Below are 71,442 nucleotides of genomic sequence, written 5' to 3' on the forward strand. Positions count from 1 at the left end.
CCCTCAAGGGGTGTCCCTGGCCTCTGGGGCCTCTAAATGGCCCAGCTTGGAGAGATCTGGGGTTGGGGGAGGTCCCAGGCTGGCAAGCACCAGGCTGGGCAGTTCGACTCAGGCTGGGAGGGTGAGCAGACTTAGCTCTCCCTGGCCTGGGCTAACGCCCTTGCCTCTCTCCTTTCTTCTGCAGGAACCAGTCCAACGTGCGGCGCATGCACACGGCTGTGCGGCTGAACGAGGTCATCGTGAATAAATCCCGGGATGCCAAGCTGGTTTTGCTCAACATGCCCGGGCCTCCCCGCAACCGCAATGGTGATGAAAACTGTATCCTGGACTTAAGTTAGGGGGAAGAGGGAGGTTGTTGGCCAAGTACGTGTGTCCTCTCGCCTGGAATGAAAACAGCAGAGCAGGGTCAGCACTGGAAAGGCAGGGGGGCTCTGGGAAGGCGCAGGCTCTGTCTCCTTGACCAGCTCTCAGACATGGAGTTCCTGGAGGTCCTCACTGAGCAACTGGACCGGGTGATGCTGGTCCGTGGTGGCGGCCGCGAGGTCATCACCATCTACTCCTGAGGGCCAGGACCTGTCACGCCGGCCCGAGCGCGCCCGGCCCCGCGGCCCCGGAGCCCTCGCCGCGCCAACCCGCCGCTGTCACCGTTTACATAAGACCCTGTGCCCGTGCCCTGGCCCCTTTTCCCGCTGCCTGCAGCCCGGAGGCCGTGCCCATCGGGGCTGACTCCGAGGGCGGCCCGTGGGCCCCTTTACTGAGCCCGGCCTCGCCCCGCCGGAGCAGACGCTGCAATAAAGGTGGCGAGGTGGCGTGGAGAGGAGCGGAAACGCGGTCCTGGGCCGGGCAGCCCCGGGCCCGTCCCTCCCCACGCCCCGCCGCGTCCCCCCCGGGACCCTGGTCGCCGAGCCTGGGCACCGGCCGGCCGCGCTATACATAGTGTACAGGAGACATCGCGTGTATTTTTAATGTCCCCATATTTCTTTTAACTAGAGGCGCAACGGACTCCTCGCCACGGCCGCGCTCTCGCTGCTGCGGGCGCCCAGGGAGGCGGAAGCCCGGGGAGCCAGGTTTCCCTGCGTGCCGGAGCGGAGAGCCAAGTGCTTTGAGGCCTGCGCTCTCCTCTCCCTTCCCTGTCCACGCCCTGGGCTTCCCTCGCTTCCCTCCAGTTCTTGGCAAACAGGTGAGACGGCGGCCGGTTTCGGTGGATGCGAGCTTTCTGGCGGCCAGGAGAGCGAGGGGTCGCCCCTCCATGGGGAGAAACCGAGGCCGGCGCCCACCGAGGAAGCCCCGCCCGGTGCCTTCGCGGAGGAGCAGGCGTCTCTCCTCTGTTGGCTTGCTGCCTGCTCCCCATGTCCTGTGGCTCCTCGCCAAAGACTGAATTCGTGGAGCTGGAAGGCACCCCCTGCCCAGTTTCCTCCCTGGGACAGGCGAGGGCCGAGGGGCCAATGCCAGTCTAGACCGACTCACCAGGAGGCCCGGGCAACCTCTGATGTTCCCTCCCTTGGTCCCCATCTGCAGGTCCTGCCTGGGGACCCGGCTGCCTACTGAGTGCTCTGGAGCTGGGCCTTGCTGCCTAACAGCAGGTCCTTAGCTACGTCTCCCAGACACCAGGTCCTGGAGTAGGGCTCGAGTCACGTGGGCTCCGTTGTTCCTCGCGCTTCTCTGCCCTCTTCTGACTTGGACCCAAGGCCTTTGGCTTCCCTAGACTCGTCCTTGGCGCTTCCGCTCCACCAGCCCCATCTGTGGGGAGGTGCCCTCAGCCCTTAGAAAGGCGTTTGGCCGTTCCCTTCCCCTAGGGCACGTTACTAAGGGGACAAGGCACTGCATGCTCCTTTAAGCGCCCTCTGGGACTGGGTACAGTGCCTCCAGCCCCAGGGCCCTGGCCTGAGCACCTAGTTAGACATCCTGCCCTCCAGGGCTGGGGCCACTAGCTGACCTCACCACCTCCTTTCCCTTGAGCCCAAAGCAGAGAGCTGCAGCTGGTACCATCTAGACAAGATCGGGTATGGCCAGTGGCAGGGCTGGAGGTCCGCTGCTCGGCTGCTGGGCCCAAGGGCCCTCTGAGATTTGATGGGGACTGGATATTCATTCTTCCAGGCAGTAGCCATTAAGTTGGAAGTGTAGAACCCAGGGCCCGTCATCCTTCAAGATTGCCCTCCCTTGCCATGGTCTTGCCTTTTGGGGCCAGAGAGGGGCTGCGCCAAAGGGGAGGAGGCTGTACCAACACCAATTAGGGAACCAAAGTTGCACTACCTGGGCCCAGACTCTCTGGTTGGCAAGAGCAAAGTTTCCGTTGATGAAAACAAACACCCCACAACAAAACCCCAAGTTTTCTGTGCTCCATGTGCAATATTTGTTATGAACCTTGTGTCGTTCAAGTCACCTTTATAATCACTGTAGCTAGATGTTCCATGTCCACCCAGGTGACTTTTACTGAGTGCAATATTTCAATAGCCTGGTAGTGAGAACGAGTGTTGCTTTTGTTTCAGCCGACCTATGTGCAGGGCAATGCAATGCAGTCCAAAACCCTTGTAAATAGGAGAGGTTGCAAGCCAAATCAAGAGTATTTATCGTTATTACTATTATTATTAGGCCTGCCTTTAATTTTAGTGTTTTGGTATTTCGCATCCTGCCTCGGTATTGATCTTGTGTTCTTTGTGCCAATATGCAAAGGAGAGGGTCGGTTCTTTCCTTTACTGTTGAATGCTCCCATTTAATGCTTTAAGGCTTTTACTGTGTTAATTTTTTTAGATACCTGTCTGCACACAATGCAATAAAAATAATTTTATTACACCCTTGATAGCCTAAGGGGTACGGTTTGGACACTTCAGGATGAAGTCAAATCCACTGTCAAAGAGGGTTTTTTTTTGTTTTTTTTTTGAGTGGTCATGGAGCCCAGGCTGCCTTGGAACTTGGCTATGTAGCCAAGGATGATCTGGAACTTCCAATCCTCTCGCCTCTACCTTTGAAGTGCTAGGGATTTTATATGTGGGGCCCCATATCCAGTTAGAACAGGACTCGGGTGGGAAACTGTCCTCTCTGCTCACAGAAGTGAATACACCAGCTTTGGGGCCCTGTGCCTGACCCAGGAGGTGCTTCCTAGAGGTCAGGTCATATGGTATTTTCCGGGAGGCAGTGAGTCTCTAGGGGAAGCTTGGGACACTGATGCCAAGTGTATTAAAGGCTCTTCAAGGCTCTCAGGTTCTGACTACAGAACTGCCAAACTCCTACACCATGGGCAGCAACAGAGATGAAAGCAAAAGAGGAATGCCCCTGCCTCAACCACCATCCATAAAGGCTCCTCACCATGGCTTCCTTCCCTATAGTAAGTTTTGGACACACTTGCTGATATGCTGTCTCTACTAGAAGCAGATGCAGAGGAGGACAGGCCTTGACGCCAGGCTTCTGCTCTGTGCCATTCCTAACGCTTCTCACTAGGTGGGCAGCACACTGAGCTTCAAGCTGGTGCAGAGCTATGACGGCCTCTCTTGGGGGAAGTGCTCTGCAAAGTGCTGCAGATACACCCAAGAAAGATGAGCACAGGTCTGACTTTCTTATTTTAATTAAAAAGTAATTATTTCATTTTATCAACAACACAAGAGTTCCAAAGAGGGGGGGAAACCCACCATTTAACACGAACAGATCAGAACATAAACTGCTGCCATTTGGGGACCTTGGATTTTGAAACTGGTTTGCTCAGGCCCTGGCAAGGGACTCAGCTGGAGCTACCACTTGCTTGCCTTGCCAGGCCCTCCTCTCCCGCAGACCTGATCCACAGGGTTCTAATGAGCAGTCTTTCCCAAAGGGAAAGGTGCATTCCTTTGGCTCCATTCAAGGTGGCAGCCAGAGCCCTCCAAGTGTCCAAGTGCCCTCTGTCTCAGAAGTCACGAATGTTGTCTAAGGACATCTCCAGCTCCCACAGTCCCACATCAAATGGTCCCTACCTATTGCTCATCAGGAAGGGAACAGGGGTCTGGAGGAACACAAAAGCCTGGGGCTCAGAATAAACCACTGGAAACATGGTGTCCAGTGCCAGAGTCTGGAGCTGCCCTCTCAGTGCTTACCGACTGGGTGCTGCTGGACAGAAAGGTGCTGACTAACGCTGTGGGGAGCAGTGGGTCCCAGTCACAGTTCATGTCAACGTGCTGAGTGAGCCGCTCATTCATCTGGAGACCCTCCAAGAAAATGGAAAACTACAAAACCAAACCAACCCCCAAGGGACCATTGTGACGCAGGCACAAGAGTCCTCTCTTCTGTGGCTGCCATGCCACTCTTCCCCAGTTCCGAGTAGCCAATCTGAGTCCTTGAGTGGAGTTCCGCTCTCTGATGGGGCAGTGATGACATTGCCTGCCGAGGCCAACCTGATCCTCTGTGAGCCAGGCAGCTCAGTTCTAGCTCATGTGTGGAGGTGGAAACAAAGGCTGTGACCACTGACTCCACAAATGGTGCTCCAAACTGGGGCAGCCAGGGTTTGGCTTCTTCCTGTCTTCCTTCAAATCCACCAAGCAGGGACCAGAGCAACCCCATCAGACAAAAGCTGAGCCTAGACTCCAGGGATACTTATTTTCTACCCAAACAAAAAATACAGCTCCGAGAGCAGTCTAAGTTCTGATTCTGTTAAGTGGTAAGCAACAGCCGCAGGAAGGAGCGGAGCGAGAAACTTAGGATATCTGATGTCGACCCCTCCGGAGACTGTGAACACCACTTCCAAACATCTCTACTTAGGATGAAGTGGGAGGGAAAGGGACTAAGGACAGTGGACCGCTGGCGCCTCAGTAATGCCTCTGGTAAGAGCCCATGGGGGCCTGGGGCCGGCCCACCTGTGCTGCAGTCTGGCTAACCAGGTGGGAGAGGGCAGGGCCACTCTGGATCAGGGTGTCCAGAGCCTTCTGTACACTTGGATTGTCAAAGTTAATACCTGTGGAAGATACAGACCTCTGGCTAGCCATGTTGCTGGCAGGTGCCAGGCGACTGGAAGGCTGACCAAAGAGCCCTTGGGAAGGAGCCCCAGGCCTGGGGCCCATGTTCCGAGCAGACCCTGCCTGTCCCACAATGTTTGGAGGCTGATTTCCTGAGGCCTGTGGTCTTTGCTGAGGCTGGCTGTTTGCTGCTGTGGAAAAATTCTGGTTCTGGGAGGTTCCGGCAGCAACTGAGGGGGATGCAGAGCTGCTGTTGGCCGCAACCGTGCCACTATTGAAGAGGCTGAGGATTTTGGCCTGAAGCTCTTGCTGGGAGGTGGGGGGTGCGGCTGGAGTGGGTGTAGCAGAGGGGAGCACTTGGCCGCTCTGAAGCGGTTGGGAACTTGCTTGTGTCTTCAGCGAGGTACCCGAGGCCGCCCCGAGTGGCTGGCGGGAAATCGGGCCTGGAAGACAGAAGAGGGAGGCATCTGGTTGAGAGTGCCCCCTTAGGGCAGGAGGCTGGGCAGCCAAAGGAAGAATAGCAATCATACATCACAACAATCACACAGTACAGACAATAACAACAAATTCCAAAAGGGCCATCTCAGGATATGGACTGTTTCACAGAAAGCAGCCCAGTGCCCCAGAAAATTGCTTGAAAAAAGGGATAAATAAATAAACAAGGGCCATCCATCATGGCTTCCAGGGTGCCAACAACACTAGTTTATCCCCCACTAGCCCAACTCCAGGGAGCAGAGCTCAGCAGTGAATCTAGAGCATCGTTAACAGCATCATCAGCGTGCACGGCTTGTGGGAGAAGCCAATGGATGGCTCATTTCCCTTACCCACCCGAGAACCCCGGGCATGCCACCCTCCCACCAGAGCACAGGATGAGAGAAATGCAGAGTGAGAACTTCACCTCGGCCCTGCCACGTAGCTCACCAGGCAGAGAGTCGGCGCTGCTCCTCAGGAGCCGCTCCTTCCGCTCCCGCAGGTAGTTGATGATCTTGTCTGTTTCCTCGGCAGTGAGGTATCTGTTGTCTGCCAGGAGGTTGATGAGGCTCTGGATGGCTGGAGGGTGCCCCCCACGACCTCCCTCCTCAGGGCCTCCACGATCTCTTTCCTGGAGAATGGCTTCATTAGCCATCTTGGCTGCCTGTCGGGCAATCTCCTCACGTTCCTTCTCCCGACGGTTATTCTTGTAGCGCTCATAATTTCTGGCCACCAGCACCATGGCATCTGCCTGGGGCATGTTGCGATGCTCTGTGGGAGGGAACGACACAAGTTATTTTCTCCCATGACAGATCCAAGTGCCCACTGCTGCATTGTGCCAAGCCTTCCTTGTTCTCGAAGCAGAGAAGCACTTCAATGGCAAGAAGCCTTGAGCCTACAGTAAGGTGGGCCGGGGGACAGAGCAGGGCTCTTCAGTGTGGGACATCCCTCTACAGAGCTATTTCTTCAGGGAGATTCCTGGATCACAGGCCTGTGGTAAAAACCAAAGGAGCACAAGAGCCTCCCACTGAGTCACACAGACCACATGGGGAGCGGCCCTGCAGTCTCTAGACAGCAGCAGGAGGCCGAAGAAGCCTGTCAAGCCTGGTTCCTCGCTGTGCTCCTCAGGGCAGAGCTACCACTGCTTTCAAATTCATCAGTTCAAAAGTCATGGACTAAGATCAGATTGTAACCCAAATAACCACCTCTTCTCAATGGTGCAGGAGTCTGGCAGAGTGGTGAGGACACTTCTTGGAACCTTACATACACACCCTCACACAAACTAAGGATCGCTCCTCAGAGATTCTAACAGACCCTGTGACTAGGGGTGTGACAGCCAGGCCAACAGAGACCCTGGGCAGGGTGGAAAGGGGAGCTAGGCTTTAAGAGCATGGGTAGCTGAGCCTCAATGCTTGGGCACTCCAAGTTACTTTGAAGGATGAGTTGAAGGATCCTGTCCTTCCTCTCTGGAGGACCAGAGCCGCCTCCGGCCTCATAACTCCTTTACTTGCTTCTCCAGCACACTGACTGACAGTCGTCCCCAGGAGCTGCATTTCAGGTAGCAGACGCCTAAGCCAGACTTCGCTGGGAACCAGGTGTGCACATTTTCCCCACCAGTCCCTTCAGTGATGTCACATTGGTGGCTGGAGACGGGACACAGTGAGAACACTGACACCATGGAAATCAGTGAATGCTACAAACCACCTGCCTCTCCCTCAGAACTGGCTGTTGAACAGCTTGTGGGCAGGTCCAGAACAGTATCCGAGAACACCAAGGAAAACAGGATGACCAGAGTCTCCTTCCTGGGCAGCACAAGAAGGGTTTGCCACACTGGAGCTGAAACACCTCAGCCATTCCCCCAAACCCACTTCTCACAAGCAGGGCACAGAATCACTGTGTTGGGGACTATCTCTGGGAATGTGGACTACTTGGGCCTCCGTACCTTGTGGCGTTCCAAACATGATGTTGACTGTGCACGAGCGGTGAATCTGGTGCTGCTGGGTGATGACAATGGCAAAGGGAGACCCTCCTCGGCTGACGTCCTCCAGTGCTTGTGATAGCGACACCTCGGTGTTGAGGAAGATCAGGTCCACAACCATGCCGAGGTCTCGTACCTTCCGCCCCACAGACTCAGCATAATCTCTGTAAGAACAAACAGGATCCCCGTGAGCACTCCCTAGTCACATCTCAATCTGCACCCTGCTGGACCTCAGCCATTGGTGTCTCCTTCTCAGAACTCAGACTCTAGCCCAGCTGGTGTTAGGCTTCTAGAATGTTTTGGGTTTTTTTGTTTGTTTGTTTTTTGAGACAGAGTTTCTCTGTGAAGCAATCCTGGATCTCGCTCTGTAGACCAAGCTGGCCTCGAACTCACAGATATACGTCTGCCTCTGCCTCTCCAAGTCCTGGGATTAAAGGCGTGCGACACCAATTCTAGAATGGTTTTAAGTTGCCTATGGGCATAGAAGGAGATTGCCAGTTAGTATTTCACACACATCCCTCCATCTCATTTACCTGCTAAAGCTGACTGCTACTGGACACTCTGTTTCTGTTCAGAAGTTTTGCTGTTAGTCCAAACCAGCCTGTACAGACCTTGGGAATTCCATTTCTGGCACTTTATTTTGGAAAACAAGCCTCATGGAGAATAACTCTCACTGAGTTTACCTCAACAAACTGTTTCCAGAGGACGAGTCCACAAATTAACCACAGGGAATTGTAAAAAAGGCATACTAGAAGAAATGTGAGCCATTTCACATAAGTCTTTAAACCTCAAGACATAGCACAAACACTTCCATGAGCAAAGATTTGGTCTGCTAAGGACCTCAGCTTCATAGCTAACTACTCTGGACCATAAAGTTAATGGCTTCAGTATGAAGTGACACTAGAAAAAGCATCACCAGCTTCACTTCGATGCCTGACTCATCAGTCTCACTTAAAGAAATCCATCTTCACCTTCGTTCTCATGCCATTCAGATGTTAATCATGGAAAAGATCTCATCAGAAGGAATGAAGGGGCACTGAGCACGGGCAGACCTTCTTCTTCTGGTGAAGGCTGTTGCTCCTTCCATGTATGATGTGTTGTCAGCAGTGGGACCACGCCCCCAACACTGGGGACTCTGAGCACTCTAAAGGGCCTACTAGGTAAGAGTGCATCCTGGGAGCTTCCCAACAGAAGCCACAGGACAGGGGCATGGTTCCAGACAGCAAAATGCCCAGGTCCTCCACACTTGCCACTTCTGCCTTCAGGTGTCAGAAATGGAGCGGTCAGGGTGGCTCTCCAGTGGGTCTTTGGTTGTCTTTTAATCCCCAAGGCTGGGCTGTTTCTCAGGGGTCAAACCTCCATGATTTTTCCATTATTTGCTGTCTACCCATAAGTGCTCATGACAACAACAGCATGAGGATGTCGCCAAGAGATCTGACACAATCACCTTTTCGACCTTTTGCTAAGATAGCTTTCATAATTTTGCTAAGTTTTCAAACTTTATCTTCTCTTCCTATTTATCTATCTACCGGAAGTTCCAAGCCGTCTCTGGTAATTGACACACCTTCCCCTCAAAACTCTTCAGCTATTGGACACAGCACCCACTAATGAGCTTATTCACACAGATCACTTCTGAGCCACTCCGTAGAGATGGTCCACCAAGGGCTCCCCTGGGAGAAAACATGTGTTTGTTTTTTTCCATCTGGTCTTTAGAAGAAACCACCTTATCTCAAGAAGCAGCCATGTTGCATCATAAAAACTGTGAAAGCATCTAATTTGGAGGGGCTTCCTAAAACTTTTTGCAGTTTATCTTCTACCAGTTTATTTATTACACTTCAAACACTTTTATTTTATGTGTTTAAGTGTCTTGTCTGCATGTATGTCTGTGCACCATGTACCTGGTGCTGTCCTGGAAGGCCAGAAGAGGACACTGGATTCTCTGGAACTGTAATTAAAGAGGGTTGTCGGCTGCCATGTGCGTGCTGGGAACTGAACCCCGGTCTTCTGAAGAGCAGCCCTTCTTCTACCACTTTAATGAATAAACAGTTCTAAGCATTTTTTTTAAACCAAATTCTTTCCGATCGCTTTCTAAATTTGGCTTTGCTACAGTTCACAGGAACTACTTGGGGGAGATCCTTGGAATCCATGAAGGCTCTAGTGAAACAGATCCTCAGGGGCTAACTTGTGGTTATGCAGCCCAGTGTTCTTCCCCACTGCTGCCGGAGTACTTAGGGCACTCTTCATTCTGACGTCCCCAGGATCTCTTGCAAACAGGCTTTGCTCTGTCAAGCTCTTGAGTGGTGACTCTCATCACCATCCTCCTTTTCCTCTGCCTCTTCCGTGGAACGCAGCACGGACCACAGGTTCTGGACCAGACTCCTTTCCTTTTTCTGTCTCTTCTTGGTCTTCAGCCTCATCACTGCTGACTATCACACAGAAAAAACCGGGACCATTTCTTCACAACCTTCTTTACTCATCTTCCCTCTAAGCACCAGGTTCAGCCCTCTTTCTGATGCAGTAGAACCTTTGTCCTCTAACCCACAGGTTCCCCATCAGTCCACCATGCCAACAGTCCAGGCTTAGCAGCCACAGTGTTCATCAATATCATGTTTGGTGACTAAAAAGTCTGCCAGAGACTCTAGGCCTATAGGCTGAAGATAGATGCCCCAACGTTGCACAGGCACTTCGGATGACTGTCCAGCAGCCTGATGTCTCTGTCATTTCCAGAATTTTGGAATTTGCTTACAATGCACTTCCTGTTTACTTAGGTAATAATATTTTATCCTTCTGGGGTCTTTGATGCAGTTGAAGACTACATAGTTATAGTTTTCCTTAGTTATGATAAAAGGTAAATTAGATATGAAACTTTAGACTCAAAAAAATATAGGATAGATAATTTTCTTTAATCTTGTCAAATACAAACAGACTAGATATTGTAACTAAATTCTTACTTGATAACTGTTTTGTTGTATGTAATTTTACTATGTTAAAATGAAAACCTTCCTTTTGATTAGATAGAAAGGGAAGTGCTGTGGTATGGTCTTTCTATACACTGTGAGTATGTGTTGCTACCACTGGTTAATAAAGAAGCTGTCCTGGCCTATGGCAAGACAGGAAGACAGCCAGGTGGGAAAATCTAAGAGAGATACAGGAAGAAAAAAAGGCAGGGTCAGAGCAGATACGCTCCAGTCGCCCAAGAAACAAGATGTGTAATTACTGGTAAGCCACTGGCCACGTGGCAATACACAGAATCATAAAATGGGCTGACTTAAGATGCAAGAGCTAGCAATAAGCCTGAGCCATAGGCCAAACAGGTTGTAATTAATATTAAGCCTCTGACTGGTTATCTGGGTGCCCGCGGGCAGGGAGAAAAACTTCCGTCTACAGTGACTGAAGTCATTTCTCAGCAACCAGATGTGGAGAATAGAAACCAACACCAAACTGGGCAGTCATGAAGTACTCTGTACTAGCATGCAGAGCCTGCATGGAAATTCTGATCCTAGACTTGGTAATAAAGCCAAGGTTCCTGATGAAGCTGGCCTTGGGTCAGATCTTGTTCACTGAGATGAAATTGGTGTGCAGCTCCTTTCCAGGTTCTAGTTCACCAAGACCTGTCAAGCTTTCCTATCTCCTTTTGTCCAGAGCATCTGATGAACTTGCTTGAATAGACAGTATTAATGATCAAGAATATTTATTGGTCAGTTTCTGCCTGGAAGGCAGAAATCTCAACTTCTTTCTCTTCCACCAGTAGGGTCTCCTTATGTATACTGGCTGCACATGCTGCATATACTACACAGGTCCTGCAGTGCGGCAGTCCCGGGATTCTGAAGTATGTGTATGCATCTCAAAACAGGATCTTACCATATAGCCCAGGCTAGACCTGAACTTGAAGCAATTCTACCTCTACTCTGAAATGCTGAGACTATAGGCATGCCTCACTATGACCAGCTGATACCTTTCTTCTGACTGATTCTCTAGTCTAAAACCAACTGCTTCCTAAGACCTGCTGTACTTCTTTCTCATCCCTTGGGGAGGCTACATGGGAACACAATGGGAAGAGAGCCTGGGTTCTGATGCTAGAAATGTGTTTGCATTTCAGTTACAGCATTTATTTGTGAAGTTGTGAAGCCACCAGCAAGTCCTTTATCTCTTAACCAAACTCAGCTTTTTTCTTCTGAAGCCGGTGGATCAGGAACATGACTCCAACTTAAACCCCTGACCTTTTCCTGGCCCAAGACTCATTTATATACTTTTTTTTGTCACCTTCCTCACTAGGTTGTGAGAGCTATAGGCAGATGGGACTAACTGTTTGCTTATTACTACTGTAGCCCAATACCTAGCCCTCTCCCCACTCACTCCTCACCTACCTACCCCTTGCTGAATGACATACATACAATTACAGTGATGATAAAAACTATTTATGAAAATCACCCAGGGGGTCGTATGGGGTAAAGCACTCAGGGGGTCATATAGGGTAGGTGCTCAGAAAATGATGGCTGTTTATCTGGCATCTAGACAAAGCAAGACAACCCAAAGCCTGTGAACTTCTGTCTGATGGCTGGTGTCTTAACACAGACTTTCCTAGCCACTACACCTTTGAAATGAGCTTTTGTAACTGCAAACAGCTAGAAAATACACAGATTTACAAACTACATGGGGACACAGAACACAGCTATGGCAAATGTGGTCACCTAACACTTGAGGAAGGCCAAACTTCACTCCATGCAAGGCTGTCCCTTGCAGAAGTGGGGGAGATGTATTACTTTTCTTGACTAGAATATATTCCCATTCTCACTCTTAGTTCATGCGGTTCTAAGGGCTGATCTCATCTCTAAATCTATGGCATATAACCCAGCCCTAGTAAATGACAATATTCTGGGCCCCTGTCCAAAGTGACCAAGTCAGAGATAGGAGCTAGAGTAAGCCAGCCTAGTCTCACAGGAAAACCTAGGACCTCTGGAAGAATCCTTGGCGAGAAGGCTGGGGAAACGGCTTAGCAGTTGAGAGTGCGAGCTGAGTAAGCATCACAACCTAACAGATAATAGTAGTTCTAGGTTCAGTAAGAGGCCCTTTTTCCATTTCTCTCTCTTTCTTTTTAGTTTTTATGAGACAGGGTTTCTCTGGGTAGTCTGGCTGTCCTGGAATTCATTCTGTAGACCAGTTTAGCCTTGAACTCACAAAGATCCACCTGCCTCTGCCCCTTAGGTGCTGGGATTAAAGGCGTGCTAAGAGGCCCCTTCTCAAAGGAACAAGGCTGTCCTCTGGCTTCTGTAGCACCCAAACACATACGTATACATATACACTGAGAGAAAGAAAGTCAAAGACACAGACACAGACACACAAACCAGGAAAACAAAGCTTTGTCTTCAGGAGGTTTGCTAAGCTAAGAAGACACCTGTCTAGTGGAGTGCTAAGCAACCCCTCCATTTTTCTGACCCTTTTTCACACCAAGGAGAACCAAGCACTGGTTCTTACTTAGTCTGTTTGTTGACCACAATAACAGAGCAGTCCACAGGCCTCTCAGCATCAAAGCGCCGCTGGATCTCCTCAAAATACTGACGATAAAGCTCCTCTCTACGTCGTTCCTCACGTTTCAAACGCTCTGCAAGATACCAGCAGGGAAAATGGAAGTAAGGTCTGTCCTTCCATAATGTAACTAAGACATTCTGAATGAATCCTCATGTATATCTCTCAAAATTAACCATTTTTACTATTTTCTACTATCTTATTTTTTTTTTAAAGATTTATTTATTATGCATACAGTGTTCTGCCTGCAGGCCAGAAGAGGGAGCCAGATCTCATTACAGATGGTTGTGAGTCACCATGTGGTTGCTGGGAATTGAACTCAGGACCTCTGGAAGAGCAGCCAGTGTTCTTAACCTCTGAGCCATCTCTCCAGCCCCCTACTATTTTATTATATCCATCAAGATGAAACCATAGGTGACAGACCACAGTCACTGTAATGCTTTATATGATTCTACTACTAAACCAATCCCAAGAAAGGCTGTTAACTACGTAAAAAAAGGTGGATTAGCCAATGTGGTGACTCATGCCTGTATAATCCCAGCACTTGGAAGTTTGAGGTAGGAGGACTGTTGAGTTCAAAGTCTGCATGGCTTACACATTGAGCTGCAGGCCAGCAAAGGCTACTTTGTTTAAAAAAATAAAATAAAATAAATAAATAAAAAGAAAGAAAAAAGTTGGACAAAATAGTATATGTCAGGGAGGTGAAGGCAGGTTTGGGCTATAACAGACTGTCTCAAAACCAAAACGTAAATCAGCCATTGCCTATTTCTCTGAATACCTTTCCCACACTGGTTGGGTTATTCTTTTAACTTCTGCCCACTTGGCAGGTATATTTCATTACTATTCCAATGTGAATTTTTGTGGACTTTCTTTGAACAAACAAACCAACCGGAGCGCATTTTTATAATGCCCAGTGCTGGTCAAATGAGCAAGAGTGTGTATACTCCAGAACACCTCTTAACCGGCCAGTACGGAAACAAAGAGAAAAATTTGAAGACAGAGCTGAGAAACCTAGGTTCTAAAAAAATAACACACATGCTTGTTTTTACCTAAAAGAGAAGCTGTTAGGTAAGAACGATAGAGACACACAAAAGCACACACCATACGTGTGGTCAGTTAGCTGCAAAACAAGCAAAAGGGCAGTAAGTAAGTCTCAGAATCTTCCCCTGCCATCTTCTGCTCCTTCTCATTGCTGGACTTTCTCATTTCCTGTGGGATGGCTAACCTACAGGAGGGTGCTAATTTGCATTTCAATATCAACATTAACATTTGTGGGTTGCATGGCTGGGTCACTAAGCCCTGAGTGTGGAGGTGCTGGTGTCCATGAATGACTCTCCCCCAGTAATGGGGGGGAACACACACTGCTGCGACTTCACCTTTTGCCCGAGGGCCTCTGCCATCAAAGCTGTCTCTGTACCGGTCCAAGTAAGAGTCATCCTTTCTCCGGTAATAGTCATCCATCCTCAGATAGCGGTCGTAAGAGCCTTCTCTCCTGAAAAGTTAAGGACAATTTCTCAAGTTACAACTCTGTCCTATCTTGCAAAAATCAGATGCAAAGAATACTTCAAAACCAAAGTCCCTCCAAGGCAGTCACAGCTGTGATTTTGGGATACAGGTTTGTATGTAGGACCTGTTTATTGTCTCTGGGGCTGTGACTAAGTTAACTCAGCTCACAAAATGATGGGGATTTAGGATGAAAAGAGATGGTGTAAAGACAGCTCTTGAGCAAATGAAAAATGGCTGTGGGAGGAACCTTCATGCCTTCCTCACCTTTCTTCCCTGCACTTTTTTTTTTTTTTGGTCTTTCGAGACAGAGTTTCTCCATGTAGTTTCGTGTCTGTCCTGGATTTCGCTCTGCAGACCAGGCTGGCCTAGAATTCACAGAGATCCCCCTGGCTCTGCCTCCCGACTGCTGCTGGGATTAAAGGCGTGCACCACCACCGCCCAGCTCTTCTCTGCACTTTTAAAAAAACTGTACTAAGGGGGCTGCAGAGATGGCTCAGTAGTTAAAGAGCACTGGCTGTTCTTTCAGAGGTCCTGAGTTCAATTCCCAGCAACCACATGGTGGCTCACAACTATCTATAGGGGATCTGATGCCTTCTTCTGGCATAAAGTCATACATGCAGATACAGCACTCATTCATTCATATATATATATATATATATATATATATATATGTGTGTGTGTGTGTGTATATATACATATATATATATATAAAATAAATCTTTAAAAAACTATAGTAAAGTATCAACAATTTGCCATTTTTTAAACTTTTTTTTTCAGCAGGATCTCATGTGGCCTTGAACTTGCTCTACAGCCAAGGCTGGCTTTGAACGTCCTTGCCTCTTTTTCCTGTGCTGGTATCACAGGTGTGCATCACCATAACGGGCATTAAACCTTCTAAGTGCACACTTCATCGGTACTACAATCCCAATGCCATATAGCTGTTACCTTTATCCATTGTGAATTGTTAGACAATCTCAAAGAGAATTCTTCATCAATTGTCTGCTTTCCCTAGCCCCGGAAATCTCTATTTCATGTCTTTATGGATCTGCCCATTCCAAGGATTTCAAGTAAGTGGACTCAACACAGTATCTGCTTTTCTGTGTGTGGCTTACTTTACTTAGTATAATGTTCTCAGTGTCTCTCTGTGTCTTAACATTACCAGCATTTTATTCAGTCCTAAGACTGAACGTAATTCCATTGTATGATATGGGTAGTATCTAACACTTCTAATCCAATCATCTGCTGATGAATATTTAGGCTGTTTTTGCCTGTGATTTATATTGATAGTGCTGCTATGCACACTCATACATGATTATCTGAATCCTCCTCAGTTCTTTAACTTAGTGAGTGCGGTGTCTGCACTGAGTGTTTGGAGGCCAAAGGTTGCTGTCCTGTGCCTTCTATGATTGCGCTTCACATTATTTTTTGAAAAAGAGACTCTCGTTGAACCTGGAGCTTATCTATTTGTCAAAGATAGCTGGCCAAGAACTCCAGGGATCCACTTGTCTCTACCACCTCAGTGCTGTGGCTACAGATGCAGATTTCATGCTTGGCTGTTGGTGGGGGCTGGGGATCGGAACTTAGGTCCTCATGCTTGTGCAGCAGATCCTTCACTGTCCAAGCCATTTCCCTAGACCATGCTCTTGAATAAAGAACTCCTGAGCCATTTTTCAGTGGTTTGAACTGTCTTCCTGCTTCATCTCCCTATGCTGGATCTCAGGTATACGCTACCACACCTGGCCATTAAACCATGTAACTATATACAACTGTACATATCTTGCTAATAATTATTTTCTGCATCTTTCCCAAAAATCATTAAAGGTATCCAAGCAGGTGTGAAGTGGGTTCTCACTGTGGCTTTCATCTGCACTTGCTGATGACTCCCGATGTGGAACGCCTTTCGCGTATCTGCTGGCTACCTAGGTATTCCCTGTGTTCTTGTGTGGTCAACCTAACTCACCCTACTTCTGCTTCCATTGTACAACACTGTCTTTCACAACACGGACAGATCCAGATGCTTGTTTGTTTGTTTGGAGACAAGGTGTCTCTGTGTAGCCCTGGCTGTCCTTGAACTAATGAGATCTGCCTGCCTCTCCCTCCTGAATGCTGGGACTAAAGGAGTATGCTACCGCCACTTGGCTCCAGGTGCATTTAATAAGCACAATTCATTAATCGTTTACATATTCAGCCAACTTACTGAACGCTACTTGATAGGATATAAGGAAATTTAAGGTTACTTATATAGAGTTTTCGGTAAGTGCCACCAAACAAAAAGGCAGAAGGGCAAGCTCTGGACATACCTGTACAGAGGGTCTCGGGAGTCTCTTATGTCTCTGTATCTGTCATACACAGGGTCTCGATGATCTCGAAAATCTCTAGAGTCTCTTAGATCACGGAAGTCCCGAAAATCCCTCAGGTCCCGAGCATCACGTATATTTCTGCTGTCTCTGTGATCCCGAATGTCTCGGCTGTCTCTGTGGTCCCGCAACTCCCGAGGGTCTCGAATGTCTCTGCTATCCCGGGCATCCCGTCCATTTCTGCCATCCCTGGATTCTCGCCTTGGACTTCCTCGAATAGGAGAGCGATCACGCCTTGTATCTCGACTATCTCCAAAACCATATTGATCCCTGTGGGAGTGAGCAAAAACATGCTAAGACAAAGAAACTTTGGGTGTCCAACCCTTCAGCTCTTTATAAGAGATGCCACCTCCCTCCAAGTATTTTTCTCTGAAATACAGCAAGAACATAACTAAAAATTTTAGGACAGTCACCCATCTTGTTAGCAATAAGTCCTAGAAGGTTGCAGAACCTCAAAAGATTACAGTATCAGAGAAAGTATGCATAACAAAAAGCCAAAAGCTGTGGCTGTAGTAGTAGTCATCTGGCTTCAGGCGTTACTCAGTGCTTCTGACACATGCAAAATTATCTCTTCAGTCACAACAGGTTTTCAAAGTGACAGCGCTTTCCCCTAAAGTCTATTTTCCTCCATGACCATTATCTAAAAAAGACTTTACGGGTCAGAACTGTCGGGCACAGTAAGGGCCAAGGCTCATAAAGGAAAAACCAACCTTCCAGCTCTTTATGGGAGAAAGTGCCATCCTTCAAGTCTTTCAAACACAGCACTTCAACAGTGAGAGCAGGACTGGAATTTTAAGGACAGTTACCCCATTTCTGTCACTCTGCTCAGACACAATCTCATACAAAGTCACCAGAGGAATCATTTTAAAGTTTAGAAAACCAGTTGCAGTACCTAGCAGACATTCAAATCACAAGGAAAGAGCGAGCAGCTTGGTATGTCAAGTTAAATAGTTCTGAAATTCAGCTCTGGTACTGCTACTGGTAGCAGCTCTTGCAATCTAAGGGTTCACATAGAATCTAGCTAGGTCCTTTTTCACTATTTCCTCCCTTTTTACTGGCTCAACCTGAGTTGCTTTTATGACTTAATTCACAAACATACCTGTCTACATACTTTTGTTCACATGGTTTCTCTATTTCTTAGATGAATCTAAGTGCCCCCCAACTCTCACAGGTAAGCCCACGTGCCATCTTCCAGCCACTTCCTCAGACCTTCCTCGAAAGTGCTTTCTCCTTGCTAAAGCCTCCAGGTCTGTGATTCACCTCCATCTGGCACTCATCTTTGTACAACGTCTTATGTCTGACCCACAAACAGGATTACTTCCTCCATAAAGCCTGCCCTAAACTTTTGATCTTCCACAACAAACAGGCTCTCCCCCAGCTTTCCACCTCAGTAAATGACACAGCTAACAGTCACTCCAGCCAGAAAGCTGGATGTCATCATGCTCCGAGTTGTATATCTAAATCCTATCAGTTTCCTTCTCTAAAAACTGGCGTCAGCTCTGCCCACTTTACCTTCACAGCACCACCGAATGCTAACTCTTCACTTAGCCCCTAAACCAGACTAAGAACCTTCTAGAGTTCTCCTTTCTGCTGTTAAGGGAACATTTATGTAGTAAAACCTTTTGTTCATTTCCCACGGTATTTAAATTCAACAAAAAAAAATCTCCACCAAGGTTAGGAAGGGCCTGAATGATCTTAGACTCTTAACGTCTCCAACCCCACTGCACTTTTTGCAAAAGTCACCACTTTCTTGCCATAGGGGCCTTTCATTACAACCAGCCTAGATCTTTCCTGATCCTCTGGTGCAGTAGGAATGGACCCATACTCCTTTTCTAGGTTTCCATAGAGACATATCCTCTACTTCTCCTAAGTTTCTCTGTCTCCCACAGAGTGCTGGGATTACAGGGGTGTGTGCCACCATGCCTGGCTGACTTTGTTAGCCTGACAACTGCTGCCAGCTGTGGCAGCACGTCTGAAGCTCCAGAACTCAGGAGGCTACAGTGGAAGGACTGCATGGCTTTGTGGCTAGTCTAGTACACACAGTGAGTACAAACCAACTACACAGCGAGACCATGACTCAGAAGGAGGAAAAAATTACTTTCTGCCCCTAAAACTTCCAGGTTACAGTTTTTGGGGTTGGTACTAGGGGTTAAACTCAATGTACCATGCATGTTAAAAGTGGGTGCTCTACCACTGAGCTGCACCCATCCCAACTAGTCTGTACTTTCTCCTATCATTCAGTATGAATTTACACTCTATATCTTTCTAGTGTATCTTTCCTAGTAGACTGCAAAATCTACAGAGATAAAGATGTCAACTGATTCTGCCCTAAAAACATACCACACAGAACTATGTTGAGAGAAATGCGTTCCTACACATACTATTACTGCACTTAGCAAACTGTCCTGAGGTAACAACGGTCACGCAGTGCACAGTTAAATCAACAATGGACCACATACACAACAGGATTCCTTTAAGACTGTATCACAGAGCAGCTGTCTGTATGCAAATACACTTTATATTATTTACAAAACAACAACAAAATTGCCCAGTGGCAGGATCTGGGAACACAGCCTTTCCTTAGGCAGTGAATGGCAATACCTGTTCACATGGATTCCCTAGCAACAAATGCTGTTTTGAAGGCTGTGCCTCTAGGATAGAGCAAGGAGTTCAGGAATGTTTAATAAATTCAACTATTTTACTGAACTCTAAGCCTCTCAAGAGCATGTTCTGTTGAGATTCTGGCATTCATCACCACTACATATACTAGGCATTTATCATAATGCCATTGGTTTTGTGAAAGCCTTGGTTTCCCTTCATCTTACAGCCACAGCAAAAACAACTTAAATGCAATTTTGTTTTCTACTTTTTTTTTTTTTTTTTGAGATGAGGGACTTGTTGGGTTGTTTAGGCTGGTCTTAAACTCCAGGTTCAAGAGAACTTTCTGCCTGAGCTTCCAGAACAGCTGTGACAATTCTGGTCCTCTATTGTAAGGCTCATCAGTACTCTTTGGTTTGTGGGCACTGTCAATGGTAGTCAGGTGTTTTGAATAGGTGCCAAACATTCTTTACCAGAATCATGTGCAGACTAGCCAAGACTGCCCAAGCTCCCCTGCTGTATCACAGAATCCCCCCTGCTACGTGGAACATCTGCTGCAGGGTAAAATGTGGGCAAACAGTCAGGATACGATAGGAAGTGACAAATACAAAGTATTTTTAGATTATTAATGATTGGCAGATAAACCTGCCTTGGGGAGTGATTAGAAGTAGTCATTAGAGGTGGAATCAGATTTCAAGTGTTCATGGCAATCAGGGCTGAAATATCATGAGCCTGACTGACCAGAGACCACACAGGCCTTGGGCTGGGAGAATGTGGATAAGAACCCCATGTCACAGCATGTTATCTGCAGCCTTACAACAATTATGAATGCCATATCTGGTTCTTGTTATTACTGTTTTGACTTTTGTGGTGCTCCTACATGCTGCCACCAATCTACATCTCCAACTCAGTCCTTCTCAATCTTTCCACTCCGCTGAAACATCTTACCTGGTAGAGATTACCTTTGCAGGTTGACCATAACAACCCTGTCCTCACAGCCTGGGTCCATGCTTCTTGTAATGGCACAACATTCCTTGCCCTCCCTCCAAGATTCTGAAGTCCATGTACAACAAAGCTAATAATTCTCTTGGGCAATATTCCCAAAGGGGACTGGATGGGAGCAAAGGAGTGGTGGTGGTGAGGGCAGTGAAGGCACTAATTCTCCAAAACAAAAAAGCAAAACACTTCCCTCCTCCAGATGAACAACATGGCAGACCACTGTTGTTGTGGAGACAAAAACAAAATAAGAAAACCCTGTTAGGGCCAGTCTACAATCCACACAACAACATTCTCAGAGCAATGGCACTCCTGTTTCTGATCCCACCATCTTCCTCGAAACAAAAACACAGTTAACAAAAGGGTAGTACTGTGTCCAGCATCCAGAGCTAGGAGAGGACAAAACTCCTGCACGAGGAGCTTGACCTCAGGCGGTAAGTAGGTTACAAGCCAGTTTCTGGAGCACAAAACGTTCACAGGATCACTGCAGGGCACCAGCGGTATTTTACAAAGGGAAGCCACAACAGCACATTGTCAAGTACTACACCACTCGAGACCACGGAGGAACAGAACACAGCAGTTAGGCAGCACCAGAGGCCACAGAGGGAGGCACATGGTCAACGCACAATTTTGCTCCATGTTCTTGATCTATTCAGGGGAGAGGGAAGGAGAGGCAAATACTTTGTTTTAAGAGACAATCAAATCACCAGGGAACATTCTAGAGTAAGGCAGGGATGGGTGAGGAGAAAAACCATGGCTCAACAGCAAGTGACATGCTTCTGGTTGACAGGCTTCCCTTGCTAGGGACTAAAAGATCTTGGAGGACACTAGACATTTGAAAGCAGAGAACTGACAGACAGTTGGCTTAAAAGGCTGAGTCGGATTTGAGCTGTTTTTCAGAAAGCTTGAAATGTCAGATCCAGGACAGTGTTCCTTGGCTTTGGCTGTATGGGAGGTTCAGGAGGAAGACCCCATCTTCTTTCTTTTCTTTTCTGTCAGTGATTCCTCTCTTCTTGTGTCCACAGCAGTATTGGGAGGGTCAGCCTTCATTTGACCCTGAGAAAAATCCTTCATCAGCTCTTCAAATTTCTGTCACAGATCCTGCCACAAATACCATTATCAGAAAGGTTAGATGTGGTGTGGCGTTGATCTTCCACCATGATGGCCCCAGGCAGTGACAAATAAGGGACTTGTAGAACTCAATCACCAAACACATGTAGAAAACGGGGTACAGTGAGATGCACACTTCAGAGATCCAAATTCTTTAGGTGCTCAAGCTTCTCCCCAGGAAGCACGCTGGTTTCTCTGTTGATAGATGTGGCACTTCTTGAGAGCTGATGACTTTTCTTGAAGAGGTTAAACCACAGCTGAAGAGTCTTCCACTGTGACGCCATTGAAGCTGGAGCAATCTCATACCAAAGAAACAGGCAATTACGGAAGAAGTTAAGGCCACACGGACAAGTGAAAATACCCAGGTCATATAGGAAATTTGTCCAGGGCCAGGTTACTTCCGATGAGCTAATCCCCAGTGGTTTTACCAGAGCGGTATATGGTCAATATCCTTCACAAATGAAAGGGGAAATCCCCTGAAGAGCTTTTGGTATGGAGGAAGTCATTCTATTTACTGTTCCTTAGGTCAAAAGGGAAGGGTTAGCAGAAGTATCTGAGGTCAAATTGGCACAGGGGTGTGCTGCAAAACTGGGTTTTCAAAATGGACTGAAAATGGCAACTTCAAAAATCTGGGTCATGGGAATCGTAACTTAGTCACCGAAAGCAGACCAATGCCTATTTACCTGCTATAGACACCTTGGATAGTATGTAGTACACTAAAGTGATCTAAGGAAGTAGTCCAAGGGTTGTACAACAAAGATCCAGGCTGAAATGTGATCCTGAGTAGGGATCCCTCATGCAGATTCTATGCTTGGCCAGGCCAACAGTGTCAGAATTATACCTTGACAGCTGGAGTCATCAGGGAGGCACATTACTGAACACAGAGCAAGCCCAGCAGAATTGTGTTCACAGAGACATCTAAATAGGTGATAATCCTGTGAAAACTCCCCAAGATACATAGGTGTTTTGACACTCAAGGTTAAAGTCCAGCAAACAAGTGTTAAGGCCTTGCCAGAATTTTGTTTTAAAGTAGACAGAATGAAGACATAATGGTGTGACTTAAAGGAAATACTGGTCATCAGTTCAGTGTCAAGCCTTATTCCCGGAACAGTGCAACCCTGTGCTAAGGCACACAGAAGGATTGGGGATAGTCAACAAAGGCACTTCAACTGCTGACACTGAATTACCTCACGGCTTTGCCTGGATGTATGCGCCCAGGGGATTGACAGTTTAAAAGCCACTGTCTTTCCGGATTAATCTGCCTGCCCTACCTATTCTTGTATTCCACTGTTGTCCTACCGGTGTGTCCAGAGAATGAAGCACAGGTAGGACAGTGACCGGAACAGCATTGCTTTACTTCAGTACGTTTACTTTGTCTTCATCTGTTTGTTTTTAATAACTTATTTATTCTTACTTATGTGCATTGGTGTTTTGCCTGCATATATTTCTGTGTGAAGGTGTCAGATCTTGGGAGTTACAGACAGTTGTGAGCTGCCACGTGGGTGCTGGGAACTGAACCCAGGTCCTCTGTAAGAGCAGTCAGTGCTCTTAACCATTGTGCCACCTCTCCAGCCCCTGATTTCGTTTTTTTAAAGGTGGGCTTTTTTAAAATTTGGGCTTCTTTTGTTCAGGTTTTAAGTGGTGTCCAGAACAAATTTTACCAAATGTGAGCATCCTGTTTTCCCCTGAAACAAGTTAAGCATAACCATATAGAACATCATTGTGCTAAATAACACGCCAAGGAACCCAGTCACATATCACAAGAACTGTTGTCAAATGACACCAGCCTAGCAATCCCTCTTGCTGACTGTGAGCATGGCAGGAAGCCACACCCTAGCTATACTCAATCTGTTTGGAGCTTAGTTCTGCATGTTTGTTTATCTGGCAGGGAAGCCATTGGAAAGGGTTCTCTAATGCTGTTTGCTTGCTTGTGGGAAGCTATTATTAAAAAAAGAAAAAATATTCCTTCCTGTGGTGTCTGAATAAGAATGGCCCCTTACTTGAATAAGAATGAATATGTAGGCACATATATCTGAGTGCTTAGTCACCAAGGAGTGGTGACACATATCTGAAAAGATCCGGATTAGGACATGTGGCCTTGTTGGAGGAAGGGTGTCACTGGGGGTGGGCTTTGAGGTTTCAAAAGCCCATGCCACGTCCAGAGTCTCTCAGCCTATGGACCAGAATGTAGCTTCAGTGCCATGTGGGCTGCCATACTCCTTGCCCTGATGATAATGGACTACGCCTCTAAAACTGTAAGCCAGCCCCCAGTTAAATGCTTTCTTTATAAGAGTTGCCTTGGTCATAGGGTCTCTTCACAGTAACAGAAGAAAGACTAAGACACTTCCATCAGAGATGACATTATGGAGCCGAATTTTAGGATGGGATGAAGTTAATCTCTTTAATTTAGTGCCCTGGCAATGGCTACACTGGATTCCAAAACTGCAAGTTGAATATTTATGATCAACTAGAAATGTGAGAAGCACCTGGCTAAACATCATTAGGATGATATAAAGTGCCCTTTTAATTCATAACAAACGAGAATGACATTCTATAAAGTGTGTGTGTGTGTGTATACACTTTCTTTGGTGTCCAGTCTGTAAAACCATAGCTGATTCTACCCGGAGATCACAAGCATCACAGGGGGATAATTTTTCTAGTAGAGTCAATGTCTTCGTAGTTATAAATTCTATACTCATTAAGCCACTTAGTTGAGAAAAATACACACTAGAGCTCTCTAGAAATTACACACATCACGTCTCCTCTTTCAAGTCATTGGCAATTATAACTTCGACCCCAAACCTCCTAATTCTGACCATTAGATGCAAACTCTTGGCTATCCCACTGCGTGTTTCTTGAGGCAATGAGTAACAATAGAGATGGGACTGTGACTGCCCTAAATCTATACCACAGTTAGATACAGCCTGATGGAAGGAGACATTACATGGAAATTTTTTAAGTTTTAAGGATTTGTGTCCTATAGGCTGGCTACTCACACATACCTGTAAGTCAACCAACGCAGTATTTACCTGCAAGTCACAATCATTCTTTTTTTTCTTTTTTGAAACAAGCTCTCGTGTATCCCAGGCCAGTCTTGAACTCACTATGAACTCACTATGTAGCCAATGATGACCTTGAGCTCCTTTTGCCTCTACTTCTCAGGTGCTGGGATTATGGCATGTACCACCACACAGCGTTTATGTGGTGCTAAGGATTGAAAAAAAGCTTAGTAGACACTAGGCAAGCCTCCTACCAACTGAGCTATACTTGCAGCCTGTCACAAGTATTAAAGGGTTGGAAGGAAAAAACAACATGATGTGCCTTCATGAACAGTGGAAACAACAGACAGCTCGGACATCCACGTGACAGCTGTGCATAGCCTCAGTGACGGTGTTGAATTCAACTCCTCCGTATATCAGGGTTCTGTCTGAACAACTAAGCTTAGTTCACATAAGAAATGTAGTTTTGTTCAAAAATTACATTAACAGCTGGGGGGCGGTAGCGGTGGTGGTACACACTTCAATCCCAGCACTCAGGAGGTAGAGGTAGGTAGAACTCTGAGTCTGAGGCCAGCCTGGTCTACATAGCTAATTCCAGGACAGCCAGGGCTATACAGAGACAATCCTGTCTCAAAAAACAAAAAGAAAACAAAATTTACATTTACTCTCTCTGTGTAGGGGGTACACAGCGCACACATGTGGAGGTTAGAGGAGACTTAATGGGAGTCAGCTCTCTCCTTCCACTGTGTCGGTCCTGGGGGATCCAACTCAAGCTGCTGGGTTGGTGTCAAGTACCTGTTCCCTCTGAGCCATTTCACTGGCCTGGAATGTGCTCTATTGTGGGCTTTAGTTTCTGTGGAAATCTGGCATTTTACCTAGGAGCAAAGGTCCAGAGTACCCCTGAGTCTTCAAGAGACAGCAGCTATGAATCACATCACGTTGGTCTGCATCCCACATGAAAGTGCATACACTGCATCCCACTTGTGAGCTGCTATGGGACCACCAAGTGTGTATACAATCTCAATGGAACACTAGCAAAGTTCTTCCTTTGTATCTTTAGAGTACACACCAAGGATATGACCTTTTTGTCTATACTGGAACACCATATTGGGAAAATGCCCTCTATGGTCAGGAAAGCTCAGAAAAAGGAAGACTTTGGAGAAGTGGAGTGTTTTGCCCTTTTTATTTCCCCTCAAACAAGTAACCCAAACATTCGAGCACACGGAATCTGCAGCACAGGCACAGCAGCAATCTCTCAAGCAGCTCTTTCTGCAAACCTGGGTTAACGTCTGGACCGGCAGCAGTTTGCAACGAAGAGTCAACCTCTGCTGCCCGCTGCACTGCAGCAGGCAGGCACACACCAACACGCCCCTGGGGCCCTCGTCCTGCTCTGAAGGCTCCCAGTGACACGTGAGCTGGGGAAGACAGAGAGGTTTATCCTCTTCCAATGCCTGCAGCTCATGCTGTAAGCTCAACTTGCTGGTTTTGTCACCGGAAACCCAAAGCTTCCTCTGTATCTCCCGATGTATGATTTTAAAAAGTAGAAAGGCCCTTCACACAAGCTTCTTGTTTGCTTGAGCGTTTCTATTTGTTGGGGGGGAGAAAAGACCCTTGATGTGTGAAGTTGGGCTTAACTCCCCAAAGCCCAACTCTCCCAAGGTAACTCACTGCTTCAGGGTACTTTACCTTCGTGTGGGGCTGGGTCTTGATGGAGCCGTATTCATATTTCTTCTTTCCGCTGCCTTATTAATATCTGAAAAGAATAATCAACCCATCTGTTCAATGCTACGGAATAAAAACAAGATCATCAGCACATTTTAAATGAAAGCAACAACCAAAAAAAAGAAAAAAGAAAAAAGAAAAGAAAAAAGAAAGAAAAGTAAAAAGAAAAAAAAAGAAAGAAAAGAAAAAAAAAACTACAATGGCAACCAGCTGGTACAAGGAAATCCATTCAGAGACATACTGCACTTGGGTAGTTTTTATTACTAAGTTAAGGGTGTACAGTGTCATGACTTATAGCAAAAGATGACCCTCTATTTTGTATCTAAAACATAATTTGTGTAAATTGAATTAACGGTCTTAAAATATTCAGTGAATCATGGCCTTTTAATGTATTTTAGATTGCTTTCCATTGGATGGAAATCTTCCAGAATAAGATGTAGGTAAGAAACTAATTTTTAAAATCAAAGAATATGATCCATTCACAGCTATAAGCTAAGATAAGCATGAACATTTTGTACATGGGTGTGAGAAACCATTCCTGGTCACCTTTTATTTAGAGAGAAAGGCATGTGCCATGGGATAAACAGGGGAGGGCATCAGTGTTTAAAAGCTTAGAGAAAGGCCAATGAACACATGCAGCTAAAGCCTGTTCTGCTAAAAACAAAATACCACGTTCTAAGAGGCAATAGAGTACTTAAGAAACACATCAATCTATGTCTCAAAACCTCAGAAAGCCAATGACTGGATTAGAGCCTCCAAACTCGACAACTGAAACACACCACCTCCTACTGCAGTGAAGTTTCCCTCCTCTTGTCCCATTTAAGCAGTCAACAGATCACAGCTACTGACTGAAATGGTATTACACACTCAGACAAGAGAATGCTTTAGAAAGTAATTATGCATTAAAAAAAAATTCCAAGCAGATTCCAATCATGTGCAAGACCACAGCAATATGAAAAACTTAAAATAGTCTCATATAGGCCTCACTCACCCTGTAAGCTGCCAGTTTTTTAGTTCTTATTCAAGTGAGGAAGATCTGTAATTCCACTTAAATCAGAAGCCTCTACATTATGACCTGGAAGATGATTTTGACAAAACTGAAGAAAGCATGAATCTATATAGCCAGAGAGACTTATTCTGCCCAAATCATTCCTTACCTTCTGAATTACGAAGACATAGAATATAATCTCTACTTAAAGTCAAGATATATTTTCTATGTAAGACTTGACTAGAAATAGCTGCCAGAGCTTTGATACTGTGGAAGGAGCTTCTGTAATTTACAGTTAAGTTCACAAACATCCAAATCACACATTATATAATGACAGGCATCACAGTAAATAATTACATAAAAAAAATTGTGCATGCATGTGCATGTGTGAGGGCTGGACAACTTTTGGGACCTAATTCTTTCCTTCCACTACATGGGTTCCAGAGAGCAAGCTCAGGTTCTCAGACTTGGCAAGCAGGAATCTTTACCCACAGGAGCATCTCTGTTTTCTAATTTTCTTTTTTAAATGTATAATTGTGAAGAACAAGTTCAGCTTTGCAAGGGTTTGCTGACCTGGCCTGCTCATTACACCCTTTAAGTACACAGCAGATAGGATTTGGAGGAAATAATACCTCTATTTACATAGTTCTCATAATATCACTGGGTACACCTAGTATGTGCATATAAATGGTGCTGTTTGTTTGTAGCACAAGTTGCTTTGAAGTCCAGATCTTCCTGCTGCATACCCCGGAGTGCTGGGATTTTTTTTAGGTGACATACTACTCCCTGTGGTACTATATTAACTGGTAAGTTTGTCAAATCTATCCCTTCCCTCTGCATATGAAAGGGTATTACATTGTATCCAGTCTGTGAGTGCTCTACCATAGAGGAATTTTCAGATCAAAGTAGTTATATTGTGAAAATTTGAGGCAAAACTGGTTCAAGATAGGAAGGGGATATTTATGTTCAAGTTGCTAAAAACAATTTTACAATTGAAAGATTATTTAAAGAACACTTAAGATTATATATTTGCCAAGCGGTGGTGGTGCATGCCTTTAATCCCAGAGGCAGAGGCAGAGGCAGGCAGATCTCTGTGAGTTCCAGGACAGCCTGGTCTACAGAGTTAGTTCCAGGACAGGCTCCCAAGGTACACAGAGAAACCCTGTCTCGGAAAGCTCGCCCCCCCCCCCAAAAAAAACCCCTTAAGCCATTTTTATCGTAATTGCTTTGTAGTATCTCTTCTCCTTTAGTTATACAAAGCAATGATATATACGGATGTTGTGGCTTATGTTTCCTCTACAAAAAAACAAAAACAAAGAGGATTCCCCACCCCCTTCCCCTCCTCTCTTCCCTCTTTGAGACAGGCTCGTCCCAAATTCAAGACACCCCTCCCGTGTCAGTCTTCCAAGTGCTGGGATTACAGGTGTGAGCCGCCATAACTACTTCTGTTTCGTGGAGCTAGCTAGGCCAGTTCTCTGCCCCTGAGCTGCAGCCTCAACGCAAACTACTTTTTTACGTTAGAGGCCAACACACTTTCAGTATGGTGTGCCAAGTGTTTGCCTTTTCACCAATCTTTCAGCTTGGTTGACAGAGACAATGAAATGGGATTTTCTAGCTAAGAGTCTCACTCAGGAGAACTGCCCATGTTAGGGTAGGTGGAGAGTTTTCAGACAGTAGTGAAGACACCATCACCAACACCGCTGTCAAGCCCCTCACAATCCCAGCACACACACACACAACTTCTGAGCTTCTGTCCCTGGAGGCAAAGGTTTAGGGAGCCTCTCTGAAAGTGCACATGCCATTACTGCTAAAGGAGCTTTTGTATTAATCACACCATTTTCTTCCTGACTCCTCAGAGAGCTAGACAGTCAGCATCACGAAAATAAAAATGGCATTAATCTAAAGGAGAAGGAAAAAAAAGCATCAAGAGTCAGAGCTTTTTGGACATGAAATGGGGAATTACGGTTGGATAGAAGTTAGTCAATAGGAGGGGGGCAGCAATTTGAGAGTCTTTCCAAAGACAGACAGAAGGCTTCTTTTGATTAGAAAAGGGAAAGGTGTGGCTTCTTTCTGTTTCTATGACACGTTATTCTGGTCAAACACCTTTATAAAACTCAAAGTCAAGTCTCTCAGTGTCTTCTCCACTTTTGCTTGGATGCTACTTGTATATTTAAATAATTTTATCAGCAAGATGAGTGCCATTCAATATTACATAATCACCAGGAGGTATATAACCTTGGCCCAAACATCTGTGATTTCCAAGCAGTCTTCTGAAAGCTTCACATTAAAAGCAATTCTTAAAGATTTTAAGTCAAGAAAACCAACACCAACTATGGGATTTACAGAAAAAGGAAAAACTGGAAAAATAATCAAGAAAACATGTTACACCGAAACAGCAGAGCCACTTTAAAACATGAAAGAATAGGGTGAAGAATTCCCAAAGAGTGTGTAGTTTCCAATCTACAGTTTTTTGTCCGTCCCCCCCCCCCCCCCCAACGAGACAGGGTTTCTCTGTGTAGTTTTGGTGGCTGTCCTGGAACTCACTCTGTAGCCCAGGCTGGCCTCGAACTCACAGAGATCAGCCTGCCTCTGCCTCCCGAGTGCTGGGATTAAAGGCATGCGCTACCACCGCCCGGCCCAATCTACAGTTTTATTTCAAACCAATATGCCAGGCAGGGCTCAACAGCTGCTCTTGAGTGTTATAAACACATGTGTTGTACTCATAGCACCATGAACTGTTTTGCTCTACATACATACATAGAGAGAGAGAGAGAGAGAGAGAGCGAGCGAGCGCGCGCGGGAGCGGGGGGTGGGGGTGGGGTGGGGGGTGGGGGGGTGGGTTGTTGTTGTTTCTGCAGTACTGGGCCTCATGCTTGAGAACCAAGCTCTCTACTATGGAGCCACAGACATGCCCTTCAAAACAACCTTAAGACTAGATTTTTCTACTTAGCAGGCTACAGCAACAGAAAACAATGAGCCTAAGACATAACAGCAGTGTGAACCATGAGACTTGAATGGTCCACAGCTCCATTATTACTGTTGAAAGATTCCATATAATTCCAATAACTGCCACCAAATAAAATAAAACTTCCCTCAAAGTTTAGCTGAAAACTGACTAACAATAAGGAGTGACTGAATTGGCATTATATGAAGATGACATCATTTGGAAAACTATACCCACAAAGACAGTAAATATTACCTACTGCATTTCCCAGTTGGGAGGAAAAATGACAGGGTTTCTAAAGGAAGATAGCTTTGGTAACACATGTAAATCAGGGACACTTTAATGAGTTTTACTGTCACAGGCCAGAGATTAAAAAAAATGCCATGCTTGTTGCATTTCTTCTAATTAGCACTTTAAGCTAAATTCACTCTGAATACTACACATTCCCTCATATTTATCCCCTTCATTCTGTATTTATTTTATCTTTAACTGTATCAGCATAGCAGTCCTGGAAAGAGGAATTTATGAAGTGTTCACTCTGTCCCCAAGCCTGTACAGAACACCATGTGCACGATTTGATCCAATCCTTTCATACTCTTCAGCTGGAACTACACAGTGAGACAGTGTCTCAAAAAAAAAGGAGATTTCCAATTTGCAGATGAGGAAATCTGAGGGTAACAAAAAACCATGTGGTTTATATTAGGCCACACTATTATCAAGACGAAAATCTGGAAGGCTGGGAATTTGGGACTCTCACATTAAGAGTTAAGCACTGTGCCAGGCTGTAATCCCAGGTCTGTGAGATGGAGACAGCAGATCCTGAGGGCAGCCAGCCAGTCTAGTTCAGTGAGAGACCCTGTCTCAAGGCACTAAGGTGGAGGGCAATAGGGAAAACCACCCTATGTCCTACTCTGACACCCCTACACACGTACATTCACACTTATGTGCATATCATGTACACACACTCTCACCCCCACACAAAAAAGCAAATCTGGAACTCAGATCCAAGACCAACCAACACAACAAAGTCCTTAAATATCATGCTAAGCCTTCCCTAACAGAGACATGGTTTCCATTTAGAACACTCTTACTAGGACTGATCATAGCCCAGGGGAACCTGGAAAAGGCCAGTCTATGCTGAATACAATGTTTAAATGCCTCGCAGATACTCAATGGAGTAGGATTTACTTATTTAATTACTGCTTCTATCAATTTCCATTACCTCGAACTATAATATTTCTGGGGTTTGCTACTGATATTTTATTTCAATTCTTCAGACAAAAATTATTTTTTTTGTTTCGGCCTCTAGTTCCAAATTCTATTCAGCTAGGCAGTGGTGGCGCATGCCTTTAATCCCAGCACTCGGGAGGCAGAGCCAGGTGGATCTCTGAGTTTGAGGCCAGCCTGATCTACAAAGCAAGTTCCAGAACAGGCTCCAAAGCTACAGAGAAACCCTGTCTCGAAAAACAAAACAAAACACACAAATTCTTCTGCCCCCGACTCTTAAATATTGGGATCAAAGAGTTCCAAAAAAACCATTAACTCTAATTTGCTGTTCTTTTAATTGTGAAATTGTGTGTGTATGAGAGAGAGAGAGAGAGAGAGAGAGAGAGAGAGAGAGAGAGAGAGAGAGCGCGAGCGCGCATGAGAGCTTGGGCACTCTGGGGATTTAATCCATGATCTTGTTGTGAAGGGTGGGCAACACTCTACCACTGAGCTAACCCTAGTGTCACCCCCACCCCACAAGCTGAACCTTTTATTCTATTTTCTGAAGCTCAAATCAAAAAAATTAAAAAACCCGGGGCTGGAGAGATGGCTCAGAGGTTAAAAGCACTGACTGCTCTTCCGGAGGTCCTGAGTTCAATTCCCAGCAACCACATGGTGGCTCACAACCATCTGGAATGAGGTCTGGTGCCCTCTTCTGGCCTGCAGTCATACATGCTGTATACATAATAAAGAAATAAATCTTTAAAAAAAAAAAAAATTAAAAAACCCACAAGTAAGTATAGCTCTCACCCCTCTCCAAAGCTTCTTTTTGCAGCAAATGACTATTATAAAATCCACAAGCTGGTCAAAATGCAGAAAATAAAGGACCATGAGATGGCCAACCCCAAGTGATACATTTAAAACACAACCCCTATACCTAAGGCTCAGGAAACATCCTGGAAGAAGAGACAGAAAAACAATGTTAACAGCCAGAGATCCAAGACATCTTCTGTGAAGCAGTGTCTTGTAGACATGGCAAGGAGAAGCACCCATGAAATCTCAACAATACCATTGTCTAAACAGTATTTGTATAATGACAATACCAGTTCACACGCCAATATAGATGGGGCATTCCACAAGGCCCTACCCCCTAGATGAAGAGTTACATACTAGGCAATCAATGGCTGCTGAAAGAAAGGCAGAATCACTTTTCTCCAGGGACAAGCCTAAGAGGCTATACAATCCTAAGTGGTTAGCCCTAAACACATGTACATAGTAGCAACATTAAAGAGACTCAGTAGTTACATACATGTACATGCGCACGTGCGCACAGATCTGTGCACATGTATATATAATACATACAAAATATATAATACATATAATAGTACATAATATGTAACAATAAAAATTTAAAAAGAGGAGGCCATGAATTTGAAAGGGAGTTGGGGATGGGGACATAGGAATTGGAGGAGAGAGAAAGAGAGGGAGTAGAAATGTAAATACAGCACTCATGGATGAAATTCCCAAGCAAGAAATTTAAATGAAAAATCTCACAAGTTATATTCATATGTAATCATGGGATACACTGTAATGTTATAAGGTATGGATGTATGCATATTCATAATATGTCATGGGTATATACATGCATGTACAGTGTGGAATATCTGAGTCAAGTTACCATTCATCACTGCAATTTTTTCCCCTTGCCCATCATCACCCCAACCCATAGCCTGCAGTAACCATCATTCTCTGCTGTTGTGAGATGGCTTCAGATTCCACAAAATAAGGTCACTGAGCTTTTGCCTATCTGTGCCTGGCGATCCCCCTTTCCTTCTTTTGGCTAGGATCAGCAGATCTGAGCAAAGCCCTACTTAAGGAATTCAGTCAAATCACTTGATTTCTCTGAGCCCTGTCTTCTTGATAAAATGAATATTCTACTGTGTTCACTATGTTGATTCAATGAGACAAATCAACAAAAAGATTCACTGAGAGTCAAAAAGATAAGCTAATCTAAAGTAAACCACGGACTACAAAAATTTAAAATACGGCTTTAAAACAGGCAAAACAGAGAAGCTTAGTTCTTACGAAACCAAGTCAATGAACTTGAAAAGGATAGTTCATAATTAACACACAGAATATTTATTTTATGTTGCCATTTGTCGAATTCATATTGTATAAACTGGGAGGTGGTGGCACATGCCTTTAACCCCAGCATTCAGGAGGCAGAGGCAAGCGGATCTCTGAGTTTGAGGCCAGCCTGGGCTACAGAGGGAGTTCCAGGACAGCTAGGGCTACACAGAGAAACCCTGTCTTGAAAAACCAAAACCAAAACAAACAAACAATTCCTACTGTACTAGGCTGTCGGATATGTGGAAATGATAAGGCTCACATCCCTACTTACAGGAGTTCACTGTTTAATAAAGGAGAAAGGTACTTACAGGGAAAAGACAGGTTATGGAAGAGGAAAGGAAGGACTGAGACAAACAGGGGAACTTGAAGGAAGAGAGGCTTGGGAAGAGGGAAGAACCAACTACCCAGCACATATGAATGCAAACGATACAACATCAGGAAACCATAGGATGTTTAGTACTTAGAAGAGCAGGACAGATGAAGCCAGTCTAAGACTAAATCTAGATCACAAAACACTCTGCTATGAAAAAGGAAAAAAAAAAATGATGGTAAAAGGACCCGCTAGATACAAGACATGAACTAAACTACCAAAACGAAGCTAAATTAACAATGCTTCATTGCCTAAAATCATGGCAGGAGCGTTTAAACTTAAGGCAGTCTTTGCCAGGGAGGTGGCTCTGTGGATAAATGCAACCGCCATGAAAGCCTGAGTTCAAACTCCAGTACCCATGTAAAGGGAGGAGAAAACTGACTCCACAGAGTTGTCCACTCTCCACCATATGAATGCTGAGACATGTGTGCACCCCCACATATCACACACATACTAATAATAAAGTTTTCAAAAATTTAAAGGACAGAATGTTGCCCATTACAGTAGCATTCTTTAGGGACCATTGGTTTGACAGTGGGGAAAAAAAGAGGTGGAGAAATTTCAAAAGATTATGATTTTACTTTTAATCATGGAATATAAAATGAACTGATAAAATAATAATAGCCAACAAGCTTCTCTTTAGCCAGTTTCCTAACATCTTAATAGTCACAGTCTACTAGTTCAGTGCACTATTCAGAAAGAAAACAACCATTCTTCATTTTCTTAGCATCACTTAAAAACCCATCACCTCAGCTTTTAGTCCAGTGCTGGGGTAGGACAAAGGGTCTTGAGCACACTGGGCAAATGCTCCAGCACCAGCTTCACCCGAGCCATCTTCCTGCCTTTTAAGTGGCACTTGAGCAGGGGTGAGTACATTCAGTGAGGCAGGAGAGTCTCATAGCCTTTTCATCTCACAAAACTGAAACTCTATGTCCATGAAACACAACCTTCCCATCCCTTCTCTCACATATATAGAGAGGTATGTTCCCACATATCACACATATACATTCATTCCCTATGTCACACTGCTTTAATGATGATGTGTCAGTACCTCCTGAAAAGATCATTTACTGCTCCCCCCTCCACCCCCTGCGCCCAGCTGAGGACCGAACCCAGGGTCACTGAGCTGAATCCCCAGCTGAAAGCTCATTTAAAAATCAAACTCCTAGGCCCTGTCCTAAGTTTACAGAATCTGAGTATTAAGACCACGATTCAGTAATTGAACTAAAATCTAGGGTACTCAACAAATATTTGGGAAGTACTAGTCTGTTGTTACCTATTTATTCCTCCAGCTTACACAATATAACATACAGTTAGTTAGGCCTCCCATTTACAAGTCTCCCTAAACCTGTTCAAATAGAAATAACAAACATCAACTGTCAGAAAATCTAGTCACAGTCAGGATTATTACCTGATAGTGACGACTTCTGGTTTATGTTTGCACTTGTTTACAAAAGCTCTTAACTCTAAAAATGTTCAGCTTCGTAGTGTGAACTAGATTGCTTCTTACTTTTTTTTGCTAAGTTGTAGTAGAGTCTGAAAACTAGAAACAATAGTAATATTCAGAATGTCTGTGGACCTTTCCATAGCTACTACCTTATATTCAGAAGAATGCCTTTTCCTAACAAGGAATGTCTCCCAAGATCCAAATGTCTGCTTTTTAACTTCAGATCTGACACACATTTAGTAGTGTGAATGTGAAAGTATGTATGTGACCATCTTAATTTTTCCCCCAAATTTGCATTTAGGTAGTAAAACAAAATACTTCAAAGAGAACCCCAGGAGCAAAACAATACTGACAGTTCTGGCTTGCGGAATTAGAGTTTGCTCTTCATTAGCCAGAGAATGGGCTAATGAACTTAACATGCTTTCAAAAACAACAAACTCAGTCAATTAAAGCATTAGATTGCACTCCCCTCATGACAGGGGCCAGTGAGCCCCAAAACTGTGTGTTACTAACTTAAGCCTCTGGAACCTGTGTGGATGGTCCTGTTTCCTTTGGAGGTCACAGTGTGATTATACTTTTTAGACTGTTTTCAGGGACTGTGTGTTTCCATGTTTTAGTCATTGTCATAGCTTTTCTTTCTAACACTATGTCTCAGGGTTATTTCTCTTTCAGGAGGTTTAGGAAGACTTCTAAATAGACAGCCTAACTGTATGTTATATTGGGTAAGCTGGAGGAATAAATAGGTAATTGACACCCTGGTATTGCTTTAGACAGCCTTACCCTTACCTTTCATCATTAAAGCTTCTATTAATGAGAGTAATAAGAGGGTCATTTTCTGTTGGGCACTGCTCTTTTAACTATCTGATAGTTTAACTTTAACCAGAATTGTCTACACACCATATATGCTGTTCATAGGACAAATCTTTTAGCACACACAAAAAGCTGACAGTGAGCTTTAAAGTATTAGTCTCAAAGACACATGGTAATCATTCATAAATCACAAGGTATACAGGAAGCAATGCAGTAGAAAGAACAATTCTTTGGGGGAACACTTAACTGGAGGAGTTCATGGGAAGACAGAAGGAAAGTCATAATGAAACTATCATCATCTCTGGGACATTATATATATATATTACACACACACACACACACAAAAACAGTTAATATACAGAGGCCTCAGGACTCCTAGACTATGGATGCCACACAACATTGCTTAGTTTTGCCTATGAGATCTTTTATCTCTGACAATACTTTTCTCTCTCACAATTCTTAATATGTGATCTTGGGCAAGAAATCTTAAAACTCACTGAGCTCTCATTCCTATATATGCACAAAACTTCCTAACACATACACCACCGATGCACCCACCTCACAAAGAACTTGCAGGAGCAGATGAGTGGTATTTACCACGTGCACTGCTAGCTGTGGATTCGCTCTGCAACAGAGTGCCAATGGTGAGTTTAGGAGTAGAGACAATATTTTTCATGTGGGGAGTCAAAAGCAGAAAACTGAAGGGCGTATTCCAAAGGCAACCTTTTTGTAAAAGGTTTTTTCAATCTTAAAAGCACAGATGAATTCCAGTTCTTACAGAAGCAACAAACTTATAAAGGCACTGCCATCTGCAGGCCACAGACATGGAATGCCTGTAATGGTTATTTAAAGTGAAGTTTCAGAGCAAACCTTTGCTCATGGGACTTCTAAAGCCTTTCCAAACGCTGTTTATTTTTAGCTTGGAGCACTAGTAGATGATGCTCTATTTGCCTAAATTCTGAAATGGACTCCTGAGTACAATAAAATTCCCCTTTCTTCTTTGCACAGGATTGCTGCTTAGAAATTTGAGGACAATGAATGACCTTATGTTTAGTTTTACTCTGTTCATACCAAGGTCAGCCCCGAAGAACACAGACTTCTTGTCTTGCACAGCCCTTGGTCCGGTGGGGTACCTGGAATGGCCCAAGTAGGCTTTTCTGAGTTTCCTTTTAGGAACCAAAAGTAAATCTGCTCTCACATTTTATAAATAACACATTTATGAAGAGATAACTAATGGGACATGGACCAGCTGATGTGTAGAAAAATGCCTGCCATTTAATCTTTGCAATGTGCTGGGCTGGCCTGCACATCATACAAGGAAAAGCGGTCTCTATGTTTAGGTTAAGAGTATGCATGTCAGGGGTCCCAAAGAATGTATGAAAGGTGAAAGATGAGCTAAAGGGAAGAGACAAAGAAACTGAAAGGAAGACATCCATGTTAACCACTGGTCAAGTGATCTCCAATCTCCACAAGGCAAAACTAGGGCCTTGTTTGAAATGGTTGATACAAAGTTACCTTTTCACCCTCAGACTGACACACAAAAGAGTGAATGTACAATTGTCAAAAGCCCCATCAGGGTTTGCAGAAACATCCTTCAATGAACTGTCAAGGTGGCTACCACACCACATCGCTATAGGAAAACTGAGAAGGCACACCCAGTGTATCTGAGGGATGGTTCTTGCAGCTCCTGGGGATCTGCTTCTAAGTCAGTAATGGCAGCCTTTTACAACGAGAATTATCATCCCGAAGATCCCAGGGTATTTCAATGGGATCTGGAATGCCGCGGGGGGGGGGGGGGGGGGGGGGAACTATACACAGTGAAAGCCACAACACAACAATTAACCCCGTACTCCTAGGGCAGCGGTTCCCAAAGCCTGGAGCGCACAACTTCAGGAGGAACACGGACACAATGTTTATTTTAATAGACAGGTATTTATTTTTTATGAGCGTTAGAAAAATAACTAGCTTTCCATTATACGGTTTGAGGTTGAAGTTTCCGCCTTAAACAAATGTATTTAAGGGGGGGGGTGTCAGAATCAGTTTTAAGAAAAACATTTAACATTTGGTAAATAGTACAGATAGATGGTAGGCGGCCTGTAAAGGTGCAGCGCGAGGGACGGAAGCTGGGAGATCTGGTCCTAAGCACAGCCCCTGGCCCGCTACGGTGGAGCGGGAAGGGCCCAGTGCTAGGGCCCTGGAAAGCCAGTAGGTTCCGGCGCCGTGTCCATGCAAACCTCGGGCATGGTTTCTCTCGCCCGGTTCTCCGGGCCCAGGGCGCGCTTCCATAGGCGGGCGAGACATCCCACAAGTTGACATCTCGAGAACGCGCCCAGGGCGACAGCGCACCCAGGTTGCTTGGTGTGGGGACACCGCCGCCGAGACCGGTATCCACGGCCCCGGTTCGAATCCCGCCTGCGCCACTGACTCGCTGAGCCCCTCCCGCCGTCCTCCCTGCCCGGGCGAGCGACTTCCCCAGACTGGTGCTCAGGGCGTACTCGGTCCTACAAAGAAGACTCAGCGGCTGCGACCGACGCGGGCCGCGCTGCCCACCTCAGCCCACAGTCGCTCGCCAACTGGGCTCGGCCAGCCCCGGGCCTGGGCCGGGCCGGACCCGGAGGCAGCCGCGCCCCGCACCGGGCATGCGCAGCCGCACGCGCGCGCCCGGAGACGAGGCCACGGCCGCGCGTCGAACGGACCCTCCCGCCACAGCGGCCCCGCCACCCCCAACTGCCGGCCCATCAGTCCTACGCGTCGGCGGACGGCCACCGCTTCCCGGCACTCACCGCTACCAGCGCGGCCGCCTCCCCGCCGCTCCTCGGCCTCAGGCCCGCCGCTACCGCCTCGGCCTCAGCCCACCTGCCCGCCGTAGGACAAAGGCGCCACCAACCGACCAGCGCGGGCACGAGGCAATGGCGGCCAGGGCGGAGTGTGGAGGTGGGGGCAGAGGGCGCGCACGCAGCGGCGGCCGCGGCAGTGACGTAAAGAGCGTGCGGGTTTACGGCAGGGCTGAGTTGAAGCGTCCATCTCCTTGGCGACGAGGGCGCGCAAGTGGCGTTGGGACGGCGGTTGGGAACGCCAGCGGTTGCCTAGTAACGGGGTCTCTGTTGAGGACCAGCTTTTCCCTGTTTCCAGGGCCCTTCCTCACCTCGGTAACTGGGCAAATAGGACTTTAAATCTCTCAATACTTTCAGCCCTGTACACCCAAGCACCTGTTAGATCTGCATATTGGAGAATATGCGGTCTCCAAACCTGATCGCAAGGAACAAAGAGAGCAGAGAGGCGAAGAAAAAGCTGTATTTAAATTTACATTTAAATAGGTTGTGTATCCTATTAGTTTCACTCATAAGAGGCAAAAGTCGAGGCTCTTCTTTAGTTATTTCTTTGAGGAATATTCAAGATTAAAAACGAATTTCCTACAATGTTAAGTGTCAATCATAAAGCATGTAAAAATGTTGCTTCCCCCCCCCCCCCCAGTTTGTCACAGGGAATGGAATTTGCTCAGAGTTGTAAATGCTCTCCATTAAAGCTATGGCTTCATGAATAGCCTCAGGGAACTCCTCAGATGCCATAGGGTCTCAGTCTAGTTCTTTACCCATTGGGAACAAGTACAGATCAAGTAAAATGGTGGCTGTGGAATTTGAACATCTGCTCCTGTGTTCACTGTTTACTGACTCGCTGTGGAATATCTGCTACAAAGCCCTCAAAACTTGGCTGGTGAGGTAGTTCTGGGAGTAAAGTCACATGCTACCAAGATCTGAGTTCAATCCCGAGATTGTGTACACACACACACACACACACACACACACACACAAATTAAATAAAGCCGGGCAGTGGTGGCACACGCCTTTAATCCCAGCACTTGGGAGGCAGAGGCAGGCAGATCTCTGTGAGTTCAAGGCCAGCCTGGTCTACAGAATGAGTTCCAGGGCAGCCAGGGCTACACAGAGAAACCCTGTCTCAGAAAACAAACAAACAAACAAAAAACAAAAAAGAAGCAGGTAGATCACTATGCATTTAAGGCCAGCTTATACATAAGGAGTTTCAGGCCAGCAAGGGAGGCCCTGTTTTAAAAAAATTTTTTTAATTATAAAATAATTCTTTAAAAGGCTCTGTGACTTGTTATGTACTTACTTGCTAGGCACAATTCTTAGAAAATAGAGACCCTTCTCTGTTTTCTTGGAGAGTAGAGACTAGTAGAAAGAACAGGTTTAAAAAAATCACACTAGGGTGTGTAGCTGCACAATGAGGTATGTACTAGGGGGAAGTAGGCATTCTCAGCTAGAACCTAACCTTACACACAGGTGAAATAGTTGTAAAATGATAAGAATCAAAACAGAAAGTCTGTTCAAATAGGTAGTCAACAGACACTCATCCTTTCTTCTCTAAAATAGTTCCTAAGGTATGGGGCTGGAGAGATGGCTCAGCAGTTGAGAACGTTTGCTCCTCTTGCAGAGGACCGAGTTGGGTTCCTAGCGCCTATTTGTTAGCTCACAACTGTCTGTAACTCCATTTCCAGGAGATCCAATACCAGATTCTTGCCTATGCGGGCACCAGGCACGCATGTGGTGCATAAACATACATTTAGGCAATGCACTCATGCACATAAAATAAAAATATTTAAAATACATCCTAAATTACAAAAATTTAGTTAGAATCATACCGATCGGGTTATTAAGCTAAAGCATGGGCTGGGATGTGGCGCAGTTGGCAGAATGCCTGCTTACCATGCAGGCAGCACCGCAATGCACCCCAGCACTGCATCAACGGGTGTGGTCTTGCAAGCCTCTACTCCTAGCTCTCAGGAGGTGAAGGAAGGAGGATCAGAAGCTCATGGTCATCCTCTACTACACAGTGAGTTGGAGGCCAGCCTGGGCTACATAAGCCAAAGGCAAAAACATTTGATTTTAGAGGTGTATGAAGAAAAAACAGACATAATCTTTGTCCTTGGGGAGCTCACAACCCATTAGGGAGCACAAGTGCACACATCACCACTGCTCGGCTTAAATGGTTTCTTTTTTTAAAGGTTTATTATGTATACAGTGTTCTGCCTACATGACAGAAGAGGGCACCAGATCTCATTACAGATGGTTGGGAGCCACCATGTGGTTGCTGGGAATTGAACTCAGGGAGAAAAAACAGCCACTGCTCTTAACCTCTGAGCCATCTCTCCAGCCCTAAATGATTTCTTTTATGTGTTGCTTTGGTCATGGTGTTTTATTATAGCAAAAGGAACATAATTAAGACATTGCTGCCCAGAATGAAATCTTTGTTTCCTTGTGCTCAAATGTGTTCTTTTGACCATAAGCAACATTGTTTTTTGAGATAAAGAATTCTAAGTCAAGGAGTACCAGACTGGTGTATACCTTCTAACTCATCACTGGTGGACTCCAAAGTATGGCTGGTGAGTAAAATGAAAGTTGGTGATGATGCCAAATGCATCTTTTATTTCAGTATTGTGATGGTTTAATAAGAATGCCCCCCCCCCATGTATCTCAGTGCTTGGTTACCAGGGAGTGGTACTTTTTGAAAGGATTAGGAGGTGTGGCCCTGTTGGAAGAAGTGTGTCACTGGGGGTGAGCTCCGAGGTCTCAAAAGCCCATACCAAGCCCAGTGTGTCTCCTCTCCTGTTGCCTGTGGATCAAAATGTAGAACTCTCAACTCCTTCTTCAGCACCATGTCTGCCTGCACACCCCCATGTCCCACCGTGACGATAAAGGACTAAACCTCTGAAACTGTAAGCCAGCCCCCGACTAAATGCTTTCCTTTCTAAGAGTTGCTGTTGGAACACTGACTGAGACAGACGTAGAGCTGGCTGGCTGTGCTTTGCCCCTGAAGCACCACCCCTAGCAGGCAGCTGGTAACTGCTAGGTACCTGCCTCCCCCGGGGTGTGGCCAAGGGGGGACCCCTTAAGACCTGGAATGTATACGTGCTGTCTCTCTCTTGGCTATCTCATGGTCTTGGATGCCGGATGCTGGTGCTGTGGAAGGCAGAGTTCTCCAGAGAACCGCGCTGGACCTCGCCACACCCCTCCTGGATCCTGCTCCCAACTCCCTTATGTTTATTGTAAGTTAACACAGAATAAATCCCTTTTGACTATCAGACAGACTCTGTGGAATTGCCACTTTAGACAAGTACCATTAGATAAATGCCTAGTAGTGGTATTGCTGGACCCAGGCTAGTTCCCTTAATTTCCTGAGGAGCCTCTAGCTAGCCTTCTATAACAGCTGTACTGATGCACGTCCCCATCAGCACGGCCTGCCTCTTTGCATCCTCACCAACATTTGTCAGTTTCTGTCTCTGTTTGCTTGCTTCTGAAGTCTTGCTTCTGTGGCCCATGCTGGCCTCCAACTTGTGGTGATCTTGGTGCATCAGCCATCAAAATGTTGACGATCACTAGTGTTTTCTTCTAAATCTCCTGTTGTCAGAGCACCCTGGAACATTGTGTGTATACAGGTACATTTTCTAGTCAAAGGGATTAATCTCTCTTATGTGCAGTTCTCCAAGGGCTAACAGGAGCTAATAGAAGTCAAAGCAGTCCACGGTTCTTAGCACTGGCCTTAGTGGGATTCCTGGACCATGGAGCTGTCTGGCAGAGGGAGAGAACCCGTGGGGACTGGGGCAGAAGGAGCAGTAGCCTCACTCAGCTGGCTGCACAGACTACAAGCCTGCCTGCCTGTGCCGCCCTTAGGGTGGCAATGGGGTGACTCCAGGAAGTAACAGATCTCCATCCTTTTGAGTTCCTTGGCTCAGGTTTATAGGCAGAATTTACCATTTGTGAAGACATAGAGGATAAGAACACAAGCTATGGGAGCAGAATGGCCCACTGCATCTCTCTGCTCTGCAGCTGGGCAAACTTGAGCTGCTTCTTCAACGGTTCCTGAACCTCATCTGTAGACAGGGAGTAAGAGTATCACATGTTACCTTCAGCTGAAATAAGTACAAAAATGCTATAGCACGTGTGCATCATATGTATAGCTCTCCGAATCAGGCCTGGCTCATAATGGGTTTGTTAACTCACGGATATCACCTCTTATAGCTTCCTGTTATGACATTGTAGTTTGTGGCTTCCCGTAGATCTGTTTGGGCTGTGTTTTTGGACCATTGCTAGAAAGCAAAGGTCCTTAGGTTTCCGTGGCTTACTCTGATCACAGGTGCACAACTGTCACCTGTGGCTGATTCCTTGAATCCTGTTCCCCCCAGAACATTGGAGAAGGAGTGGAGGGGACTTCACTGCAGTAATGTGAAGCTCCTGGTTAGCCCCAACAAAGTGAATAGCCCCTTGAAGCAAAGCTTTGCAAGCAAAGTGGCTGAGACTAGGCCCTGTCTACTTGGCAAACTCTGTTGTAGGTTGAAAGGGCTGGGGTAGGGGGACTGCTGGTTGGTCACCTTTAAGTGCCTCTCGGCCATTAGGGAGCCTCCTTGGCAGGGTTACCCAGTGAGGAAGAGTCTGGTGTCTGCTCATATCCCTATGTCAGTATGGCTTTGCATGACTGTGTTAGTCAGGATAATGGCTGCCAAAGATGCCCATGTCCTCATTTCTGGAATTTGTGAGTCTATCTCTCTACATGGTACCAAGGATGATGCCATTGCTTTTGATATGGGAGATATCCATGGGCTGTCTGGGTAGGACCATGTCATTGCACAGGTTTTTATAAAGGGAGGTGGCCAGCAGAGTTACAGAAGGAAGCATGCTACAGAAGCAGAGGAGAGACGGGCAGAAGAGAGAGATGGAAGGAGATGGAGAGGGGATAAAGGGAGGTGTGATGGTTTATATGTGAAATGTCTCTCCTAAGTCATGTGTGTAAACACTGGGTCCCCAGCTGGAGGTGCTGTATGGGGAAGTTATGGAGACTTTTGGGAGAAAGGGGCTGGATGGAGGTGGGGAGTTATCCCTGATCCTTCAAGTTCTAATTAACCAAAATCTGAGAAGCAGAAGCCTCACACTCTGACTGCTGCCTTTATGAGGGAAGAATTCCCACTGAGGTGCGCTGGTCTGGCTCCAGAGTGTTAGCACCTAGCCTTAACTCACCTTTTGTTTCTCTTGGTGCCCTCTCTTTATGTGAATCTTGCCTGAGAGTTTCCCAAGGGTACAAAGCCTATGCAAACTTGGTTGGGAAAATTCCAGCACACTGTGATATTCATTAATCCGGACTTTGCATTTGGCATTGTCCCTTTTGAAGCTTAGTCAGGATGTTTTGGGGATATGGAAATCAGCTTGCTACAAGTGTAAATTTGGAGAGCAATGAAAATGCCCCTGACTAAGGGGGGGTGTCTCCGTCCGTGAGAGGCTGAGTCCCCCTGTAGCTGGAAAGGCTAAGGCATCCTTAAAGTGCACTCTGTCTTCTTCCCATGGACCTGCGTGACCCCACACCCATTCAACAACAATCATGCATTCTCTGCTGTGACAGACTGAAATCCCTGGTAACTGTGACCCAAAATAAACCCCTCCTTCTGCCAGGTGCATCTCTCAAGCATTTGCTGGGGGCAGGGGGAGGAAGAGAGAGGGGAGGGTTATTGGTTGGTCCTCGGAAGCAAGCAGCTTCTAGAAGCTAAAAGAGGCAAGGAGGTAGATGTTCCCACAAACCTCACTGGAAGAAACACAGCCCTTCTGATTTTTTCCCTCTTTTTAAGATTTATTTTTATTTTATGTGCATTGGTGTCTTGCCTGCATGTGTGTCTGAGTGAGAGTATCAAGCCTCCTGGAACCGGACTTACAGACAGTTGTGACCTGCCATGTGGGAGTTGGGAATTGAACCTGAGTCCTCTGGAAGAGCAGTTAGTGCTCTTAACTGCTGAGCAATCTCTCCAGCCCCTGATTTTTTTTTTAACTTTAAACTATTATTTGCAGAAAACATGATATATTTTTTCCTGTATTAACATGACTTGCTTCTTCCCCTTTAATAATTAAATATTTAATTGAAATTGATTTTGACATGCCGGAGGTGAGTCTAATTATAATTAGATTTCCTCTCTTCTCTCCTTAAGCTATTTAACACCAAATAACACTTCAAATAATTTTTGTGTATGTTTATTTTTTATTTTTTTTGGTGGGGGTGTGGGTTTTGAGACAGGGTTTCTTTGTGTCGCCTTGGCAGTCCTGGAACTTGCTCTGTAGACCAGGCTAGCCTCAAACTCACAGATATCCACCTGCCTCTGCCTCCTGAGTGCTGGGATTAAAGATATGCACCATCATCACTCAGCGGTTTTTTTTTTTTTGTTTTTTTTTTGTTTTTGTTTTTTTTGGTTTTTCGAGACAGGGTTTCTCTGTGTAGCTTTGCGCCTTTCCTGGATCTCGCTCTGTAGACCAGGGTGGCCTTGAACTCACAGAGATCCACCTGGCTCTGCTGTGTGTTTGTTTTTGAGACACCATTTTCTGTACTTTTGATTGGCCTTGAATTCACCATGGTGTAGATGGACAAAGTTTTCCTGTGTCCCTCAGCTGCTTGGTCCCAAATAAACAAACTGTTTGGTCTATGGCTCAGGCTTATTACTAACCAGCTCTTTTATTTTAAACTAACCCATTTCTGTTCATCTATGTATTGCCATTTGTCTCATGGCTTTAGCTGTGTTCCACCACATCTTGTTCCTCTGGCTGCTCTCACTGTCTTCTTCGACTCCACCTTTCTTCTCCCTGTATCTTTTCTTGGATTTCCCACCTGGCTATAACCTGTCTTGTCATAGGCCAGAGCAGCTTCTTTATTAACCAATGGTAGCAACACATATTCACAGCATACAGACAGACAGACCATCCCACAGCACCATGGAGCCAAGGATGGCTTTGAACTCCTGATCCTCCTGCCTCTACTTCCCAGGTGCCAGGATTATAGATGTACACCACCATGCTTTGCTCACCCTGAACCAATTTTATCTTTCTTCTTTATCACATAATATTTTATTCTATAAAGAAGATTAAGTTCAGGGCTATCCACTGTTACAGTAATATCTATGCTTTGATGGAATGTGTTTAGTCTGTCTGTAGAGCCATATGAAATGTACTTGTGAAACATTTAAAAATAATTACCTTTAATAAGAATCTATGCTACTCGGATGACCAAGTTAATCCATTCAATTCCCTGCCATCAGAAATTCTCAAAAGATCCAGCTCCCCATCCCCATTTGTCTCTGTACTGGGACATGTAAAGAGAGTATTATCAGGCCAGGTGGTGGCGGCGGCGGCGGCGGCGGCGGCGGCGGCGGCAGCACACACCTTTAATCCAAGCACTCGAGAGGCAGAGGCAGGTGGATCTCTTGAGTGTGAGGTCAGCCTGGACTATAGAGCAAGTTCCAAGACAAACAACGCTACACAAAGAAATCCTATCTTGAAAACCTGAGAAGAGAGAGAGAGAGAGCAGGGGGGGGGGGGTAATAATCAGACAGAAAGGTAAAGAACAATGACAGAGAGCAAGAAGACAGGGTAGCTAGCCAGTGGCTCCCTATTTCTGAAAGATTCTGATTTGGGGAGCCTGAGGTAGAATCTGAGAATGCCTTCATGTGTATACGTGTTGGCGTGTATGGTATATGTATGTGTGTGCATGTGTATACAAGCCCATGCTTGTGTGTGTGTGGCCAAAAGTCAATGTTGAGTACCTATCATTGTCTACCATATATATATATATATTTTAATACAAGTCTCTCACTGGAATTGGAGCTCGCCAGTTAGGCTGGCTGGCCACCAAGTCCCAGGGACCCTCTTGTCTCTGCCTCCATGTGCTGGAATCACTGGTGTGCACTGTCATGGTAGGTTTTCGTGTGAGGTTGGGGATCTGAACTCAATCCTCACGCTTGAACAGCAAACACTTTAACCACGGAGCTATCTCCTTGCCCCCAACCCCTTTCATTTTGAGACAGGGTCTCCCTGTGTAAACCAAGCCTTGAACCCGAGATCCTGCCTCAGCCTCTCAAGTGCTGGGATTACAGGTATGCATCATCCTTCTGCATTTTAATTTTAAAGAGCTCTCCCACGTTTGCAAGTCACTGGACTGGGTAATTAAAATTGCAAAGATAACACACCGAAAAGCCATTCACCACATGTCACCATCTCTCTGGGTCCTTTGCAGATAACCCAAACCAATTATGTTAAATGGTCCCTTGGAAGCTTTCCTCTGGATAACTGGCTAACTTAGTAGAGATGGAATCTGAAGATGAACATTTCAGGTTCAAAACCCAGTGGTGAAAGTACCATTTACTTCTTATTCATAGTTCCTGGGACTCAGGAAAGGCTGGCCCAATGGTTCTAGCTCAGAATTAGTGGCTGCCTCAGTGACAGAGGTGAATAGAGCATCTGTGGGTTGGGTAGGTCTTTCTTCACATACCCCTGGAATGTCTCCATGTTCATTATCCATGTGCCCAGCCTGGACTTCATGGCAACCTAGGGCAGTCTTGCTGTTTGTTACACACAGTTCAGGACTCGAAGAGAGCAGTTGAAAGAAGCCAGGCAGGAGCTACATTGCTTTCTGGGACAAAGCTTGAGTAATCATACAGGCCTGGGCAGCTTCAAGCAAGAAAAACATAAATTCTACCTCAGAATGGGAGGAATGTCAAGACTCCATTCTGGGATGAGCACATGGCCTGGGGGAAGAGTTGTAACTATCTTTGAGAAACCCCATCTACACAGTTGAATCACCTCTCAGCCCCATAGCTAATGGACTTGAGTCTTTCCCTCAAATCTTTCTCAGATCTCTCCATGTCTCTGAATCCTAGTCATCACCTAGTCTATGCTGTTGGCATCCCTGGCTTGACCCACTCTACCTGTGTGTGCGCGCGTGCGTGTGTCTTCTATCTCTCTCTATATATAATTTTATTCATTATTTTTGAGACAGGGTCTTACCTTGTACCTATGGCTGGCCTAGAACTTACTATTTAGTACAAGGTGGCCTTGAAGTCACAGAGATCCCCCTGTCTCTGCATCCCAAGTGCTAGGATTAAAGGCACGCACTACCACACCAGCTGGGATATTTTTGCAAGATGAATCTGTCCCCAGTGTTCTAAGATAAACATAAAGCTGTCTTGAAGGTGCTCTGAGATGGGTCCCCTTTCTGCCTTCCTGCTTATTCGAGGCCACTGTCTTTTCTGCTTTCAGTTTGCAACCACAGCGGTCCTGTTGGGCCCAACACACAGCATGTTCTGTGTGCCTCAAGGTCTTTGTGTCTCGTTCTGTCCCCTCAGCCCCATTCCTACTAATTTCCCCATCTGTCCACTCGTTAACGAAGTCCAGCTAATTCTAAAGGTTTTAGTCTGACCTCACTTCTTGCGCTCTGTGTAGAGAGGCAGTGTAACAGCGTAGCTAGGAGAGCAGACTGCTGCTCAGTACCTGGGTTCAGACCTTGGCTCTCCCATTCACTACTGTGTGACCTTGGGTACAATACCCTAACCTCTTCATGTTTAAAACTGGCAAAACAGAGTGCCCGACACATAAAACTCAATGGGTAATTTGCAGCCGGTTACCTGATGTTACCACTTCATCTGTGACTTTGGGCCCACCTCTGAGGACACAGGGCTCTACTACTGAGCTACATCCTCAGCTCTCTTTGGACTTCTGACTTTGAGACAGGGTCTCACTAAATTGCCCAGGCTGTTTTTGAACTCACTTTGTAGCTCTGATTGACTTTGAACTTTTGATCCTCCTGCCTCAGCCTTGTAAGTGGCAGGGATGACAGCCTGTGCCACTAGGCCTGGCTGCTGTGGGTATCTTCTTTCTTGTATTACTGTTCACACTTGTCCATACTTCTTGATGATGGAGGACTTGCCACTAGATCTGTTATTTAATTAAGTAATGAACAAACACAGAGTACTGTGCCACATGCTTCTTGTCAATATTTTGATGATTGTATGTCTACATAATTGCTTTTCTTCATGACAGCATCATGTTATGATGCTTAAATCCACTGGGAGCAATCAGGGACTTAGACTCAATTCAAATTTAGATTAAATAAATTTATTCTTACTGCTAGCAGAGGGATGGCAGCCTTGGAGCCAAACAGCATGCTGTGCAGAGAAAGGTTAAGGGGAAGTTTTAAGGCAGACATCAGTAAGGTGTGCATTACAAATATCCACGGACTCCACAGCCGGGCAACTGCTGACTTCCCTTAGCTGTTTCTGACTTTCCCGATATATAGTAATAAAAAGAACATTCCATCCCTTTCCCATAGCGCAAAGCAGGTGTTACAGAAGCAAAGGCAGCTGTTGATACCTCACAGCCCACTATCCTATCCTTATCTCACCTGCAGGCCACTAGGATCTCCCAGGCATCCCAGAGCAAAAGGTCGAAGGTCCTTAAGGGATGCCTGGCTCCATATTAAGTTTCTTTAGCCACCACAGGGGCCTGTGTAAATTCTTACTCAGGTCTGAGCACTCTAATGACTGGGATAGAGCAGCTCATTTCTGGGCAGGCGATAACACAGTGCCATCAGGTTAGGACTACCTGTCACGTCCCCACAATGTCTTATTCCTTGGAAAATATATTTCTGAGAAGAGTCCGTTGACTTCTGCAGACAGTCAGAGGAGGCCACAGCACACAAACACTTAGCAACTTGGATATAAAGAAAGCCATTGATCGTTGGAGAAAGGAATGCTCTGGGAGTATAGAAAGAGCGAGGGGGCTCTTTGAATCAGGAACTTTGCTGAACACTTTATATATACCTTTACTTGGTACTCTTTAACTACCTGAAACAAAGATACTGCAATCCCACTTTATGGATGAGAAGGTTGAGTCTCAGAAAAACAGATAATTACCCAAGGGCATAAGGTACTCTACTTGTGGTGGGGTCCTTGCTCTTAATACTTCCAGTATCAACAGTGACTCTTCCTTCCATTTTACAGATATGCAAACTGAGGATCAAAGATGTAAATTCATTCCATTCCCTCCCACACGTATTGTTAAGGGTCACAGTCAGGATTTGAACCCATGTCTTTGAGTCTTCAAAGCCCCTTGTTCTATTGTACCTTGAGTTTATGAAAGTACTGTGGAAATGCAGTCTGGGTGACTTGATGGTTGGCCATGTGTATGGCTCCAGCAAGTGTGGCCACGCCACACACCATCCCTCAGGCTTAGGTGATTTGGAAAGAAACTACTTTTTTTTTTTTTTTTCCTGTGGAGTCACAGGCGGTGCAGGGAGCATCCTGGCTGACGGGAAATACACACTAGCATACGGAGAACTCCATTAGCCCCCATTGTTTAGACGAGAGAGTCAAAAGTAGGAAGTGGGGGATAAAAGAATTCACAAGTAGGAAGCTCTCTGTTGGGCTCCTGCTGAAACAGAAAGAAGCATTATTTCACAACCATTAGTGATGAACTCCGCCAGGATGAAAGTAGTCTTGTGACCTGTGAATGTAACGGATGAAAATGAGGTGATGTGATGTTTTATAACGATAGCGGATCTGAGAAGCCGGGAATTATCTCAGCATGAATACTACGAGGAAGAGGGAACAATGGGAGCCATCTGGAAGCGAATCTCTATTCAGCTGTATTTATAGCAGTATTCATCTTGTCTTTCAGTTCAGAGGTCACCAAGGCGCTTGTCTCACCTTGCTGCGCGTATGAAAATACAGCGCTTGTCACAGTCCCCACTGCTTCCTTCCGGGGAACCTGTCACATACAAAAGAGAGAGCGGCAGAGCCCTCCAAAGAAGGGAATGAATAGCTCAGGCTGAGACAGCAAAGAGGAGGCAAGAGAGCAGGGAAGAAAAGAGCTAAGACATTTTGCCCACCGCCGCCGCCCAACCTCTTTCTCTAGCCTGGAGCTGTCACAGAAGGTGGTACATACTAGCTATACGCGGCAAAATCTGGGCTGGGGTGCTACCACTGGTAAAGCACTAGCCTTACCCGTGCAGGAACTTCAGTTCAGTCCCCAGAACACACCTGAAAAAGCTGTCCGTGAGAGCACATGCTTGTAATCCCAGCGCTAGGGAGGCAGAGCCAGGCGCATCCCTGGGGCTTGCTGGCCAGCCAGCCACACCAATCAGGTGAGCCTCAGACCAATGAGAGACCCTGTCTCAAGGGAGCTAGATTGGTTTCCTAAGGATGACACCAAATGCTGTCTTCTGTCCTTTTCATATGGGCACACACAGCACAGACACACAGACACACAGACATACACATAAACACACACAGACACAGACACATAGACACATACACAGACACACACACAGATACACATACACATAGACACATACACAGACACACACAGACACATACACAGACACACAGACACACAGACACAGACACACAGACACACACATACACATAGACACATACACAGACACACACACAGATATACATACACATAGACACATACACAGACACACACAGACACATACACAGACACACACAGACACACACACACATACACACACAGACACATACACAGACATATACACACATATACACACACACATACACACAGACACATACACATAAACACACACAGACACAGACACATAGACACATACACAGACACACACAGATACACAGACACACACACACAGATACACAGACACACACACATACACACAGACACATACACATAAACACACACACATAGACACAGACACGGACACACACACAGATACACATACACATAGACACACAGACACACACATACACACACACAGACACCAACACACAGAGACATCCACTTCTTCAATTGTAATGTTCACATTCAAGTGTTCACCAGGCACCCATAGCCAGCAGCTACCATATTGGATGATGCAGATATGGGATGTGTCTGCTCTCACAGATGGGCCAATCCACTAATACATCTAGGAATATTCAAACTCCAGGACTACAGAAACCCCATGGCTGGCTGCCATATCCCTGGTCCCTAGAGAGCTGGATGGAGTCTTCTAAAATGGATATAAGAGTACTAAGTGCCCAGTGATCATGCGGGGGACTATCTGAACCCCTGAAATGATTGTTTATTATCAATGGTTTATATCATTGTTGCTAGATATTATGATGATAAAAGTACACACTCCAGTCTTTCCAGGAACCATGCAAGCTCTCTCATTTCACAAGGGAGAAAACAGAGGTTAGGGCGAGGCCACACAGACAGTAGCACTGTGGTTTTGGACCCACGATTCTGAGGTCAAAGGTCACAGTGATGACTCTCGGCTCCAGTCTCTCCAGTTCGTGTGTCTTCACCCGTCACTGAAGGATCTTAGCTGCTGTTTTCTTAAACAAAGAAGTGAGGCAAAGCTCTGTTCACGCACTCATGTGGGAGGTTGTAGGCGAATTTCTAAACAGTCTTATTAAATAAGAAACACAGAGCCAAATACAGGGGTGAAAGCCGTAGAGATCAGAGTGAGAGCCCCCAGCTAACCTTAGCTCACCATGTCACGTAGCTTCCCAAGAGAACCGAACCAGCTTCTTCCTGTCTAACCTGCGCCTTTATTGCCTTGCTGTTCTGCCTTCTCATTGGCTTAGCCCAGCTACCTCACTTCCTTGTCACTGCCTGTCTGTACAGACCTCCAGGTCTCTATGGTTGGTACTGGGATTAAAGGCGTGTGTTACCACATTGGCTGTTTCCATGAATACACAGAAACTCTGCCTGCCATGTGATCGGATTAAGGGCGTGTGCTACCACCACCTGACTTTTGTTTATGGCTGGCTATGACTTCTGATCCCAGGCAAACTTTATTTATTAACATACAAATAAAATATCACCACATTTCAGCACAAATAAAATATCACCACAGGAGGTTGTCGCTTGATGTTTTTCTCTGAGATTGAAACATTCCATCCTGCCAGGAAGCTCCTTAAGAACTCAAAATAGCTTCAGGAAGTCCCTGAAACTGACCAGATTCATTAGACGCCCCCCTCCCTGCCAGAGTCTACGGTAAAAGCTGAGAGTGGTTCTCGGAGGAACTGAAGCTCAGCTGTAGAGAAGACTCTCAGAGGAGAAAAGCTGTAAAGACTGAGGCCCAAACAGCTGCCTGGAAGAAGCAGAGCCAGCCGAGCTTCCTGGAAGAGGTTTAGACCAACTGAGGCACCTGGAAAGGACACTCTCCCACCTGTGGAGCCGCCTGCAGGCTGTGCAGTGTGCTCCAGGTTCCCAGCTTCGTGAGCTGTCACCCGTGCTGGGGTGGGCTTTGGTGACACAGCTGTCTTTGAGCCATTCCTACTTCTGTAAGTAACCTGTCACCTATATTCCTGTAAGTAACCCCAATAAAACTCACGCATGGTTCACCAAGTTGGACTTTGATGGTATCTGTACTTTGGTCTGTTGGTCAGATAAGTAGACATGTGTATTGCATCTCCCTGGAAAAGTTTTTTTTTTTTATAAAGATTAATTAAAAAAATATTTATTTATTTATTTATTCATTATATATACAGTGTTCTGCCTGTATGTATACCTGAATGCCAGAAGAGGACAGCAGATCTCATTATAGATGGCTGTGAGCCACCATGTGGTTGCTGGGAATTGAACTCAGAACCTCTGGAAGAGCAGCCAGTGCTCTTAACCTCTTGAGCCATCTCTCCAGCCTCCTGGGAAAAGTTTTGTCACACAACAGAGATGATGGCAGAAAGCAGATGGGAAGTTGGGCAAATGAAACATCCAGAGGAAGTGCTTTCAGGTGGGGGCTGATAAGCAGGTCGCATCACGGGGAACTGGGGTTTCATCCTGACTGGGAAGATGATGCAGAACCTACTTCTTAGCCATTCTACCTGAGGGGGTGAGGAACTCGGACACTGGCCTATAACTCTGCCAGTGGTGGGAAGCTGTTTCCAGGGGGCACTGAATGATGCTCTTCTATTCTGCTCCCATCCAGAAGGATCTGAAGATGCTCTTGAAGCCATTAATGGCCCTCAGAACAAGTGGTCACAGATACTCAAGATATGGCAGAGTGGTGACTGTGGATGGAGGCCCTGAGGTGGGGGACCTACAAGATGCCACACAGTGGGCTGTTAGACACTCTTCTTTAACAAGTGATGGCTACCAACCAATACTATTTTACATCCTATAACACGAAACTAAGATGGTTACTGTCTGCCAGAGCATGCCTGTGGCAGAGCCCAGAGGCACAATTAGACATCTGAGCTGATTTCTGACACACATGACAGAGGAAAAGGTTGATATCCATTGCATGCAAAGAGCTCATTAGTGCTGGGACTTTGTGGTTCAATACTTTAACATGTGACCCACATTAGCTGCTCAATGGATTGTTGAATGAATTCGTGATTGAAGCTGAATGACAGCTGTCTGAAAAAGGATGGATAGTTCATAGATAAGGAAGATCAAGATAAACATTTGATAAAACAGGAGACACTCACCTTCTCTGGGCCTGGTGGTGCAGGCCTGTGACCCCAGCTCCTCAGGACGATGAGGTCAAGACATTCCTGGGCTCCAGAATGGGTTCCAGGCCAGCTTGAGTAACTGCTTCACTATGGAAAGGAGACTGAGGATACAGCATGAGGCCCAGACCCTGCAGCCACAAAAAGAAAAAAAATTATTAATAATGGAGAAATATAATTTTCAGAAATGTGAACTGAGGCAGCAATATCTGTTGTACATCAAGTTATCAAATATCAAATGAATGATAACATTTAGTAATGGAGAGAATCCAAGTTTTTTTTTTTTGTTGTTTTGTTTTTGTTTTTGTTTTGTGTGTCAGGGTTTTTCTGTGTAGCTTTGGAGCCTGTCCTGGAACTCGCTCTGTAAACCAGGCTGCCCTTAAACTCACAGAGATCTGCCTGCCTCCGCCTCTGGAATGCTGGGATTAAAGGTGTGTGCCACCACACCTGACAGTCCAAAGCTTTTTAAATATGAATTTTTCAATTTTTTTCCTTGCAAAGCATTTTGAAAATATTTGTTTGCACTTTATATACATAGAATATTCCTTCTAGAAATCTGTTCTATGGACACCAGAATACAGGTGCCCAAGCATGCATGAGCAAGGACCTGTGTTGCTCAGTGCCCACTGCAGAAGTGGAAACCTGGAGTTCACAGCAGAGCAGCTGAATCAGCTGAGACAAGTTCACCACACAGAGAATCACACAGTTATTTCAACCAGGAGCTGCAGATCTGTGTCTACTGACTTGGAACCATTTCTGTGACATGTTATTTAGTGGGAAGTGGTTTCAGAAAATGATAGCTTAATTTCTTAGGAAAAGAACAAACACATTCTTTAACATGTAGAGTGATAACTAGTGGGATGTCATGAAGAGGGGGAGATTAGAGAGAGATAAAAAAAAATGTGGGGCTGGAGAGATGGCTCAGTGATTATAAGCACATACTGCTTGTAGAAGACCCAAGTTTGGTTTCCAGCACCCAGCCACCAGGTCAAGGTGCTCACAGCCACCTGTAACTCCAACTCCAGAGGATCTGGTGCCCTCTTCTGGTCTCCACAGGCACTTGCGCATGAGCACATACCATATACAGACACACATAATCAAAAATAAATCATATAAAAATAAAAATATCATGGGAATAATGTTCACAGCATGATAATATAGGAAAATATAAAGCAGGAATGCATGCTTCCCCTAGGAGAGAGAACTCTAAAGACACCAACAGGCTAGGACTGAAATGTGAATACAAATGTACAAATGAAAATATTGATTTAATTTTGGGATAGGACAATAGATTATTTTTGGTCTGCAACATTTCATATACATGAGAAGTGTCTATTTAATATAATATCTTTAGTGAACGACTATGTTCTGCAGGGGCATTGGAGAGTCAAAATGCATGATTCTGGACTGGGAGAAGTGGCTCAGTGGGTAAAGTGTTTGGCATGCAACTCTGGATACCCCACAGCCACATAAAAATCTAGATGAGGCAGTGTGTGTCTGTCAGTCTAGAACTGAGTGTTCACCTATAAAATATTACTGTAAAAGAATCACGTATCTTGGGTGTCTTCCTGAATTGCTCTGGACACTGTTTTGTTATTACACTTATGTATTTATTTAGTGTTTATGTGTGTATTTATTGCGTGTGCTCAAGCAGGAGTGCCGCTGCATGTGGCCCTTTAGAGGCAACTTTCGGGAGTTGGTTCTCTCCTTCTTCCACTGTGTGGGTTGAACTCACGTCAGGAATGGTAGCAGGCACCTTTACCCACTGAACCATCTTGCCAGCCCTGTACCTTGTTTTTTTCTGAGACAGGCTTTCTCACTGAACCTAGATAGAGCTTGTTGATTTGGCTAGACTGGCCAGCAAGCCCCAGGAAGTTTCCTCCTCCAGTTCCCCAGCGCTGGGATTACAGCCACACACTGCTTCATTTGTACGGTTATTTGTTTTGTTTGTTTTTTTGATTATTTTGAGACAGGCTCTAGCTGTGTAGCCCTGGCTAGCCTGGAACCCACTGAGATGTGCTTGCCTCTATCTCCCCAGTGATACGATTAAAGATACATGCCACCATGCCTGGCTTTCACTTGGCTTTTCACATGTATGTTGGGGATCTGAACTCAAGTCCTCATGCTTTGGGGACAAGTATATCACTGACTGATCCATCCTTCCAGCCACACCTCAGGGTTTTATGTTCTGAACTCCTTGTGATATCCCATGAGTCACTAGTTTCTGTTGGTACACAGAGGAAGGGGACCAAGCATGGGTATGAAGAGCAGGAGGTGGGATCATGGGACTGTCTTGGGGACTGGCTAGCATAGGGATGGCTATAAGGACTTCTCCCTTCATATTCCACCTCCCGAGGTCCTGGCCTGAGTCTGGTTCTCCCTGCCCAGCATCCTTCCAATCACGTTATCTTCTATCTAAGTTTATGAGTTCTGTCTTTTACATGAGGACAGTGTGGGGAGCAGGAGGGGGCTGGGCAGTGGTAGGAAGTCCCTTTTAGATGAGGGTCTCAAAATAAGCCTCCCTTGGAGGCCCATCCGTCTGTCTGTCTTAGATCTAACTAGGGAAGAGGAGGGGGGCAGATAATGGGTGGGGGAGGGGCACAGATAGAGATCTGAGGCCGGAGCAAAGACTGCTGATGGCTGGAGGTTGCTAGTGAGTGGGCATCAGGGAGAGGCCAGCAGAAGCCAAGCCGTAGAAGACCTTGAGATCACGGCGGGAGATCCTGAGTCACCTCTTCTACCAACACATCCACCTCTCATTCCAGACACCACAGTCCCTGAAGGCTGCTGCCATCCAGGGCTGAGTTCTCCATGTCAGGGAGTCAGAATCAGCCAGGCCAATAAGGCGTTTTACCTGGATCCTGACAACGCTTTGTCAAAGCAGCCTTTTGTTTGTTTGGTTCTCGGGTTTTCCAGATTTCTCATCGTGTTCTTTCCTAAGTGTCTTAGTTCCTTTTGACAAATCCCAGCTCAGCTCTTCTGAGTTATAGGGAAATATCTGGGGGACACAGTTAGGTCTGGGAATCCCAGCCAGAGAACCCAGTGGGGGTGGGCAGCCATGCAGCCAGTGTGGGGCCCAAGTGGGTAAGTCCTGATGGATTCCTTCAGACTTGTTACTTAACAGTCTTGAATTTACTCAATAAGTGCTTGATCAGCACCCGGCATGGGCCTGCGCTCTGGATGGGCATCTGGATGGGCAATAGTTTTATGTCAACTTGACACAAGCTAAAGTCATTTGAGAGGAGGGAACCTCAAATGTGAAATGCCTCCTGTGATGTGGAGCCCATCCCCTATGGTGGGACACCTTGCTCAGCCTTGATGCAGGTGGGAGGGGCTTGGTCCTGCCTCAACTTGATAGGCCAGGCTTTGCTGACCCCCCATGGGAGGTCTTACCCTCTCTGGATGGGGGGAGGGGTGGGCAGAGGTGGGTGAGGAACAGGAGGAAGGGAGGGAGGGGGAACTGAGGCTGATATGTAAAATAAAACAAACAAACAAACAAACGGCTTTCATATGATGGGGCTCTAGGCAGGCCTGCAGGGCATTTTCTTAGTGACTGATGGGCCCAGCTCATTGTGAGGGGTGCCATCCCTATGCTGCTGGTCCTGGGTTCTATAAGGAAGCAGGCTGAGCAGGCCATGGTGAGCAAGCTAGTAAGTAGCACCCCTCCATGGCCTCTGCATCAGCTCCTGTCTCCAGGTTCCTTCCCTGTGTGAGTTCCTGTCCTGACTTCCTGCAGTGATGAACAGTGATGTGGAAGTGTGAGCCAAATAAACCCTTTCTTCCCCAAGTTGCTTTGGTCATGGTGTTTCATCACAGCAGCAGAAACCCTCATGAGACAATGACTAAGACACTGATTCCCCTTCTGTCTAGGAATCAAGTCAGATGTGAGGAATGGCCATTACAAAGGTTCCGGAGTGAAGGTTCTGCTAGGAATCCGCAGGCAAGGCCAACAGGTTCTGTGTTGTGAGGAGCCAGACCTCCCCAGTGGTTTTACTACAAGAGGCGGGGCTGACACTATATCCACAACCCCAGTTGCCCACCTTACTAATCCCGGGCAGGGGGAAGGAAGGTCTTACTGTTCTGTTGATGACTGCAGGACGTGCAATAGAGAAGAGCGGGAGTGAAGGAGGCTCAAAGCACCTTGCGGAGATTGAAGACGACCGACCGTAGGAAGGGCATGTGGGATGCTGCCTCTCATGAGGTCTTCCTGGCAGTGGACAGTGCCTATCTGGGCAGAAAGCATTGGAAAGAGAGAGGACATGGCAGAGCACTGCCCCGATAAAATGTTCCTGTGGGCCAAGTGAACACCACAGTAGCCAGGCTACTGTGGACTCATCTTAGTAGACTGACTTCTGGGCACTGCAGTCTCCAGGTGGCATCAGGGTATGAGATGATTGCTAAAATCTGAGCTGGGTGTCCATCAGAGAACTGTCCGGGGGGGAAAACCATGAGAATTACTCAGTGTCCCCCAGGAAGCTACCACTTGGCCACTGCAGACAGGGCGGGTCAAGCATCGTGGAGAGGCACTTTGCAGAGGCCAGACACTCCACCCAGGGTATCTGCCCTCTCCTGATCCCCCCTTCCCATTTCAACCCTGGGGTGGTGCTGGGGTGCATCTCCCAGCCGGTCCTTTCTCCTTCCCTGCTTTTTATGTCTAGCTGACAAGATTCTTCCTGGCTCAAGTCAATCCTTGGATGAGCAGGGAGGATGAGATGAGATTTAAATTGAGTTTGCGAATAAAACATCAAAGGATGAGGGTTTTAACAACAGAAAGTGATCCGAAAGGAACGCAATCTGCCCAAAATGTCATTAAGGGACAGAAAAGGGAAACTCAGCTGAGCATGGCTGGAGGCAGAGATTAGGGCGAGCGCTTCATTATCGTGCCCCATGGAGTTGAGCCGCCTCCACACACTGGTTCCACAAATAAACAGAATAATTGAAGAACAGCATGGTGGGGCTGAGTTTCACTTGGGCAGTTGGCTGTGGGGCTAGGAGAGAGAGCTTGGGGAGGTGGGTGTGCTCACCTCAGAGGGTTCGAGTTCCCAGAGGAGGTGCACTGAACTCCAGCATTGAAAGGTGAGATGAAAGCAGGTAAGGGGGAGGTAGTGTCAGGTGGAGGTGACAGTGTGGCACAACCAGGGAAGTGGAAGCCAAGGGATGTGTATCCCTGTAAACTAAAAAGGGATGGTCCTCGGGAGCCCGCTGCGAACCTTGGGGAACATAATCAGATATGCATACTAGCTGGGATATTTTTTACTAATTAGTTTTTGAGACAGGGTTTCACGATGTAACTCTGGATGTTCTAGAACTCACTATGTAGACCAAAGAATCCAGAAACCCACCTGCCTCTCCCTCCTGAGGGCAGAGATTAAAGGCGTGCGCCACTATGGCTAATATTCTTTTCTTTTTAAAATAAAACTCTACTGTAATGAACTTCCATAAAAAAACATCATGTAGTGAGATTAGTCAGACCCAAAGTCTACACATCTCCATGAACATCTACACAGTTAGAACAGCCATTCTAAAGCTCTGGAGCTTCACACTGGCTTTTATACTTTCACTATTAATTATATTTTTATGCACTTATCCACCACAAAAAACCCTGACAAATGCATGAGGTAAAACTTGAAAAAACAATTAGCTTTATATCCCTTTTCACCACATACACACACACAGACACACAGACACACACACACAAATGTACATGTAAGGACAGTATACTATGTAGGAAAAGGAAGAAGAAAGGGTACATATTAGGTAATGAGGAGGGGCAGAATACAGATAAAAGACACATGAGTAGAGCTGGGTCTTTGGACAGCAGATGCTGCCGATTCTGACCTCCATGCATGCCCCTCGGTCATCATCCCATCCCCCCCCCCCCCCCCCCCCCCCCCGCTCCTCACAAAGGCCATTTCCTCCCAAATCCTGGATCGCTGTTCTTTCCAGCACCCTTTGCCCCACCTCTGCTGCTGGACTCTTCCCTCGGCGGGATGCTGGCAATCGCCACCTCCCCTGGAAGCATCTCACTAGCCCCCTCCTTCCTCGTTCTCCTCTCAGCCCAACACGGTTCTTTCTGTTCCTTCCCTAGGCCTCACCGCCAGCATCTCCTAGGGATGTGTGTAAAGTGAAATATCTTCCCTTTATCTTGTCTGGTCTGCGCCCCATGGGGCAACACAAAGGCTACTATTTATTCTTTCACACATTAATTTAAGATGCTTTAATTGCTGCTATGATATGTTTTATATAATATAATTAATGTTTTAATTCTGTGTACTGGCTTCCCCGAGGCAGTTTTGTGAAGGGCCCAATTTTGAAATCAAGCAAATAAGAAATAAGCAATAGCTGAAGTTATCTAGTAATGTCCCCACTCTCAGGAATGAAAACTAGGCTTGTTTTCGAAAGGGGATGAAAAAAGGAAAAGATAGTTTAATTTTCTCTTCATACTGGGTGTCTTTGTGTGTCTTTAATGGAGACCTCTGGGTCCTGATTTGAGTGTCTCTGGCCTTTTTATATATGACCACCATCTTTCTACCCAGGGGGGTCACTGTGGTGTGAGGTCAGTATTGAGACCTCCAGAGGTGTGTCCTCTTTGCCATCTTCTTTGTGATGGGGGCTGTTCCTGGGTGAGAAGTGACAACCTGTTCACATACTCACTATGAGCCCCTGAGTTAGGACAGTGGCGGAGGTGACAGAAGACAGGATGGATTCCAGAGGAAGAAGACAGACAGAGCAGTGGAACCTGGCCTCCAGCATGCTGCTTCTCGGTCATTCACCTGGCCTGTGCTCCTCACAAAGGCAACTTCTTCTGGGACTCCTAAGTCTGGGATGAAGATAGATGAAGCTGTTACGTGTAGCAATGGCCCTGTGGTGGTTTGATTGAGAATGGAGCCCACAGCTCATATGTTTGAATGCTTGGTTCCCAGTTAGTGGAACTGTTTTGGAAGATTAGGAGATGTGGCCTTGTTGGAGGGGGTGTGTCACTAGAGAGTAGGCCTTGAGGTTTCAAACGCCCATGCCAGGCCCAGACTCCCACCCCTAGCACCTGCTGCCTGTGGATCAGGATGTAAAGCTCTCAGTTACTGCTCCAATGCCATGCCTGTCTGCTTCTCACCATGATGATCATGGAATAACCCTCTCAAACTGTAGGCAAGCCCCCAATTAAAGGCTGTCTTTTGTAAGAGTTGCCATGGTTATGATCTCTTCACAGCAATAGAACAGCAAGACAGGCCCCAAGGTTGGGGTTAATGTACCATACCTTCCTTCCCCATCCCATCCTCCTTTTTCTTTTCAGCCTGACCTCTCAGCATGGCCTGGATGTTCAGAGTCTGGAGCATCAACATCCCAAGCACCATCTAGTTCAAGTTCCTGGGAAGGGAATGAACTCAGTGTATCAGGCCCAAAGCTTGGACCAGAACCCAGGCCCCTGTGGCTGCAGAGAAGAATGTTAACACTGGTTCAAAAATGGGGTCGGTAGTGGAGGGTGTGGGGTGAAGGTACTACTTATGGAGCCTGGCGACCTAAGTTTGAGATACAGATCTCACAGGAGACAACTAACTCCCCTAAGTTGTCCTCTGACCCCCATATACTCCATGTGGGGGGGGGGAGGCGAAGAGGAGGAGGAAGAGGAGGAGGAGAGAATATAAAGAAGAGTGGGTAGTGTTGGGGAGAGGACCAGAGTTCAGAACCTTGCTCCCGACCATCCCCCCACCAAAGTTAATGGAGGAATAGAGAGAGCCTCTAGTCCGCTAACATTTCCCAAGGGATCCCGGGATCCTACGAAAGGCTGGTCCACCCAGTAAATACCTGTCTCCAGACTCCGGATGGAGCTGGGATGGGATAGAAGCCGCTGGTGGAGACACATGGGTGGCACGCATGGATGGGAGGATGGGACTCTGCCCCTACACGTGGGAATTTCCTTCGCAAAAAAGAGAAACTGAGTAGGGAAAACTCATTTTCTTGAATCACTTCCTGGCTCTCCAACTGTGGTCTTTCCCGTTTTTTGGCTTTGCGGTGATGCTGGGGACTTCCTTAGACCTCTCTGTCCCCACTGGGGACGCTTTCGGTTCTGCGGAGATTTCCCGGAGGTACTGGGGGAACCCTGGGTATCCAGTGGCGCCCCCCAACCCCCCAGTCCCTACAGGAATCCTTCTCCCCTCCACTTCTCGCAAGCAGGAGGGTCCCTAGCCCTGCTATAGGTGGCTCTTGGTGTCCCGGGATGTAGAGAACGGGCTCCCCTTGGGACCACGCCTCCTGCCGCCTAGGTGCCTGTCCCTTAAACTCCCTGGGGAATCAGACTCTTGGGAAGGTCCTGGGGAATTCCCTGCCCGGCTACTAGCCCAAAGCCCTCGCGATTGGTGCCTGAAGACCCCGCCCCCTTCCTGGGCGGGGCCCTTGGCAGGGACTTTGGAGTTACTAGAGGCACCACCCTAATCAGTGATCTGGCCGCTCGAACCCCCCCGCGATGGTGACTTTGCCTCGGCAGTGTGTGCTCTGGGGCTGCTTGTTGACAGCGGTGAGTGGCTTCTGTCCCTATCCTAAAGGATTTGAGAGCGGGAGATGGAAAGAGGAGACAAGACGTCGGGGAGGAGATCTTCCTAGCTGATTTGGAGGGGAAGGTGGGAAGGGGTGAATAGGGCGGGCAAGATCTCTCTGATCTTGACTATAAAATAAGGTGGGTGGGCTGTCCTTCTCCCCAGTCCACAGGGGGAGCTTAGGGAGGGTATGCTTACACAGCTGTGCCTGGACGACTTTATGTAATCCAAGCCTGGGCTCAGGAGCTGGCCACAGAGATTGGAAAGGGTTTTGGAGTGCACAGGAAGACAGCCTGGCTAGGCTTGGAAGGAGCAGGTCTGGCCTGTTTCCTGTCACTTTCCCGTTGTGGAGAGACGCCATCAGTGGTTATTTTCTCCCTGCTAGCTGGGGCCACTTTCTTCCAGGGCATCTTGTAGGAACAAGACCCTGGGTACTTTCTTGGAGAGGTAATTTAACACCCACCACACCCCTACCATAGCCAAGCTAATCTAGGAGGAATCCCCAAGTTGGTACCTCTGCTTCTTGAACTTAAGACGGCATAGGAGATACCCAAAGAGAGGAATAGCCGTGGAACCCAAGAAGGAGTGAAGAGATCAGCCTCGGTTTCTCCAGGCACCAGAATGGCTCAGACCCAACCAAGCACATCTCCGGGATTTTCAAAGCTACCACTCGATTCACTTTTGGTTTAAATGTATTTCTGCAGTTCCTCATTCTGGAGGCTGGGAATCCCCTGACTACCTGAGTCTCATCCCCGCCCCTCTGGCTGGGCTCCCCAGGTTTTCAAGTGCTGTAGAGTCTTGTTGGTTGGAGACAAGGACTTAGGTGTTTAATCTGACTTTGAATCACCCACGTGGGCAGGTGTCATGTTACAGGTGTGGCTTTCTGCAGCTGGGACAGTTAGTACTGTGTAAGCACACACTATCAACCAGCTGGATTGAGAGAATCTCAGGTACCCCAGGTTGACCTCAAACTCCCTATGTAGTTGAGGATGACTTTTAATTCCTGTCTTTTTTTTCCTCATTTTTTTGTTTGTGTGGTTTGTATGTGTGTATACATTTATGTGGGTACATGTGTGTTCTTGCATGTGGTGGCCTGAAGCTGATATCGTGAGTCATTCTTGGACACTCTCTACCTTACTCATTCAGGCAGGGTCTCAATCAAACCCAGAGCTCCCCATATGGCAGGACTCACTAGCCAGCTTGCTTTGGGGATCCCCGTCTTTGCTTTGCAAGGCTGGAATTACAGGGAGGCCTCTACAAAGACCTGGCATTTACCTGTGTTTCTGGAGATCTGAACTCTGATCCACACATTTATGTGGCGAGCACTTTAGTGGCTGAGCTGTCTGTCCTTGGGTCTCTGTAATGCTGGGACTACAGGCATGCATCACCATGACCAGTTGTATGTGGTACTTAGAATGGAACCTAGGGCTTCACGGATTCTGGGCAGTCATTGTACCAACCGAGCTACATCCCCAGCCAAGGGCTGTGGATCCTGACCTACGGCCTGGGCGAGGATAACTGTGGGGGTCAGCAGCAGAAGAGAGACAATGAGGAAGTTGTTTTACAAGCTTTCATTTTCACTCTGTGGTTCTCAACCTCTGGGTCTCGACTCTTTGTGGGGGTGTCAACAACCCTTTCGCAGGGGTCGCCTAAGGCCGTCAGAAAGCACAGATATTTACATTATGATTCATAACAGTATCAAAATTACAGTTATGAAGTAGCTAGGAAAATGATTTTATGGTTGGGGGTCACCAAACATGAGGAAATATATTAAAGGGTCACTGGTCTAAGCAATGGCTTTTAGGGAGACAGGATGCAGGAGGAGGGTAGAGTGGGAGAGAAGTGGATGAAAGCCTTGTGGGAGAATGGAGGAAGAAACAGAGGTGTGATGAAGGGTAGTCTGGACCACCCAAGGGCAAAGTCTGCCCTTGTGAGCCCCATCTGGGCTCCAGGTAGGTGCTGGGCCCTGCAGAAACAGCAAGTGCTATTTAGCAAGGTCTTTCTGTGCATGGGACTGGGAGAGAGATTGCATGCAGCCCCGGTCGGATCTCTCCCGACTCTTCTGTTGCGCAGATGACCAAAATGAGGCTCAGAATGGGGGAGAGTTTTGCCCAAAGTCTCTCAACATGCGTATGAATCTATATCTACCTGACTTCTGAACTTGCCGCTCACATGGTGAAGGGTCCTCAAGCTGTGGCCCTGGGAACTTTGTGGGGGAAGAACCGGTGCTTTGGGGAATGGAAACTGGGGCTGGCCAGCCATCAGAGGAAAGGTGTCCTTTTCACCTGCTCGAAGATGCCATCAAGGACTTTCACTGCTCTAGAAATAGGGTGGGAAGTCCGACGAGGTGTCCTGGGGACGCACTGTTGGGGGAGGAGCTTTCAGACGGATTTCATCAAGTGATTTACTCAGATACCCAGGTTGAATTAGAGCTATCCGTTAGCCAAATCCTGGACAGTCAGTCAGTTGCCAGGGTACGGGGCACCCACGCAGACACTCATCTGTGTGTACTGATGAGAACTGCCGTTTTGTGAGCACCTACCGTGGTAGGCTACCAGGCCACGTACATGTGTTCTTTCACGTTCTCAACCCAGCCTTCGGGGCAGGTGTTATTAATTCCATTTTAAAGACGATGAAACAGGGCTGGAGAGACAGTTTAGTGGGCAGAGAGGGCTGGAGAGACAGTTTAGTGGGCAGAGCACATGCTGCTGAGTTCAGTTCTTGGTGCCCACAGTGGACTGGCACACGAATACAATAATAAAAACAAATCTTTAAGGATGAGGAAATGCAGCCTCAGAAAAGCAAAGTAGTTTGTGTTGCAGAGTGATCTGTCTCATCCTCAAAGGTGGGCTCCCCGCAATCCCTAGGCTTGGGTATTTCTTTTTTTTTTTTTTTTTTTTTTTTTTTGAGACAGGGTTTCTCTGTGTAACAGTCCTAGCTATCCTGGAACTCACTTTGTAGACCAGGCTGGCCTCGAACTCACAGTGATCCGCCTGCCTCTGCCTCTCAAGTGCTGGGATTAAAGGCATGTGCCACCACCACCTGGCCCTTGGGTATTTCTAAAATGTAGCCTTACTTTAAGGAACACACGTCCAGGCTGGAGGGATGGTTCAGCAGTTCAGAGCATGTGCGGCCCTCGCAGAGGCCTGGGGTTAGGTTCCCAGCACCCACACTGGGCAGCTCACAACCACCTGCAGCTCTAGCTCCAAGGAGCCTCTGGCTCCCTCTTCTGACCTCTGAGGGCACCTGCCCTCATACACACACATATCCACATACAGACACACATATCTACCTACAATCAAAAATAAAATAAACCTTATGGCTAGGAGAAGAGCACTTGTTGCTCTTGCAGAGGACCCAGGTTCAGTTTCCTGGCACCTACATGGTGGTTCACAACCATCCTTGGCACCAGTTCCAGGGAATCCTCTTATGACCAGTGTCCTTTTCTGACCTTCAAGGGCACCAGGCACGCAGCAGTGCAGGCAAAACACTCGTACAAATGAAATAAAATCAATAAACCTAAACATTTTTTTAAAGTCTTAAAAAACAAAACAAACAAACAAAAAAGCCAGTTGGCAGTGGCACACGCCTTTAATCCCAGCACTCGGGAGGCAGAGCCAGGTGGATCTTTGTAAGGCTCTCTGTGAGTTCCAGGCCAGCCTGGTCTACAGAGCATGATCCAGGACAGGCTCCAAAACTACAGAGTCCAAAACTACACAGAGAAGCCCTGTCTCGAAAAACCAAAAAAAAAACCAACAAAAAAAAACCAAAAAAACAAAAAACAAAAAAAACCCCAACCAACCAATCAACAAAAAACCCTCACATATATCCTCAAGTGTCGCCTGGGGCGGCAGCTCAGTGACTGAAGCACTTGCCGTGCCAGCCTGAGCACCCGAGTTCACCCCGGAACCCGTGTGAGGCAGTGTGTGGTAGGAGTCTGCAATCCTAATGTTCCTAAGGTGAAAGGAGAGCCCCTGATGTTTTCAGGCCAGCTAGTTGGGCATGTGCAGCTGAGAACAACCAAGAGACCCTGTTTGAAACAGATGGAAGGTGAGGATTGACATCAGCGTTGTGCCCTGACCTCCACACACTTGAACGGTGGGCAAGTGCATGCTCCATGTGCCCTGACCTCCACACACTTGAACGGTGGGCATATGCATGCTCCAAGTCTCAAACAGGGCAGTGCGTGTGCACACACACACTAAAACACAGACTCCTGTTACAGTGCTTTAAAAAAAACTTTCACACTTTAAAAATTAATTTTTATTACACTTATGAATGTATGTATGCATGCATGTATGTGTGTATGAACACCACAGGGTATGTATGGAGGTCACAGGGTGATTTATGGAAGCCAGTCTTTCCTACCAAGTGGTTCTTAGGGACTGAATCAGGTCATCAGCCTCGCAGTAAGTGCCTTGACCTGCTGAGCCATCTTGCTGTCCTGTCCTTATTTTTTTCAAGGATCAAGACTTTAGCGTTAATGCCTTTTCTTCCTTCCTTCCTTTTTTGTTTGTTTGTTTGTCTGTTTTTGAGACAGGGTTTATTTGTGTCGCCCTGGCTGTCCTGGAACTTGCTTTGTAGACCAGGTTGGCTTTGAACTCACAGAGATCTGCCTGCCTCTGCCTTCTAAGTGCTTAGTTTAAAGGCATGCACCACCACACATGGCTAGTTAATGCCTTTCAAAGACTACAGAGTGAGTTCCAGGACAGCCAGGGCTATACAGGAAAACTCTGTCTCGAAAACCTAAAAAAAACCAAAAAACCAAAAAAACAAAAACCAGGCCCAGGGCGGAGGCTCTCAGGGAGTTCAGCTCCGAGCTGAGGTTTACTAACCTTGTTAGGAGTCTGCTGAGTGTATTTTTAGGGTTTCTTTTAATTTATAGGAAGTGATACTGGCTGTTCTCTCGAGGCAACAATAGATTTCCAGTTAAGAAAAGTGTGTTTGATTTAGCAAGACTCAACCACTAGCATGGGTGGTACCCAGATGTAGAAATGGACAGAGTGAAACTGTCGGTGGAGATGGAGGTGCTGAGAGCTTTGGATTCTGTGCCTGTGGGACTCTAAGAGGTAGCCTGACTTTAAGGAACACATGTCCAGGCTGGAGGGATGGCTCAGCAGTTCAGAGCATGTGCGGCCTCGCAGAGGCCTGGGGTTAGGTTCCCAGCACCCACACTGGGCAGCTCACAACCACCTGCAGCTCTAGCTCCAGGGAGCATCTGGCTCCCTCTTGTGAACTCGGAGGGCACCTGCCCTCACAGTGTCTCAGCCTCGTGGCTGCACAGTGTGGCCCTATGTAGAATGATTCTTACCCTTGCAGCATGGAGCTGGGGACAGAAACCATGGTGGCTGGCACTCAGAAGGGGCTGAGGCCAGCTGGGGCCAGCAGCCTCCTACTCTAGAGGAAGTACTTGAGTTCTCCCTTCCGGCTGGGTCTTCAGGAGCACTGAGGGAGGAGTCAAGTGGATCTCTCTGGGTTAGAGTTCTGAGTCCTTGCTTTGTAAGATGGCCGGATGGCTCTCTGGATGCTTTTTATAACCACACCACTTGGCAGTATAGTAAAAATCAAATATACCTCATACTGTGGGGGCTTTCTTTTCTGCTTCGGAGTTCCACATCTGCTGTAGTATATGTCTTGGCTAACTTTCAACCTGCCTGTCAAAGATCCCTTCCAGTTACACACTTCTGTTTTTAGGTCCATCTAGGACAATGCAACACATGCAGAGACAAACAGTACTACTTCAATGGCCAGTGCTGCGATTTGTGCCAGCCGGGTGAGGTGACAGTCCCTCCAGCCCCATACCAAGACCCTTCCCTCTTAGTTTGCTGGCGGATGCAGACCCCATGTATGAACTGTGAACTCAAGGCTAAAAAGGACTCACTCCACCCCCTTCCTTGATGCCAGGCTGCCCCAGGCAGCCCCGTGTCTTCCATCTTTCCCACTCACGTGGGTCTGAGATATCCTTTCCCAAGCTCCACTCCCCCAGGCCCTGGCTCACCGGGTAGTGACAGGATTGGCGCCAGCTGCCTCATGTCTTCCTGTTTTGTTTTGTTTTTTCAGGAATGAGACTGGCGAACCACTGCACAGCTCTCACCAAGACCCAATGCCTTCTGTGTAGCTCAGGCGAATACATGAACACGTGGAACAAAGAGTCGCGGTGTTACCAGCATACACACTGTGAATCCAGTGCGTGGGGCTGCGTGGGGAGGTGCACTTGAGAACTGGGTTGATATTCCTTAACAATGACATCCCTCCGATTTCAGTAGCCAGGGTCTGTCCTGGTGGGTGGGAGTCTGGGTTGAGTTTGGGCTGCTGAATAAGTTAGTTAGGTGATCGTCATCTATCCTAGGAAGTCAGCGTAAGAAAACTGGAGATGGTGTGGGAAGTAGGGCTCTTGGCGAGCGAGGCCAAGGGGGTTTTCCCATTCTTCCTTCTCTCTCTTTTTTTTTTTTTTTTTCGAGACAGGGTTTCTCTGTGTAGCTTTGCGCCTTTCCTGGAACTCACTTGGTAGCCCAGGCTGGCCTCGAACTCACAGAGATCCCGAGTGCTGGGATTAAAGGCATGTGCCACCACCGCCCAGCCCCATTCTTCCTTCTCATCTCTGCTCAGATGAAGGGCTTCAGGTTGAGAAGGAGGGCACCTCAGATACAGACACCGTTTGTGCCTGTAAGGAAGGTCTACACTGCACTAGCAAGGAGTGTAGGAGATGTGTTCTGCACACGTCCTGTGGCCCTGGCTTTGGAGTTAAGCAGATGGGTAAGTGGCCCACCCGCCCCTGGAAACAGCTGTGGTTGGGAGAGAAGAGTCGGGACTGAGCAGTTGGCCTTTGGTTCCCCAGAAGCTGAGGGGATAGAGACTCCCGCCTGCACTGGCATCTTCCCTCTGGTTAACAGGAAATGGGATCTTTTGCTTTCTGGCTGTGGTTATGGGCAACTTCCTGGGGAAGGGGAAGGAGACTCCTGCGGGGTTGCAGCCTTAAGGGGCCCCACTGCACTGAGACAGGGAGCAGGCAGGTGCTCTGTCCTGCCCTGTTTGTCTGCTGGTTCTCCTGGGAGTCAGACACGGTGACCCACTGAGATCGTTGATACATCCTCCCCACATGCTCCCAGCCACAGGGACTGCTGATACTGTGTGTGAACCCTGCCCAGCCGGCTTCTTCTCCAACGAGTCATCCACTTTTGAAAAGTGTCGTCCTTGGACAAGGTATAAATAAGGGTTGCCTCTCCTTAACCAAAAGTAGTGTGGGTCCTGTTGCAGTCTGTTCAGTCACCTGCCGTTCAGTCCCCTCCCCCGTGGCCATACTCACTCACTTGTGACTGTGACCTCGTGGCTGGCCTAAGGGACACGCTGCATTTTTTTTTCTTGTCTGCTCTTGCTTGGTTAATAGAATCTGTCGATCCCCCTCTCTTCTTGAGGCACCATGACACCCCCTTTCTCCCCTTTTCTGTTCCTTGTCAGTTCTTCCACTTTCTCGGGGTGTGTGTGTGTGTGTGTGTGTGTGTGTGTGTGTGTGTGCGTGTGTGTGTGTGTGTGTGTGTGTGTGTGTACATGTACCCACTCCTGTGTGTGCATATGTATGTGTGCACACCTATGTGTGTGTGTGTGTGTGTGTGTGTGTGTGTGTGTGATATCAACTTGGGGTGTTGTTCTCAGGCACTGTCCACCTTTTTCTTTTGTTTTGAGGCAGTCTCAACTGGAACTTGCCAAGTAGACTAGGCTGCCTGGCCAGAGTCCCAGGGACCCTTCTGTCTCCTCCCCAGCACTGGGATTACAACCACGTGCCACTAAGCCTGGCTTTGTTTGTTTTCATGTGGGCTCTAGGGATCAGACTCATGCTTGCAGTGCTCTCCCGACAGAGTTATCTAGCGTCCCGCCTTCCTTGACTCTTGATTGTTTTTCTGGGACTCTGTCTCAGCTCTCTTCTCCCCAGTCACGTTCCCCACCTCTCCTGGGCTGTCTTATCTACATCTATGGCTCCATCTTCCCCTGGATCTGTCATTTGGGCCCCATAGGGTCAAGTCCCACTGCTGAATATCCAGAATGGGCCCCTAGCCAAGCCCTGAGCCCCAGGTGAAAGGCAGGTTCTGGCTCCAGACAGTCACATAATGAGCCGCCCACCCTTGCCTTCACCTCCACTTCAGTCAGGTCTGGTATGAGCCTCTTGGGAATCCACCTCATTACTCTCTAGTGTGGCCACTTGGGCCTCATCACTGTGGTGTGATGACTGTGGTGACGGCTTCACCTCTTCACAGGCTCCCTGTCTCTGGTGCCTCCCTTGGCTGATTCTGCATCATATTGCCATTGTGAGCTTCCGTGGCCCCCGTGGCCCCTTTTGGATCACGGTACTTAGTGATTTAAAGCACTCCAGGCTCTCTGCTGCCTTTGGGAGGAAGCCCTGATGCTTTGGTGTTTGGCTGGGGTCCACCTCATTTCCCTAACTCCTCCCTCACACCTTGCACCCCTGAGCTTTGCTTCAAAGTCTCCTGCCTAGGAGAACCCTTAAATACATGCCCAATTAACAACTTAACAATTAACAACTCAGTAC

General features: G+C 46.7%; 3 protein-coding genes across 4 annotated transcripts in view; 2 read left to right on the top strand and 1 right to left on the bottom strand.

Annotated features, from left to right (window-relative positions):
- Slc12a5 (solute carrier family 12 member 5) overlaps positions 1–2,798 on the top strand; it is a 32,031-nt gene extending 29,233 nt beyond the window's left edge. The window contains exons 24-25 of the mRNA XM_059261915.1: positions 185–318; positions 472–2,798. Coding sequence (XP_059117898.1) covers positions 185–318; positions 472–563 — 226 coding nt within the window. The 3' untranslated portion in view covers positions 564–2,798. The remainder of the gene's footprint in view (positions 1–184; positions 319–471) is intronic.
- A 1,890-nt stretch (positions 2,799–4,688) lies between these two features.
- Positions 4,689–39,037, bottom strand: Ncoa5 (nuclear receptor coactivator 5). Of its 2 annotated transcripts, none has more exons than XM_059261917.1 (8): positions 38,861–39,037; positions 26,147–26,213; positions 16,701–17,027; positions 14,271–14,386; positions 12,844–12,970; positions 7,333–7,532; positions 5,841–6,161; positions 4,689–5,362 (listed from the first exon to the last, which is right to left on the bottom strand). In XM_059261917.1, the coding sequence occupies exons 2-8, from the start codon at positions 26,182–26,184 to the stop codon at positions 4,773–4,775; spliced, it is 1,719 nt and encodes a 572-aa protein (XP_059117900.1). In that variant the 5' UTR covers positions 26,185–26,213; positions 38,861–39,037; the 3' UTR covers positions 4,689–4,772. The 2 variants fall into 2 exon arrangements, with proteins under 2 accessions (XP_059117900.1, XP_059117901.1); XM_059261918.1 differs by having other exon boundaries at positions 5,205–5,362; positions 5,818–6,161.
- A 23,730-nt stretch (positions 39,038–62,767) lies between these two features.
- The window catches only part of Cd40 (CD40 molecule), a 13,721-nt gene continuing 5,046 nt past the window's right edge, over positions 62,768–71,442 (top strand). Inside the window, exons 1-5 of the mRNA XM_059259765.1 lie at positions 62,768–62,878; positions 68,592–68,670; positions 68,958–69,083; positions 69,507–69,653; positions 70,007–70,100. Of these exons, the coding sequence (XP_059115748.1) occupies positions 62,828–62,878; positions 68,592–68,670; positions 68,958–69,083; positions 69,507–69,653; positions 70,007–70,100 (497 nt within the window). The 5' untranslated portion in view covers positions 62,768–62,827. The remainder of the gene's footprint in view (positions 62,879–68,591; positions 68,671–68,957; positions 69,084–69,506; positions 69,654–70,006; positions 70,101–71,442) is intronic.

This window comes from Peromyscus eremicus, chromosome 4, assembly GCF_949786415.1.
Source record: "Peromyscus eremicus chromosome 4, PerEre_H2_v1, whole genome shotgun sequence".
Classification (NCBI taxonomy): Eukaryota; Metazoa; Chordata; class Mammalia; order Rodentia; family Cricetidae; genus Peromyscus; species Peromyscus eremicus.

Coding starts and splice junctions, on each gene's coding strand:
- Ncoa5 (XM_059261917.1), bottom strand. CDS start 26,184: ATGAATACGGCTCCATCAAGACCCAGCCCCACACGAAG. Junction 17,028..26,146: donor AGACCCAGCCCCACACGAAG/GTAAAGTACCCT, acceptor TCACTCCCACAG/GGATCAATATGGTTTTGGAG. Junction 12,971..14,270: donor CAGAGGCCCTCGGGCAAAAG/GTGAAGTCGCAG, acceptor GGTATCTTGCAG/AGCGTTTGAAACGTGAGGAA.